The sequence below is a fragment of the Chiloscyllium punctatum genome, chromosome 3, assembly GCF_047496795.1.
Source record: "Chiloscyllium punctatum isolate Juve2018m chromosome 3, sChiPun1.3, whole genome shotgun sequence".
In the NCBI taxonomy this organism is placed as follows: domain Eukaryota; kingdom Metazoa; phylum Chordata; class Chondrichthyes; order Orectolobiformes; family Hemiscylliidae; genus Chiloscyllium; species Chiloscyllium punctatum.
The window spans coordinates 47,772,506-47,844,594 of NC_092741.1; the positions used below are offsets into that span (position 1 = coordinate 47,772,506).

The 72,089-nt window shown below is 41.4% G+C and overlaps 1 long non-coding RNA gene across 1 annotated transcript; it reads left to right on the forward strand.

The window, feature by feature from the left end:
• The first annotated feature begins 30,127 nt into the window (after positions 1 to 30,127).
• On the forward strand, positions 30,128 to 43,303 carry LOC140454607 (uncharacterized). The gene is made up of 2 exons (XR_011952721.1): positions 30,128 to 30,240; positions 43,083 to 43,303. It is a non-coding gene; the product is annotated as an uncharacterized lncRNA (long non-coding RNA).
• Positions 43,304 to 72,089: the final 28,786 nt, after the last annotated feature.

Below are 72,089 nucleotides of genomic sequence, written 5' to 3' on the forward strand. Positions count from 1 at the left end.
TGTTATTTAACTAGTGACTTTTGGGATAGTTCTTGGCCCATCGAATTTTCACAGATTACCATATGGGATAAATCTTTTCTGTGTTGCTGGTTTAAATTAAGTGGGGGCAGGGGGGGTTAACTCATGTCATAACAAGGGAGAAAAGATTCTCATTCTTCTCAGCTTCTCAGTGGAAACACGAGGTTTATTTTCATTGATGAATATGAAAATGATGGAAGTATGTTCCTGGAAGTTATGAGCCCCTTACATGCGGATGTTAAATGGAGTGCATTGGAGCAGTGTGCCTTGACTCAGAAAGCCATTCCCTGCCAATCCCACACCCCCACCAAATAAACTTAACCATGTAACCTCAGCTGACATTTCTATGCAATACTGGAAACACTGCATTGACAGAGGTGTCTTTTTGAGGACAAGCTCTCGGCTCAGCGGCAGAACTCCTCAAGGCAAAACCTTGATCTAGACAGCCTCCTGTGCCTAGAGAAGTGACTGAATTCTGACTGGACATCCAGCAGATTAGCCAGATACAGTGCATTACAGAAGTCTGTACCTGCTGTGTAGAGCTAACTAACCGAGCGGCTGGTAAAATTATAGTCTTGGCCATGGAAAGAGGATTCACGACATGAACTTTTATGCTCATAATCTGCCTTTGAATCAATATAGTATTTCTTTACAAACAAAGGAAAAGAGCTACTTAGCTTACATGCTGGGAAAAGTACACAGTCAAGAAGCAATTCAAGACCGTCAGGCAAGACAATGGGGAACAAATCCGAGTTAATGAAGGCTTACAACAGCCTATGTTGCCCTCAGAGATTTGTTGGAATTCTTTGATGTTATTGCAAGCGAGGATTATGCGTGTTCTGTATCTGAACTTTCTGAAAGCATTTCATGAGATTCCTTTGGCTAGATTTACAGCAGAAGCGAAAGCTCATATGCTTCAAGATGAAATTATTAATTTTGAGATAATAGGAATGTGGGCAGCATTGACGATAATTAATCTAATTGAGCAGCTGTGACCAAAAGAGTCCCTTCGGAACTGATCTTTTACACCCCCTGCTATTCATAATGATACTTATTAATGATTCTGCACAAACGTCTGGAAAAATATTGTAAGCTCAATATCTGAGTTTGTTAATAATTATTCATTGGTTAAGAAATCAGTATGCTCAGAATAAATGGAGAAGATTTCATTAGACTGGCTTGTTGATGAGTTGCTGAAATTAATATATCTGCCCTCATGTAGGGGTAAATAATCACTTCTTGTGATTTATTTAAATGATGAAGGAAATCAATGTGGTGTTATGGAGAAATGAGCTTGGAAAACGTTATTCAATAAATATAGGGGCATCATTATAAACTAAGGAAATAAAAGACAATGTGCTTGAATAAACACAATACATCAGTCAATATCTATAAATTGAGCATGCAGATATTGAAACCCTTACTTTAAATTTATAAAGCTGGAATTCCAAACATGGTGCAAATCCATAATGGCCATGCAATAACTGAGTTGTAATGTATTCGTTAGCTATCATCCCGGCTAACATGGTAGACCTGCTGATGCAGTAGAAAAGGGAATTGTGAGGCTCTTGATCCAATTTGGTCTACAAGGATACAAACTTCTCTGCAAAGTTTCCTTTATCATATGCCATAATAAAATAGCTATCTGTCTTTCTCACATCCTTGTTTTGAAGGGTTGGGCCATGGACTTGCATTGGAATGATCCTCATTTATGAGCAAAGTACTCCAGGGATCTGCCATTGCCTTCTGCATGATAGGTGACCAGGAAACTTTCCTGTCAAGTGTATTCAAATGGGTTACATGTTTCTAGTTTGGCCAGATTTCAAATGTACCTTCCATGGCCAATAAGTCCTGACATGGGGCATATACCCAGGACTTTGGGCCCAGAGTTAAGGATGCTACATATGGGTTACATGGTGTACTTGCTATAATACAATATCAAACAATTAATAGATCTGATTATTTACAATACTACAATCTAATAATGGAGAATTAATGTAGGAGAAAGATTGACGCAATAAATATTTCTCATTGTTGAGGTATGAAAAAATAAATCATTTATCCCCCCTGGATCTTGAACGAGCAGTTCTTCTGAGTCTGCAACATTTTTATTTGCTTCTTTAGTGTCAAGTTTTCTGCAGTTTTATGCCATGGATTTTTCTCCATAAAGATCTTGCAAACTCAATTTTCAAACTAATGGGTTATATGAAATCAGCTAAAATCAAAATCACTAGTGATAATTATCGTGAATTTGTTTAGTTTTGGTAGAAAATAAAAAATCATGCTCCACCTTTTCCATTCATACTCATTGACTGTTTTTCAGATATGTTCTGTTTTATTTTAGATGTGTGTTTTATTTCATATTAATATGTTTTCTTTGTCAACCAACAGTTAATGTAGCACTTAAGGTTTAGTTACTTCTGAGTCCATAGTCATCTCTCATCTGTACAACAGTGTCATGACTCACTGGGGTAACACATTGGAGATCAAGCCCTGTTATGCCAGGATTTTTCATAAAACTAAAAGATTTTAAAATAAGTACTCAGAATTCACCATTTAGTTGATTTCCAGACCAAGATGACAGAAAACATCAAGAGGGTTTCTGTACTTAATAAGGATTAATATTTATTATAAGCAATTCAACGTTTTTATCAACAGCATGTAACATCTCAAATTAAAACTGTAATCCCCTTATAAACTCCCCCTGACACCGCCCCCCCCCCACCCCACCATCCACATACAGACAGACAAACATAGAGAAGGAGTAAACAGTTCAGTAATCTTTGCTCGCACAGTTTATGTAAGGTAGACTATTTAGAATGAGGATGAGGGGAAATGTGGTCATAACATCTGGAATTCTCGAGCAGAGAAGGTTGTGGAGCCAAGTCACTAAGTATATTCAAGAAAGAGAAAGATGCATGTTTACATTTTAAAGGCCTTGAGATCTGAGAGGTGAAAGCAGAAATATGGTACTGAGATACAAGATCAGCCACGATCATATTGAATGGAGCAGCAGGCTTGAAGGGCTGAATGGCCTACTAGTTTCTATGTTTTTACATTCACTTTTCCAAATGTTTCCTTTCGTTGGCAAGAGGTACAAGGTGGCTTGTTCATTTATAAAGGATCTCTGATTTTTCAGTTAAAAGTTACAGCTTACAGGAACTGTGGAAAGAAAGGTAAAGTGGTTTTCTTTAGTTTTAAAGTAAGCTTAGATCTCAGAGAACAAACAGACAGCTCTTTTGCTGGTGGAGATTCAATTCTCTGTTTTTTGCCAGTCCCAAGCTGTTCAGAAGAAGAGAATGACTCTTCCAGAAGTTTTTCAGCCAAACAGTCGGATCAGAATTTCAGTTTTCTTCATGGACTCTCAGAAGGGTTTTCTTGGAAAGGAGAGGATGAGTTGTGTAGCTTCTCACTCTTGGCAAATGGCACCCCAATAGATCTCCAGCCATTATCAAAGGCAAAAGCCAGCTCCTGACAACCATTCAGAAAGGCATGTGATTTCCACACAGTTGACTCAAGTCATGTAACTTAACAGAATTGTCTTAAAAATCGTTACCCAGCGTGTCCTTTTAGTTACCCATGAAAAAAAGGATCAGGTAACTACCCAGTTTTGCTTCCAAATGAACCACTATCCATAATAATTTAGACAGAACTAAAATAGATATTAATAATGAATCATCTTCCTAACAATATCAACCAGAAATATTAGTCAGATCCACGTAGTAGATCCTAAATCATGTTGAGGGGCTACAAGAGGGTACCAAGAAAGGGAGGAGTGAGGAAATCAAGGGATTTATTAAAAATTAATGCTTTACATGCGGAGCATTGTGTGTTCATGAATCAATTTAGATCAATAAAGGTGAGAGGCAAATGGGATAAATTTAGAATGGCATCATGGTTGGCGCAGACATGATGGGTCAAAAAGCCTGTTCCTGTGTTCTGCTGTTCTATATATATATGATGGAGGAGTGGAACATGGAATGGGACAGAGTATGGCAGTAAGAACTTGGATTAGCTGACAATTTTGGACTTTGGTATGTGGGTAGTCAGTGAGGAGGCCATTGAAATGATCAGATTAGATGTGGCAAATGTGTAGATGAAAATTTCAGTGAAGGCTGGATTGAAGTACAAGAGCTGAGTGAGACATTGTTACTGAAGCAATCTTCGTGAATATGGGGATGAAAGCTCAGGTCTGGGTCAGATTGGATATGAAGGTTGCAAACAATCTGGACAGCATCTGGGAGGAATTGTTTATGAGAACTCAAAATTTGTGCCAGTGCCTGAAGGTGCAGTCTTCCTGAAGCTGAACAAGAAGAAGTTACACTTTATCCAAAACTAAATGTGGCAAGACAACATGATAGTATAAAGGTATTAGAGTGAGTGAGGGAGTTGCTGGAGAGATACACCTGGGTGTAATCAGCATATAGATGATGAAATCATGTCTATGTATAATGTTGACAAAGGTGAGTATGCAGATTTATATTTCTCATGCTTTTTTTAAATTCACACTCTAATCCCTTTCAACTTTTCACTTCAATCTCCTCACACCTTATTCAAACTTTAAGTCTGTGGCCCAAGTTTTGACAGTGATTCCTAATATAGAACATAGAACATAGAAAAATACAGCACAGTACAGGCCCTTCGGCCCTCGATGTTGCGCCGACCGAAGCCTACCTAACCTACACTAGCCCAATAACCTTCATATGCTTGTCCAATGCCTGCTTAAATGACCATAAAGAGGGAGAGTCCACCACTGCTACTGGCAGGGCATTCCGTGAACTCACAACCCGCTGAGTAAAAAATCTACCCCTAACATCTGTCCTATACCTACCACCCCTTAATTTAAAGCTGTGTCCCCTAGTAACAGCTGACTCCATACGCGGAAAAAGGTTCTCACTGTCAACCCTATCTAAACCCCTAATCATCTTGTACACCTCTATCAAATCTCCCCGAAACCTTCTTTTCTCCAATGAGAAAAGTCCCAAGTGCCTCAGCCTTTCCTCATATGATCTTCCTACCATGCCAGGCAACATCCTGGTAAACCTCCTCTGCACTCATTCCAATGCCTCCACATCCTTCCTGTAGTATGGCGACCAAAAGGTCGGCCTTTTCTCGTTGGAACGGCAAAGGATGAGGGGTGACTTGATAGAGGTTTATAAGATGATCAGAGGAATAGATAGAGTAGACAGTCAGAAACTTTTTCCCCGGGTACAACAGAGTGTTACAAGGGGACATAAATTTAAGGTGAAGGGTGGAAGGTACAGGGGAGATGTCAGGGGTGGGTTCTTTACCTAACGAGTGGTGGGGGCATGGAATGTGCTGCCCGTGGAAGTGGTAGAGTCAGAATCATTGGCGACCTTTAAGCGGCATTTGGATGGGTACATGGATGGGTGCTTAATCTAGGTTAGAAGTTCGGCACAACATCGTGGGCCGAAGGGCCTGTTCTGTGCTGTATTGTTCGATGTTCTATGTTCTAAAACTGCACGCAATACTCCAGATGAGGCCGCACCAGAGTCTTATACAATTGCAACATGACCTCAGGACTCCGGAACTCAATTCCTCTACCAATAAAGCCCAGTACACCATATGCCTTCTTCACAGCACTATTTACCTGGGTGGCAACTTTCAAAGATCTGTGTACATGGACACCAAGATCCCTCTGCTCATCCACACTACCAAGTAGTCTGCCATTAGCCCAGTAATCCATCTTCTTGTTACTCCTACCAAAGTGAATGACTTCACACTTAGCTACATTGAATTCCATTTGCCACCTTACTGCCCAGCTCTGCAACTTATCTATATCGCGGTGTAACCTGCCACATCCTTCTTCGCTGTCCACAACTCCACCGACTTTCGTGTCATCCGCAAACTTGCTCACCCAGCCTTCAAGCCCCTCCTCCAGGTCATTTATAAAAATGACAAACAGCAATGGTCCCAAAACAGATCCTTGTGGAACACCGCTAGAAACTGCACTCCAAGATGAACCTATACCATCAACTACTACCCTCTGTCTCCTTCCAGCCAGCCAATTCCTAATCCAAACCTCTAATGTACCTTCAATGCCATACCTCCGTAGTTTTTGCATTAGCCTGCCATGGGGTACCTTATCGAACGCCTTGCTAAAATCCATATGCACCACATCTACTGCTTTACCCTCGTCCACTTCCTTGGTCACCTTCTCAAAGAATTCAATAAGGTTTGTGAGGCACGACCTGCCCTTCACAAAACCATGCTGACTATCCTTGATCACATTATTCCTATCCAGATGTTCATAAATCCTATCCCTTACAATTCTCTCTAAGACTTTGCCCACAACAGAAGTGAGACTGACTGGCCTATAGTTACTCGGGCTATCCCTGCTCCCCTTCTTGAACAAGGGGACCACATTCGCTATCCTCCAGTCTTCTGGCACTGTCCCCGAAGACAACGACGACCTAAAAATCAAGGCCAATGGCTCCGCTATCTCCTCCCTAGCTTCCCAGAGGATCCTAGGATAAATGCCATCAGGCCCAGGGGACTTATCTATTTTCATCCTTTCCAGTATTCCCCAGACCTCTTCCCTGCGTACCTCAAGGCCATCCATTCTAATCACTTGTGACTCAATATTCACATCAGCAACAGTGTCCTGTTCCTGAGTGAATACTGATGAAAAGTATTGATTTAGTGTCTCACCAATCTCCTCCGCCTCCACACACAACTTCCCACTACTATCCTTGACTGGACCGATACCTACCCTAGTCATCTTTTTCTTCCTGACATACCTATGGAAAGCCTTTGGGTTTTCCCTAATCCTACCAACTAAGGACTTTTCATGTCCCCTTCTCGCTGCTCTTAGCTCTCTCTTTAGATCCTTCCTGGCTACCTTATAACTCTCAATCACCCCAACTGAACCTTCATGCCTCATCTTTACATAGGCCGCCCTCTTCCCTTTCACAAGGGATTCCAATTCCTTATTAAACCACGGCTCCCTCACAAGACCCTTTACTCCCTGCCTGATAGGTACATACTTATCAAGGACACCCATTAGCTGTTCCTTGAACAATCTCCACATATCATTTGTGTTCTTCCCTTGAAGCCTATTTTTCCAATCCACACATCCTAAGTCATGCCTCACCGCATCATAATTTCCCTGCCCCCAGCTATAACTGTTGCCCTGCAGTGCACACTTATCCCTCTCCATCACTAGAGTAAAAGTCACCGAGTTGTGGTCACTGCCCCCGAAGTGCTCACCTACCTCCAAGTCTAACACCTGGCCTGGTTCATTACCTAGAACCAAATCCAGTCTGGCCTCACCTCTTGTTGGCCTGTCTACATATTGTGTCAGGAAACCCTCCTGCACACATTGGACAAACACCGACCCATCTAACGAACTCGAGCTATAGCTTTCCCAGTCAATATCTGGGAAGTTAAAGTCCCCCATAACAACCACCCTGCTACTTTCACTCTTCTCCTGAATCATCCTCACAATACTTTCCTCTACTTCTCTCGGACTATTAGGAGGCCTGTAGAAAACTCCTAACAGGGTGACCTCACCTTTCCTATTTCTAACCTCTGCCCATACTACCTCAGATGGCAAGTCTTCCTCCATCACCCTTTCTACTGCTGTAATACTATCCTTGACAAGCAATGCCACACCTCCCCCTCTTTTACCCCCATCTCTGACCCTACTAAAACATTTATACCCTGGAACCTGCAACAGCCATTCCTGTCCCTGTTCTACCCACGTCTCTGTAATGGCCACAACATCGAAGTCCCAGGTACAAACCCATGCTGCAAGCTCACCTACCTTATTTCTTATACTTCTGGCATTGAAGTATACACACTTCAAGCCACCTTCCTGTTTACAGGCACCCTCCTTCGAGATCGATGCCATGTTCCTAACCTCCCTACACTCAAGGTCCTGTACCCTAAAGCTACACTCCAGGTTCCCATGCCGCTGCAGAGTTAGTTTAAACCCTCCCAAAGAGCACTAGCAAACCTCCCCCCAAGGATACTGGTGCCCCTCAGGTTCAGGTGTAAACCATCCTGTTTATAAAGGTCCCACCTTCCCCAGAAAGAACCCCAGTTGTCCAGAAACCAGAATCCCTCCCTCCTGCACCATCCCTGTAGCCACGCATTTAACTCTTCTCTCTCCCCATCTTTTACTTTTGATTGATGACCTTATTTGTTTTGTCTGCACTTCTTGAGTTATGTGGCAGCTAGTAGATAAATGTAAGCTATTATTACTGAAAAGGCATTTGGGGTAGTCCTGAGATCAATATATGCAAAAAACTGACCACCATCTTCCCTAACCTCGTCCTTCAGCACAGTAGGGGGATACAGATTATTCATGTACATTTTTCCCAATTGATAGATGGAAAGACCAAGCTGTTTCAATCTGAATTAAATATATTGCAGCTATTGCCATTTACATAAATCTGGCTTAAGTTTTAAGTAATTCACTTGCCATATCCCAAAGCAATCTATGCAGAAACAGCATAAGAAATGGCCTTAGCTGTTCAGTTTGACGTACCCATCTGCCACTGGTGGAAATTTGCACAAGGCAGAGGGTGGATGTGTATAATTGACTTAGTTATTCACCACTATCCCACAGGGCTCACCGATTAAGATGCCAGTATAAAGAGAGTTAGCATCAGCTACCCAATATGCTGCATTGGCATTGTGCCAAAACTGAGGTGAAGAACATGCCAATAAGCATTCTTACATAGTCTTGTATTTTAATAGAACATTTTCAAAAACTTTTTTAAAAGTTGTCAGATGTGTAAGCATTTAGCTTCTATTATACTTCTGTTTGTTTCATTTAAATTGTTTCAGTTTGTGAAAATTTGGATTGTGAAGCATTTCTTCTGCAGTTTAATTGAAACACTTAGCATTTTTGCACATTTGCATTGATCTTCGATTCACATACTCACATCCAATTCGGAACACTCTGTGATGATTAATTTCTGCTGAGGAAACAAAAGACACTGAAGATGCAGCACTGTTAATGTGGCTTTTGATATCTGGAAGAAAAAGACTCTTTTGAGGTGATTTTCTTTCAGAATGAAAGCAATCTTAAGCCAGTCCAATTGTTTACATTCATGATATTTACCATTGTCAAATTGTCCTCGGTAAAATGAATTAATTGTCATTTTGTACCTTGAGTCTAACACCCAATTTAGTTGTAAAGCTTAAAGTAATATTTAAATAATTGAGACATTTAGATATTCAAGCTGTTTACAGTCAGTGATAAGAAGCTTCCTTTGAACAGGGTGTTTAAACCAAATCCACAGTAATGGACAAAATTGGCACTAGCTTTAAGATTAGCTGCACTCTGTGAGTTGAATGAAAACAGACATTCACAAATACAGCTTAAGCTCTTTCAAGTGGTAAATGAGGCTCTTCAGTTCAACAGTGAAAAACCAGTAAAGCCTTGGACCTTGCTGCAGGGGAGTGCACAATACTTGCTAAGAAAAAAACGTTGATACTCTCAAACGTTCTTGTGTCAGTATAATAAAGGGAATAGAGAACATCTTCTGAACCAATTCAAAATGCTCTGGAAGTGAATGTTGCACTGTACTACTGACATGATACCAAGAATCCAGTTATTCCACATCAAAGAAGCTGCAAAGCCCTAAAGAGAAACATGAAGAGAGGTCAATGTTACTTCCATGTTATAGGCTACTAGTCTATACATCATTAACAGAATGTGAAAAAGCACTCTGTCTGGAAAGTAAATTAAAAGGTGTTGAATATGCATTAATCATGTATTCTCAATTGATTTGGCTTTGGTTCAAGAGCTATAACTCATTAAGTGAAATCTTCTGGTGCAGGAGGCAATGGCTTGGAGGAAGGATGGAAACTTAATTGGATGGGGTGGAGGTGTCTAAAACCCAACTGCTTTCTCACCCCCACCTGAAATAAGTTCCTAGTGGGAAGGCCCAAGCATTGCCTTCGCAACCCACAACCAATTGAGACCTTTAAGTAGCCAGTTAATGATCACTTAAGGGCCTAGACCTAACTGGCCTGTGATTACCTTCACTCGAGAGGGGAAAAAATAAGAGACTGTTAACTCAGCTTCGCAGAGGCAAGCTGTCAGTTAGGTGAGGGTCGGTGGTCTTATTCAGTACTGATTTGTGCAGTGTTCAGAAACCACACATAAACCAAGAATCGCTTTTGGGCAATTTCTAATCTAATTCACTATTTCTAATTCACTACCGCCTCTTTGTTTAGAAAACCATCCTGGCCAAAAAGTACTCCTGTGATACCTTGGTCTTGCAATTTTCTTATCAAAACGATTATCTTTCTCAATGGCAATGCCTTGTGTAAGAGTCTGTGGTCTCTGATTGGTTCACAGCTCTTGGGGCATGGCCTCTAAACAATGGGGACTTAATTTCAAAGAAAGACCTACCACAGTTTTCCAAGTTGCTTGGTTGCAGAAAAATACAGTGGGAGCCTTTATATGAGGAGTGGCTGACAAGGGATCGGTTACGGTAGCAGCCCTTGTGATGACAAGGCCTGATGTGTGGGGTTAGGGGAAAGACATGGGAGAAGGTGGTCATGCCTGAAAATGATTGAAATCAATATTGAGCCCTGAAGACTCCAGGGTCCTGAAGCAGAAAAGGAGATGCTACGTTGAGCTTTGCTGGAACATTGCAGCCAATTCAAAACAGAGAAGTAGGCCAGACAACATGATGGTTGTAGACATGGCAGACAACAGGGAGCTCAGGGTATTTTTGTGGACAGAACTTTGGTGTCCTGCAAAGCAGTCACCCAATCTATGTTTCATCTCCCCATTGTAGAGGAGACAACGTTGTGAGCAGCAAATGCAGTAGAGTAGATTGAGTGAAGTGCAGGTAAAGTGCTGCTTCACCTGGAAGGTATGTCTGGGGCCTTGGATTTGAGGAGGGAGGAAGTAAACAAGCAGGTGTTACACTTTCTGCGATTGCATGGGAAGATACTGTGGGGGTTTAGGGAGGTGTTCAGGAAGTGGAGTAATGATCCTTCCTGCCCTATCAGGTACACCCTACTGAAGGTAAATCATCCATCAGCTATAATTTTAAGAAATGGCTCCTGTTCAGAATTTCCTCTTCAGGTAAAATTGTTCACTCCATCTACTCCTGAATACTACTTTTTAATCCTATTACCCCTCAACTAAATCATTGGTTAATCATTTTACTTGATGGGATAAAAGCCTATCTTATTCAACTATTCCATTAATTTAGTTATTTTAGCCCTTTCAGCACAAGAGAGACCATGTGGTACAGCTGCATTAACACAGCCTAATCTGATGCTACATCACAGTCTTTGGGTGAAGAATTGGGATATCTTTCACGAGATCCTGATGGAAAAAAATGCGTCATCTCTCACTTCTGATAGTTTTAATTATGCCTAACTTGTTCATGCTAATTGCATCAAATACTATGGCGCAACAAACCTTACCTTGTTATGAAAGACAAGTGACTCTTCTTGTTAAGATTCTCTAGTGGTTTGACTTCTACAGGACTATAGGCTCAAAATAGAAAGGTAGATTTTCCCACATGCTTCAGAGATATGTAATAACATTGCTGAACAGGTTGATTAAAAATAAATCTAACAAGGTGGATTGTTTCCACTGTATTTCTGTAAATTTCTATTGACCATTATAGTTTGTTTTTGTAACAGGGTCCCACCAGAGGCTGTGTAGCATGATGACAAATTACTTAAAAGAGTTTAAAAAGAGGATTGATGGCAGAAAACTCCTCCAACACAAGCCCTCAGTGGTTTATATTTTAGTGTGCAATACAATATGATGACCAGTATTTGGTACCATTACTGCAATACCTAAAAGTAACAAGAGTGGACCCAAAAAAAAAATACAAATTTGAAGACAAGTGAGTACACCGCTTTAAGAATATTACAACTTGAAGAAGAGACAGTTAGCAGGGTAAAACGTGAACATCAACAAGCCATCAGCAACCCCCCTCAAAGAAGATGCAGTAGGAAGGAAGCAGCACATCAGATAAAGGCCTTCATGTCAGAGTTTGCAAGGGATGCAGTAAAAGCAGTGGGGCTTAGGAAAAGAGTAAAAGAGAAAAGAGTAACCACACAAGACAGAAACAATGACATTAGAGAAATAAGGTTGTGTGAAAGTGATTCGGAGCTTTCAGATTAACGTTAGAGATCCCTGTGTACAATTAAAAGGAGGAAATAGCTCAAAGATCAGGTTGAGAACAAAAGAATGTGAAAGAATATTTGCCCTTCAACGTAAGCATAATGTTCGTTCTGAGTAGGATCCATGAGACATGGCAACAGTAGACAGAGGAAAGGTCAGAAAGTTAACTCATACTGAGGCTTCAATATCAGAAAGGTGGCACAACTTATTTAAGGGAACAGATAGACAGATTCTAATGATTAAAGAAATAATCTAACAGAAGAAGCAAGTTTGACGAGTTTGAGAAGATCAGAACACATAACTTAAAATGTGATTTGGGCATGAAAACTTATTAAAGTTGCATCCACAGAAAATTATATATAGATATTGTATAAGGGGAAATGAATTGCATTTTGGGCTATGAAAGAATGCGGGGTGGTGGGCAGAATGTCCATCTTCTGATATGTAAAGAAGTGGGTAAATTCAATTTTGCCTGCAAATGATTGAAAAGCCTTTTAGAAGGTGGAAGTCCAGCTATAAGCAGTGCAATAATACAATATTGTCATTTAATAAAATTTGTAGCCTGAAAGAAGTAATATAATACAGTTTAGCTCATCAATTAAATGTAAAGCATTATTGGAAGAATTGTATATGCTATTGTTGTAGAGTTTAAACGTCTGACTACAGAGTTTAAGAGTCTGGAGTAAACTTTAAGGGAACAGAATTTAAATGTGATTTAATGCAAGAAGACGAGTTTGAAGATGACACACGTAGATAGCTTTGGAGATACTATCGATTTAAAACAGCTTTAAAGGGATAAGAATAAATGAACACTTTCAAAGAAATGGAGAGGCAAATAATGCTTACAAAAAGAATCAATATCAGAGGTGGCCCAAGCAGAACAGAGAATTAGACATTTTTGAGAAAAAAATGTCTTTTGAGATACAGAATACTTCAAAATGAAACACTAAGCTTAAAATTGGGAGCATTAACATATCATTTTCAACAGAGTCTATACTGGATGATGTTTGTAAATCACCAAAATAGCAAAGATTTTTTGATCAAGTTTTAAAAGCTTCTACTAATTACTTGAATTTGAGAACAAACAAAAATCTTGAAAGGGCAAGATTTAACAGATGAGTTCAGCTTCCTGGGGAATCCACTGATATTTCCATGAGTGATTCCTAACGACTGGTAAACAATGGTGACAATGGAGCTTTGAAATCATTATTCATAGAATACAAAACTGTTGTTGGAATTTTAATACTTCTTTGTTAATTGTGTCATAGTCCAAAGAAGATTTAATTTTTGAAAATGCTATTCAAGGTTGTGGGTGTCCTTAGTCCTGAAAGACTCCAGTTTTTGAAGGAGGAAGCCCACTTCTACTTTCCCCAGGGCAATTAGATTTGGGCGATAAATACTGGCTAAGCCTATGATGCCCAAATCCCATGAATAAATATTTAAATACAGAAACCAGAAATACATTCTGCGAGATTCATTATACCTATTGCTCTCATGCAATGTATCCCATAAGATGATTTCCTCTTTTGTTAAGTGGCTTATTCTCTACCACTGATAATTAAATAGACCTGGAGACTCAGTGTTACTGCTCATTGACTTTCATTTTGGATTTTGCCAGGTCCACTCAGCTCTTGACCTGTTTAGAATCTTGGTCCAAACATAGTATAACAACTGAACTCCAAAGGTGAGGAATGAGTGACTGCCCTTGACATCAAGGCCACATTTGACCAAGTGTGGCATAGAATATAGAAAAGTACAGCACTGACCAGGCCTTTTGGCCCATGAGGAGTAATCCAAATGTAAAATAAAATAAGTTAACCTATGCACCCCTCAATTCACTGCTGTCCATGTGCATGTCCAGCAGTCGCTTAAATATCCCCAATGACTCTGCTTCCACCAGCACCGCCGGCAACACATTCCATGCATTCCCAACTCTCTGTGTAAAGAACCTACCTCTGACATCTCCTCTATACCTTCCTCCTAACACCTTAAAACTATGACCCCTCGTGACAGTCAATCCTGCCCTGGGGAAAAGTCTCTGGCTATTGACTCTATCCATGCCTCTCATTACCTTGTATACCTCAATCAGGTCTCCTCTCTTCCTCCTTCTCTCCAGAGAGAAAAGTCTGGTCTTAGTCAACCTTTCTACATAAGGCAAGCCCTCCAGTCCAGGCAGCATCCTGGTAAATCTTCTTTGCACCCTCTCCAAAGCCTCTGTATCTTTCCTGTAGTAGAGCGACCAGAACTGGAATCAATATTCCAAGTGTGGTCTCACCAGGGACTTGTAGAGCTGTAGCAAAACCTCGCAGCTCTTAAACTTGATATCCCTGTTAATGAAAGCCAAAACACCATATGCTTTCTTAACACCCCTATCCACTTGGGTGGCAACTTTGAGAGGTCTATGTACTTGAACACCAAGATCCCTCTGTTCTTCCACACTACCAAGAATCCTGTCTTTAATCCTATATTCAGCATTCCAAAATGCTTCACTTTTCACTTATCCAGGTTGAACTCCATCTGCCATTTCTCAGCCCAGCTCTGCATCCTGTCTATGTCGCGCTGCAGCCTGCAATAGCCCTCGATACTATCAATGGCACTTCCAACCTTTGTGTCATCTGCAAATGTACTAACCTAACCCTCAACCTCCTCATCCAAGTCATTTATATAAACTACAAAGAGCAGAGGCCCAAGAACACAGCCCTGTGGGACACCACTTAGTACTGACCTCCAGGCAGAATACTTTCCATCTACAACCACTCTTTGCCTTCTGTCAGCCAACCAATTCTGAATGCAGATAGCCAAATCTCCCTGTATCCCATACTTACTGACTTTATGAATGAGCTTATCAAATGCCTAGCTGAAGTCCATATACATAACATCCACTGCTCAATCTGTAAAGACCTGTCTTGTCACCTCCTCAAAGAACTCAATAAGATTTGTGAGGCACGACCTGCTCCACACACTAATCACGCTATGCTTTTCCAAATAGTCATAAATCCTATCCCTCAGAATTCTTTCCAAAACCTAGGAGCCAGAGCAAAATTGGAGTGAATGGGAATCAGAGAGAAAACATTCCGCCTGTAAAGGGAAGATGCTTGTGGTTGTTGGAGTTCAATCTAGGCCAGGATATCTCTTCTGTAGTTCTTCAGGATATTGTCCTCACCAGGGTACTTGGCAACAATCTCCATCAATGACCTTTCCTCCATCACAAGGTCAGAAGTGGCAAAGTGCCTTCATCAGCGAACAATGTTCAGCACTCATTTATGACTCCTCAGGTACTGAAGCGGTCTATGCCCAAATGCAGCAAGACCTGACAATTGGGCTGACAATTCGCAAATAACATTCAGACCATACCAGTGTCAGGCAATGATTATCTTATTGAAGACAAGGAATACACCATTCAACCCTTCGAGCATGCTCTGCTATTGTATAAAATCATGGCTCATCATTAAGTTCAATTCCCTCATCCCATTCCCCTTCCTATTGCTTGATCCCTTTAGCCACAAGAGCAATATCCACTAGCTCCTTCAAAACACAATGTTTTGGCCTTGACACTTTCTATGATAGTGAACTCCATAAGCTCATCTCTCTCTGAGTAAAGAAATTTTTCCTCATCTCAGTAGTAAATGGTTTACCTCCCATCCTTAAACTATGACCCATGGCCTTGGACTCTGCCAGCTCCAACAAGAAAGAATCTAACTATCTCCACTCAATATTCAAAGGCATTGCTATCACTGAATCCTCCACTGTCAACATCCTGGGGTTACCGTTGACCAGAAACTGAACTGGGCTTATGATATAAATACTAACATTACAAGAACAGGTTCAAGGCTAGGAATCTTGTGGTGTGTAACTCACCTCCTAATGTCCAAATCCTATCCACTATCAATATGGCATAAGTCAGGAGTATGAAAGAGTATTAGGGGATTACTCCAGATATTACTGGTGCTACAAGCTAGTGAGAGTAGGGATAGGAGGGTAGGGCAGATGAATGCATGGCTAAGGAGCTGGTGCAGGGGAGAAGGGTTCACATTTTAAATCATTGGAATCTCTTCTCAAGTAGAGGTGACCTGAACAAGAAGGATGGATTGCACCTGTATTGGAAGGGGATTAACATACTGGCAGGGAGATTTGCAAGAACTGCTTAGGAGGATTTAAACTAGTATGGTGGTGGGGTGAGACCCAGGGAGATACTGAGGAAATAGATCAGACTAAGACTGATACAGTTGGGAAAAAGAGCAAGTCAAACAGTCAGAGCAGGCAGGAGCAAAGCAGAGAACGAGGTCGAACTGATAAATTAAACTGCATTTACTTCAATGCAAGAGGAAGGCGGATGAACTCAGGACATGTTTAGGAACATGGGACTGGGATATCATAGCAATTACAGAGATGTGGCTCAAGGATGGACAGGACTGGAAGCTTAATGTTCCAGGACACAAATGCTATAGGAAGGATAGAAAGGGGGTCAAGGGCATTTTTGATAACATGATGGCTGTATTTGGGGAGGTTATTCCTGGGACTATGTCCAGGGAAGTTACTTGAGTGGAACTGAGAAATAAGAAAGGGATGATCACTTTATTGGGATTGTACTACAGACCCCATGAGTAGTCAGCAGGAAACTGAGAAACAAATTTGTAAGGAGATTTCAGTTATCTGTAAGAATAAATAGAGTGGTTATGATAGGGGATTTTAAATTTTCAAACATTGACTGGGAACTGCCATAGTGTTAAGGGTTTAGATGGAGAGAAATTTGTTAAGTGTGTTCAAGAAATTTTTTTGATTCAGTATGTGGATGTACCTACTGGAGATGGTGCAAAAATTAACCTACTCTTGGGAAATAAGACAAGGCAAGTGACTGAGGAGAGACCACTTTGGGGCCAGCTACCAAAATTCTATTAGTTTTCAAATAGTGATGGAAAAGGATAGACCAGATCAAAAAGTTAAAGTTCTAAATTGGAAGAAGGTCAATTTTGACGGTATCAAGCAAGAATTTTCAAAAGTTGATTAGGGGAGGATGCTCGCGGATAAAGGCATGGTTGGAAAATGGGAAACCTTAAGAAATGAGATAATGAGAGTCCAGAGACAGTATGTTCCTGATAGGTGGAAAGGTAAGTTTGGTAGTGTAGGGAATGCTGGATGACTAGAGAAATTGGGGGAGTCCAAAGCTAAAGGGCATAAGTTCAGGGTGAGAGGGGAAAGATTTAAAGTGGACTTAAAGGGCAATGTTTTCATGCAGAGGGTGGTACACGAGTGAAATGAGCTGACAGAGGAAGTGGTGGAGGCTTGTACACTTACAACATTTAAAAGGCATCTGGATGCGTATATGAATTGAAAGGGTTTAGCGGGATATGGGCCAAATGCTGGCAAATGGGACTAGATTTGTTTAGGTTATCAGGTTGGCATGGACAAGTTGGTCCGAAGGATCTGTTTCTGTGCTGTACACCTCCATGACTCTCAGTGCCTGGATGAGTGCAGCTCCAGCAACACTGAAGAAGTTTGAAACCATCTGAGACAAAGCACTCTTGATTGACACCCCCTTCAATACTCCCGTCACACTGAGGTAGAGTGGCAGCAATGTGTACTATCTACAAGGTGAACTGTAGTAACTCATCAAGGGTCCACTGGCAAACATTTCCATACTTAGTTCGTCTACCCCCGGCAGGACAAGGGCAGTTGATACATGGAAGACTATTACCTGCAAGTTCTCTTCCAAGACAATCATCATTTTGACTTAGAGTTTTATAAACATTCCTTCAACGTTGCTGAGTCAAAATCCTGGAACTCCCTCTCTGTGCCTTAAGAACTACAGGATTCAGGAAGACAACTCACAACCACCTTGTCGAAGGCAATTAGTGATGGAAAATAAATGTTGATCTCATCAGTAATGGCTCCATCCCATGAACAAATTTAATCAAGGCTGTTAATATGCATTCTTTTTTCAAGGTTCTACATCAATAATTGTACAAATAGTGAAGTGCAGGCCAGTGCTCAGGGATGTACACCCTGCCATTATGGAAGTACTGCAAACAGCGTAAAATGTCACAGTTACCAGCCTCCATATACTTTAAACAAGATGTTTCATGAGAAAATTGGGGATCCATGGCAAAACGTGATCTGGATCTTGTCAGTCATAACACATCCTCCTGTGGTACCATAAGGACAGGCATCTGGCTTTCATATCTACGCCAGCAACATGACAGCTTGTAGCTCTCTGGCTCTGGAGGCTGTCAAAAGCATGTTAGGCTCTTTGATGGCAGAAAAGATATTGCTACAGCTGTTGCTGCACTCGCATTTTCATTATTATTTCCATCAAGTTTTAATACAGTGGGCCTTACATTCTCTTATAATGCAGAAGGGACAAGCACTCTGACATACAGTGTTGTATGATAGGAATAAAGATAGTGATGACATTAACATTTGGCATGTAGTAATCTTTATTACTGGTGAGCAAATAGGAGTAGTAATGGTAAGGATATGTCTAAGAATGATGTGCATGGAGTGCAGTTAAAGGAAAAGGGAGTTTGATTAAATGGATTGAAAAGACAGGGGCCTATAGGTTCAGCAATGAGAGCTAACTGGCTAACTAAACATCCAATATGAGCCAGAGGCAGATGCATATTTCCATATAGAAGCATTGGCCCACCACTCTGAGAAAGGACTCCAACACCAGGCCTAAATCTTTTTTGAAGGTGATAAATTTTGTTGAAATCTTACAGTAAAGGTTTGGAGGTGTACTCACAGCCAATATCGCTACAGATTCTAGTACAATTGAACACACCATTGAAGGTTTAATGTTGAGCCAAATGCTCCAATGAGGATCAGAATCATTGTTTCTGGGGCTGACCAGAGTGAAAATTGACCCATTCTTCCCACCCTACCTCTTGCAAAAATGCCATACCGTATTCCCAATTCCTCCGCCTCCGCCTCCGCCGTATCTGCTCCCAGGAGGACCAGTTCCACCACAGAACACACCAGATGGCCTCCTTCTTTAGAGACCACAATTTCCCTTCCCACGTGATTAAAGATGACCTCCAACGCATCTCGTCCACATCCCACACCTCCGCCCTCAGACCCCACCCCTCCAACCGTAACAAGGACAGAACGCCCCTGGTGCTCACCTTCCACCCTACCAACCTTTGCATAAACCAAATCATCCGCCGACATTTCCGCCACCTCCAAACAGACCCCACCCTTCTCCGCCTTCCACAAAGACCGTTCCCTCCGTGACTACCTGGTCAGGTCCACGCCACCCTACGACCCACCCTCCCATTCTGGCACTTTCCCCTGCCACCGCAGGAACTGTAAAACCTGCGCCCACACCTCCTCCCTCACCTCTATCCAAGGCCCTAAAGGAGCCTTCCACATCCATCAAAGTTTTACTTGCACATCCACTAATATCATTTATTGTATCCGTTGCTCCCGATGCGGTCGCCTCTACATTGGGGAGACTGGGCGCCTCCTAGCAGAGCGCTTTAGGGAACATCTCCGGGACACCTGCACCAATCAACCACACTGCCCCTGGCCCAACATTTTCAACTCCCCCTCCCACTCTGCAGATGACATGGAGGTCCTGGGCCTCCTTCACCGCCGCTCCCTCACCACCAGATGCCTGGAGGAAGAGCGCCTCATCTTCCGCCTCGGAACACTTCAACCCCAGGGCATCAATGTGGACTTCAACAGTTTCCTCATTTCCCCTTCCCCCTCCTCACCCTAGTTCCAAATTTCCAGCTCAGCACTGTCCCCATGACTTGTCCGGACCTGTCCGACCTGCCTATCTCCTTTTCCACCTATCCACTCCACCCTCTCCTCCCTGACCTATCACCTTCATCCCCTCCCCCACTCACCTATTGTACTCTACGTTACTTTCTCCACACCCCACCCTCCTCTAGCTTATCTCTCCACGCTTCAGGCTCACTGCCTTTATTCCTGATGAAGGGCTTTTGCCCGAAACGTCGATTTCGAAGCTCCTGGAATGCTGCCTGAACTGCTATGCTCTTCCAGCACCACTAATCCATTACCTGAGGACTGACTTTCCTGTCTAAAATGGGTGGTCTTGGCATACTCCTCAGTGCAGGGAACCTTGGAGGGCACAGGTTAACATGAGCTTCTGTATTCTGATGAGTGTTTAAGGTCCAGAGCTTTACAGAATGTCAGTGAATGATGACATGAGTAAATAGGTGTGTGAGTGGGTGAACATATAATTGGGCATTTGGATTGATCGACAAGTTAAGTGAATAAATGGGTAGGGTAGATGATACATGTGCATATGTGTGCAGGTGGTTAATGCAAATGGATAGGGTGGCTATGTGGTTGGTGGATGAGATGGTGGTAGGGTATCAGCTGGATATCACTGCAGCTGTATGGGCAGGTGGGTGAGACAGTAAGGTGAAAGTGAGTCAGGCGATCTGGGAGTAATTGGGAAACTCACATGGTAGTAGCTAGTCAGGTCAGGTCAGGTCAAGTCATTGGAAACTGGGGATCAAGGAGTAGTCAGAGAAGGGAGCTGAGGCACAAGATGGGGAGATCAGCTAAACAAGTATCCGGAATTTAGGCTAGGATTTTTTCCAACTAACATTTTTTGAGCAACTATCCAGGAAAATAAAGCAGAACCGCCTGAAGACCTCACCAGTCCATCAGAAATACAAACTTCCAAAGTGATTCTCACGGAATCACTGCATTGGGTTTTCTAAGGGGCTCCAATGTACATTTTGCATCATATATCTAGTGCCTGATGACCTACAAACTGGAAGATCTGGGCCAATATTGTTTCAACGAGTTGAAGTTAAACAAAAGTGAGGATGTGATAGACTGAAGGACCATTTTCTCTGCTGTGATCTCTGATCTCTCTGACTCCATAACTACATAACAGTGGAGGTGATGTGAACTTGTTCGGTGCATGCATGTGTATCATAAGCTCTGGTTCCAACTCTAGGAAACTCTTAGAGCATTTCCTACAGCACAATTTTCTGCTAGACATTAAACACAAGTAAAAGAAAGCAATATAAAACACAAAACTGAGAAAGTGGTGGCATAATCTCCTGTAATCCAGAAACCCAGCTGAATGTTCCAGTACCAAGGGTTCAAATCCTAACGGGGGCAGATGGTGTAATTTGGATTTGATATAAATCTGAAATAAAACATTAGACCGATAACTACCTTGAAACCAGCATTAGTTGTTGTACAGACCTATCTGTTTCACTAATATCCTTCAGCGAAGGAGATCTATTGTCCTCACCTGGTCTGGCCTACATGTAACATCAGATCAATACCAAGATGGTTGACTCTCAACTATCCTCTGGTCAGTTGGGAAGGACAGTAAGTACTGGCCTACCCTGCACATATCCCATGAATTATTTTTTTAAAAACACGCAAAAAAGTAGAACTGGATTTTGTTCTATGATTCTATTTGAAGTCAAACAGAATTAGAAAATGAGCTAAGATCAAATGGCACATTGATCAAGCACTCCTCTTTCCTAATCATCTCATCCCTCCCTGCTACTAGCAAATTATCTAGTGTGGAGATAAGAATTAGAGTCATAAAATCTCAGAATCTTGCAGTATAAAAGGAGGCCAATCAAACCATTGTGTCTGTACCGGCTCCTGAAAAAGCTATCCAGTTAGTCCCATTCTCCAGCCCCATCTCTGTAGCCCTCAAAATTCATTCCATTCAAATATATATCAAGCCCTCTTTTGAAACCACTTATGAAATCAAATTCCACCACTCTGCCATCACATTCCAATTTTAAGAATTCTCTGAGTAATGAGGTTTCTCCTCATTTCATTCCGAGTTTTTGTGTTGACAATCTTGTGACCTCTGTACCATCTGATGGAAACTGAATATACTTCTTTACCCTGACAAAATTATTCATAATTCAAAACTCTTCAATGAGATCACTACTTAATCTCTGCACAAAGGATAATAAGGCCAATTTCTGTTATTTTTCCTTGTATCTAAAATTCCTCATCCATTGTATCATTCTAGTAAACCTCCTTTGAACTCCCTCCAAGGCTCTAACATCTTTCCTTAAATAAAGTGCCCAGAACTGTGTACAATATATCAGTTGTGGTCTGACCAATGATTTGTTGAGATGTAGAACACTTACTTGTTTTGATACCTTATGCTTTTATTTGTAAACTAAAGGATTCTATAAGCCTTCTGAACTACGGTTTCAACTTGCCTGGCCATCTTCAGAGAATCAAGCACATGAACTCCAAGGTCCCTCTGCTCCTGTATTCCCTTCAAAGTTGTGCCATTGAGTTTATATTGTTTCACCATGTTTCAGTTACAAAAAAATACATTACCTCACATTTCTCTATATTGAAATTCATCTCGGAGAAAGTGGGAACTGCAGATGCTGGCGATCAGAGTCAAGAGTGTGGCACTGGAAGAGCACAGCAGGTCAGGCAGCATTCGAGGAGGAAGACAATCGATGTTTCGGGCATAAGCCCTTCATCAGGAATGCGAAATTCATCTGCCAGGTACCTGCCTATTTGGCCGAATTGTCAATGTCCCTCTGAAGTCGCTCAGCATCATCCTTACAATTCACCATTCTCGCTAGTTTAGTATAGTCTGCAGCTTTTGAGAATTTGCCCTCCACACCAATCTCCAAATCATTTATACAAATCAGAAAAGGCAAGGGTCCCAAAACCAATTCTTGTGGAACTTGTCTCCAATCCAAGAAACACACATTGGTAGTTGCCATGATGTCTACCTTTTATCTAACTCCTAATCCATGCTGCCAAGGAAGCATGAATCCCAAACTTCTTTCATTTGTTAATCCTCTTGTCATGTGCCACTGTATCAAATGCTTTCTGAAAGTTCAAATAAGAGAAAGGGAGGACTGCAGATGCTGGCGATCAGACTCAAAGAGTGGGGTGCTGGAAAAGCATAGCCAGTCAGGCAGCATCTGATAAGCAGGCAAACCAATGTTTCAGCATAAGCTCTTCATCAGGAATGAGGCTGGAGGCCCAAGAGGGCTGAGAGATATTTGGGAGGGCATTGGGGCTGGGGAGAAGGTAGCTGGGAATGCGATAGGTAGATGAAGGTGGGGGTAAAGGTGATAGGTCAGAGAAGAGGGTGGAGTGGATAGGTGGGAATGAAGATGGTCAGTTAGGCCAGTTCAAGAAGGCAGTGCCAAGTTGGAGGGTTGGGGTTGGGGTTGGGATAAGGTGGGGGAGGGGAAATGAGGAAACTGGAGAAACCCACATTGATCCTGTGCGGTTGGATGGTCTTAAGATGTTCTTCCTCCAGGCATTGGGTGGTTAAGGTTTGGCGATGGAGGAGGCCAAAGACTTGCGTGTCCTGGTGGAGTGGGAGGGGAAGTTGAAGTGTTCTGCCACCAGGCAGTGAAGTTGTTTAGTGCATGTGTCCCAGAGATGTTCTCTGAAATGTTCTGCAAGTTGGCATCCTGTCTCCCCAGTGTAGAGGAGACCATATTGGGAGCAATAGACATAGTAGGTGATGTGTGTGGAAGTACAAGTAAATCTCAGTCAAGTGTGGAAGGATCTTTTGGAACCTTGGTTGGAGGTAAAGAGGAGTTGTGGGCACAGGTTTTGCACTTCCTTCAGTGGCAGTGGAAGTTGTCGGGAGTGGTCAGTGGTCTGGTGGGGACATGGACCTAAGAAGGGAGTCGTGGAGGGAATCATCTCTTCGGAATGTAGTTAGGGGTGGGGAGGGAAAGATATCCCTGGTGGTGGGGTCTGTGTGTAGGTGGTGGAAATGGCGGAGGATGATGTGATGTACCTGAAGGTTGGTGGGGTGGAAGGTGAGGACCAGGGTGTTCTGTCCTGATTGTGATTGGAGGGGTGGGTTCAAGGGCAGAGGTGCAGGAAATGGGGGAGATGTGCTGGAGGGCACTGTCGACCATGTGGGAGGGGACATGGCAGAAGGAGGCCAGCTGGGATGTTGTATGGTGGAATTGGTCCTTCTGGGAGCAGATGCAGCAGAGGCTGAGAAGTTGGGAATAAAGGATAGCACTTTTACAGGAGGCAGGATGGGAGGAGGTGTAGTCCAGGTAGCTGTGGGAGTCGGTGGCTTTGTAGAAGTTGTCCATGTTGAGTCAGTGCCAGAAATGGGGATGGAGAGGTTCAGGAGGGGGAGGCAGGTGTCCGAGATGGTCCAAGTGAACTTGAGGTTGGGGTGAAAGGTGTTAGTGAAGTTGATAAACGATATAAACTCCTCGTGGGAGCACGAGGTGATGCCGATACAGTCCAAATATACAACATCCACAGTATCATCCTTATCAACTGCATGGGTCAATCTGACAAAGAACGCATTGAAATTTGTCAGCCATGACCTGCCCTTCACAAGGCCATATTGACCACCTAGTATTAACTTATTCTTCTCTAAGTGTATGTTTGCCTTATCCTGTACTACGACCTCCATAAGTTTTTGCATTATTGATATCACACTGACAGGTCTGGAGTTTCCTGGGTTTTCTTTTGCCCCTTGCTTAAACAACAGTTTGCAGTCCTCCAGCACCACTACCCCTCCTCCATAACCTGGTGCTGTGTGGTTTTCAACTTTATCACCCCAGTCCAACACCAGCACCTCCAAATTAGGTTGAGACAGCCCTGGAAAATTTCTGTCATAAGCTCTGTAATTTGAACTTTTACTTTCACGGCAATCAAGAATACATCCCATCCGGGCTTAGTGACTTCTCTACCTGGAGTCTTCCAGCCTTTGTAACACCACCACCAGTAAGTTCACAACTGAGCCTGTCATCATTCTGACTTGGAGTTACGTGGCCATTCCTTCAATGTTGCTGAATCAAAATCCCGCAACTCAGTCTCTCTGTCCTAAGGACTGCAATGGTTCAAGATGACATCTTGTCTTCCACCACCTCCTCTGAGACTATTAGAGTTGGATAATAAGTGCTGGCCCACTATGAAGGGGTGAGGGTAGAAGTGTGGGGAATGGGTTTGACATGCCTCCAGGCTGACCAGTCGAACTATGGAGTCAAGGGGAAAGGAGGTCATGTCAGAGGTAGTCAGATGGAAAGTAACATCATCAGAGCACATACAACTGAAACAGAGAAACAGGGAAAACAGAACGGAATTCTTGCAGGAAGCAGAATGTGAGGAGAATTAACTCTCATTCTGCTAAATTCACTGCTACGCTGATCAAATTTAACTCAAAGCTGCGTGATTTGATTACTATTAAGATATAGCTTAGCTCTCACATTTAAATTGCCCATAGACAAAACTCTGAGGCATCAACATTTGCAAATCTCTCGAGCAATCAGGTTACTTGGGTCCCAGAAATTTATTCAATACTTAAATTGCTCATTGTGCTTCATGTCAGAGATCTTGGTCTTGGCATGGTTTGCTTTCCAGTTGCACACAGAACTAAATGAAATTCACTTGGTAGCAACTCAAAAACTAATGCTGCATTTGCAGAAACTGAGCCCCTGCAGTTACAAGCTGATTAAACTCCAAATAATAAGTCATTTCAGAATTTTCACACATGAGAAAGTGATGGATTTGAACATTGGTAGAATTGGCACATTTCCCTGCTTCAATATTTATAATCTTATATACTTTGTTTAAATGCAGTATCAGCAGCCTTCATTGCAATCATATTCCTCCCACCAAATGTTTTAACTACTGAAACAGCTTTTCTGCAGACTTTCTGGGATGATCACTCTCATCTCTAACCTCCAGATTTCTGCACTTGCCCAGTCTCTGTCATATTTCCTACCTTGAACTAACTGATCAACTCCACTCCAGGAAATTCTCCTCTCAACGTTTCTTTCTTGTTTCTTTCAAACTTGAGTCATGTTGCTCAATGTTCCATGCAGTGCTGAGCTGCATAGTGCGCCAGTACAGTAGCAGTCTGAGAATGCCATTCTGAAACTGATTAACGTAGCGATGAGGCTGAAGAACTTCAGCAACTCACTCTGTTCATTTTGGCAAAAAGAAAGCATGAAATGAGGTGAAATCGGTCTTTGTATCATTGTGTTGTTTTTGAATGCAGTGAAACCCTTAGATTCCAAGGTGTAATGGAAAGGAAAGGTGTATACGCATGGTGAAGCTGTATAATGTCTTTGGGCAGTATGTAGGATTCAGAAATCATTATCATGCAATGCTGATTTACCACTCATACTGCCATAAACAACCTTCAGCCTCCATACACTATTGCTTACTCAAGCACAACATAAATATCATTATGCTAGTGAGATAGTGGTATATTGGTTATGTTGGTCAACAAGTAACCAAAGTTCCCTCAGAATATTTTCCCACTGTGTGAACCTCCAAGATACAGACAATTTCATTCATGAATCTACCAGCACACTGTGCAGCTAAGGAGAAACATTATAAGTAACCCAAATGCTCAGGCTGATGTGGGTTACAATTCCATGAAAGAACCTTAGTGGAATTTAAATTCAATTCATAAGTTTGGAATACAAGGCTTATCTCAGTAATGATGACCATGAAACCATTGTTAATTGTTGTAAATAAGGCACTTAGTTCACTCAAGTCCTTCTGAGAAAAAAAGTCACACAATCACAGAAGTGATCTAGTATAGAATGGCCCTTTTGTCCTCACCGGCTCTTTAAATGGATAACGCTAGCTACTGCCAAATTCTTGCATTTTCTCCATATCACTGCACATTATTTCTATCCAAATAATCATCCAATACCCTCTGGAATGCTACAAATCGAATCTTCTATCCTTACCTAGTCTGACAATAGTACAAGTCCAGGCCATATGGTAATATGATTGACTCTGAGCTAACCTGGAAACACACGCAGTTCAAGGGGAATAATGGACGGATGGCATGGACTGGTTGGATCGAAGTGTCTGTTTCCACACTGTATGGCTCTATGACTCTATGACAGTAAATGTCTCCATCTCAAAAAGGAATTGAAAAATAGTGCTATTTAAAGGAATTGCCAATTAATTGCATGCTTGTTGCTTAGGATTTCCTTTGGCAGTTCCTTTGCCTCTACAAATGATGTTTACTTTTTTAGTTTAAAGGTTCAAGATTTTACAGGGATACTTCTGGTAAGAGAGACACATTGGTGAAACTCTGCAATGAGTAGTGTAGTAAGTGCTGCCATCTGCATTAACAGTTTCTTACAGACTAGTCCTTCTGTCTGTTAACATTGAGCAAGAGTGGAAGAGTGAGCAGAAAACATACAGAGCAGAACAGGCTATCTGACTAGGGAGGAGGAGAAGGTGAAGAGGAGCTCATATTAGGAAGTCATATTTACGTGAGGAGTTTAGGGAGCACATTTCGAGCCTGATTTTCAGCACTAATTATTTATACAGCTATATTTCACTAAGGAGGTAAGGACTGAAATCTGCCAATGGCTGCACTCACAATTTCAATATATGGCAGGGCAAGACCATATTGCCAATGGTTGTCAAGGTGAGTGTGACTATGAACATTAATACATCTGATTCCCTTCAATGTTCTGCTGGTAGTATTAGCTATATCTTGTATTGTGTAGCGGTTTGCTGCATAGCGGAAGTTACTAACATTATTTGTGCAAAGAGCCATCGGTTCAGCTTGCCTGAGAGAAGGAGTGATTTGGTGATGCTGGTGTTGGACTGGGGTGTACAAAGTTAAAAATCACACAACACCAGGTTATAGTCCAACAGGTTTAATTGGAAGCACACTAGCTATAAACTATAAACTGGTGGTGTGTGATTTTTAACTGAGAGAAGGAGATAATGGCAACATTATAGTTTTCATGGATTGGAGGACTCCCCAATGCAGGTTTCCACTGACTTTGTGCCTTATTCTGACTCTATTATGTACTTGAATCAAAGAGGATTTGACTTCCTGTACATGTCACTGCTATGTATCCATTGGCAGCATGTCATGTAGATCAGTGCTCCAATATGTTCATTTTTCAGTGGTCCATAGTTCTAGCTGTAGATAAGACTTTAATACAAATCATTAGGTGTTACTGGGTGAAATAAACCATTAATTGAAACGAGATCAGCTCAAAATTTGGTTTACACTCACATACGTGTGCTTTCCCTTGCTTTCTGCCTCAGTTAAACTTGGAATGCAATCCTGGACACCATCCTGATAAACAATCTGATTGCAACTTGATTGAACTTAGATTGTTTATTTCAGAAGAAAAAACTAACTTTGGAAAACAGGTGAGTCAAACATCCTTCTGAAGGTAATTATGCATTAGGCCTTTCTTGACTTGAACTAAATCTTGAACTGAACTAACAGGCGAAACTAATGTATGAGACAGCAAATCATGTTTTGAGGCAACTGGGAGAAAACAAGGAAAGTCATCTCAAAGCTTACACAAAGAATATCATTAAAACTCATTGGTGTCAAGCATTGAGATGAGTAACATTGATTGTTGAGGAAGTGATTGTTAGTCAGGAACAGAAAATGTCTTAAAGAATCATGACGATCATGGTGTCAGCAGCAATGTGTGCTATGAAGACTGAGTTGTTGTTCTTATGCCATTTCCTTTCAATCCTTCACACAAACTAAAACCAAGAATCTGTCCTGAATATGATCCATTGAATCATCTTCCAACCAGTATAACAAGGCAGAACAACAAGAAAGGAAAAGTACAACATAGGTGAGCAAGAGTTAAGAAATTAGAACAATAAATCGAGTTAAGCAGACCAAGATAATAAAAATTGTGGAAAATGAAAGGAAGATAATTATAACAATCATATCCAAAATATGCCTATTAATGCATGGAGAACGTTTTTTAAAAAATAAAGAACTAGGGTCTGATTGATTCTATGATTAATTAAAATAGTATATCTGAAATTTTAAAGTCATTGAGTGGAATTCAAGATTTAGGTGTGTTAATATTCCATGATAAGATCAAAGTTATGCTTCAAGCCATTCAGAATTAAGATCGTGTGTACAATTATTTCCAGCAGGTATCATGATAAAACATTCAGTTTGAGGCTAACTAGTATTATTAACACTTCCAATCTCGCTGTTCTGTTATCTATATGATATTTCATGAGTAATTACCTTTGTTTTCATTGGAACATTGCTAAGGGCCAACAGTGATTAGCTAAGGATTCACTGTTACTGTGCTCTGCCAACCTCAATATATTTGCCCCTTAACAGCCATTATAATCTATCCTTCCCTTTGACTTTATCTGTTGAGATTTGATTTTTTGCTTCTTCTGATTTTGCATATCATTTGGCTAAGCAGCACAGGTGGTTTACCAGCCATCCTTAATAAATAAAACATGACTTTCATTGGTTACAGCAAAACATCTTGACTGAGACTGATCATTGTCAGGACCACTGCATAAGCCTGTTTTGATGTACAGTCCAAATTCTTTTCAAATTACAAGTGCTAACTTGTAACTGCAGTCTGTGGACTGTGAACAGTTACAGATCAGTAATCCCATTTTACTGTCTGCTTAACATTGTTTGAATATATGTACGTGCATAAAAATATTTCAGTCTGCGTTTCTGTATGTTAGTCACTAATGCACATTTGAAAGGTTACACAATATATCTTTGTCAATATACACCTCTTAATCACCACTCTGACAAAACACATTTATTTCAATGACTGGAATCCAAGTAGAAATATCAACATGTATCAAGTTTGCTTTCAGACAGTTAACACAAGATCATTAAGATTATGTGTCACTTCTTTAGCAATCTGGCTTCACATGTCTAAAAATCACCTTCTGTGTTTATCAAGCATTCTATTTCTATTTTGGTCACTTATTCTACATAGGAATTCCTTGAAGAATTCCCCCAATGGGTCTGATGTTAAAGCTGAGTAGAATCCTAAATGAAGGTAAAGGTATACGGTGTGTAGTGTACCATTGCAGATTCTCAGCAGAACTGAAAGATGGTAAACTGATTCACTGCCAGACCTCTACAATGCATCACATTTTGGACTATCTATTATTTGTGAAAGCTCTACACTGCGCAGAATGCAGTGCTTTTGGAATGTTGTGCACAGATTCCCATGTAGCACTTCACCAGTATATTGATGCTGCACATTATAAGTTCTTCCTCGGTGATGAGCTACTACTGCAGCATTGATATATTAATACTTAGACGTGAATCACATTGCAAGCTGCACCATTGTGAAATGGTGGACATGTTCGTTGTGAGCAGAGATGTAAGTGACATTGTATGTACACTGTCACATGTCTGGGAGATAGTGATTTATTGTATAAAACTTAACTGAGGTTTGAAAAATATTGATTATTTGCAATTTTCAGACATCATTATATTTTGCATGCTTTAAGAAACTTGAATGAAATGCTCTGTGTTATGTGTAATAGCTTTCAATTCATGAGCCCATTCAGAATGATTTCACATAACTATTCGTCTGCGGTATATGGACTCAACATAAGAAAACATCTTCTTCACGGGTGTGTATTCTCCCTCTTTAATCTCCTGAAAGAAAATACTTCAAAGGTTTTTCCAGATCTTTCATGATAATATGGCCTGGATATCTATCCATTCTCACAATGTCACTGTTCAACTCTTGCTTCAACTTGTCTGTAGAAACTGGCTACTTCAGCAACACAGAATCTGTAGCATTCCATTGGCCATACCTCAGTCTATTTTGTTTTAATTACTGCTACCTTAACTCATATTTTGTCTTTAACCTGCAACACCAGAAAACAGATTATCTGGTTATTATTCCATTGCTTTTTGTTGGAATTTGTTCCATGCAAATTAGCAACTATGTTTCTAAAATGGTAACATTGCAATGATAATGCTGAAGTATTTCATTTACTGTTGAAAAATGTAGGACATCATGAGGTTGTGAAGAGTGCTTAGCAAATGTAAGTTTTTGTTTTATTTCCTTTTTTTAGTGCAATATTATATCCCAGTTTCTAACCAATATTTATTTAGCATTTTTTCCAGTTAATATGAATTACATCAACTGCTATTTCTGCAACTCTATTAAGTACAATCAATAGCATTAAGGGAGAAAGTTAATTGTTTTATCTATAGTTTTGCATAAGTCCTATTTGTTTTGGAGACTCCACTTCAGCAGCTTACAAGGCAAAAGAATGAGAATAAGATTTCTTCTATGATTTAAGAAACTCAAAGTCCAGCCAAGAACCAGCCCCAGCTGGTACCCTAAATTGGCAGAACATATTTAAATTTTATAATAATTTTAATAATACTTCAGTTGGCATTATATATAAGTGGGTGATGGTGACGACTGCAGATGCTGGAGATCAGAGTCAGGATTAGAGTGGTGCTGCAAAAGCTGATGAAGGGCTTTTGCCCGAAATGTCGATTTTCCTGCTCCTCAGATGCTGTGCTTTTCCAGAACCACTCTAACCTTGTCCATTTAATCAGTAGGATATGGCATGGTGTTTGAGCAGTGTTTGGCATTGAGGTGTGATCTATTAAAAAGATACAGTTGTAAAACCTTCATGACTATCTTGATAGAAATAGCCCAACATTCAAAAATAAAGCAGTGTAAAACTTTAGTGATGTGATGTTTATTGATGTTTGATGCAGAAGTAGCATGGACACAATTGTGATATATAAATTGATGCCTGATGGTGAGGATCGCTATTGGTTGCATTTAGTTCTGTTGTACTTGTTCAATGCAAATCCTTACTCTAGACTTCATGCGGTTTTACACCAAGTTTTCTGCCTTTATTTCCCTCTATCAGTGGTCAAAAGAAAGCATTTTCTGCTTTTGCACAGCTGGATGATTCCTTTCTTGAATATTTCATGAGGCATTTGATGTTTGGTCCTTTATTATGAGCTCAAAATACTTGACACCTGTACTCAAAGTCAAGGACTAAAATACTTAATTTTCTTTAGATAAATGGGCAACATGTTTGATTCTGTTCAGATTGATGACTCACTTACTAATGATACTGCAGTAACATACAGTTTTAAAATGTACAATTCCAGAGATTGCGATTGCAATACTAGTGATGAAGAAATTCAGTCAATCATGACCAATCCACAATAATGATATGTTAACATTTCTCAGTCAGCTAATGACCTGCTAATGGGTATAAATCTTCATTAAACCAGCTGAGGAGTGTGCAGTTGTGTTATTACTGCCAGCTGAGTGTGCACTGATTTGCCAACGAGGTGAGACAAGTCCTGGTGAGTTTCTAAAGATCCATGAAAAAGCATTTTTGATGAGAAAGGATTATTTCAAGTGGCTACCGGAGGAAATATAAACTTGATTGTAGAGAGCAGTAGGGAACCAAGATTCAATGATGAACAAGTGACAAAAAATATGCACAACCTAAAGAGGAGTACAAGGCAAAGAATAAATATCACTGTGAAGTAATAGGATGTATATGGGTATGAAAGTTCTATTTGTAAAAGATGTAGACAATGAGCCATTGTAACAGAATATATTAACAAAAGATGTAAATAAAAAGAACAACATATTTGGTCTATTCTTTCAAAGAATGTGGATTTTGATAGGAGGGCCAACATTTGCTGCTAACCCCTGAGTTCCCTCAAGAAGATGGGGCTGAACTACCTTCGTGAATCATTCTAATACATCGAGTGGAGTTATACTCACAGTACTGGAGGAAAGGGTACATTTTGATCCCATGATAGCAAAGGAATAGTGATAAATTTCCAAGTCAGGATGGTTTGGGACATAAATGATGTAGTGTGTTCCTAAGCATCTGTTGCCCACTCCTTTCTTGGAGGTAAAACTCCTGCATTTGGAAAGTGCTTTTGAAGGAATCTTGGCAAATTGCCACAGTCCATCTTATATCTGGTACACACTGTTGCCTCTGTGTCAGTGCTGGAGAGTGAAAGTGGTAGATGGTGTGTCACTCAAGAGTACTGCTGTGTCCTGGATGGTGTCAAACCTCTTGGGTGTTGTTGGAAGAAGGCAGCCAGGCGAGCAGGGAGTATTCCATCACACTCCTCACTTGTGCTTTGTAGAGAGTGGATAGAGAAAGAAGCTGAGTTACTTCCTGCAAAATCCCAGCCTCTGACATGTTTTTGAAGCCACAGTATTTGTATGACTGGTTCGATGGGCAATGGTCATGAAAACTAGAGATGTATTGTGATAAGAGAGACAGATGTGTTTGTGTTGTGTGATTACAAGGTGAGTTAAAAATTCTCCACTGCTCCAAGCTATCTTAACTATTAAGCCTGCTTTCAGACAAGTGGCAGGATTGATTTGGGACCAACCCTTGAGAATCCATAAAGGTGGAGATCTAAGCTTTTGTTGCGGAGCTCAGAGGAGCATTTCTCCTCACGTGGCCCAATGAGGCAAGGTGTTTTTTAAAAGAGCCCTCACTGTTTGAGCCTCTATTGACTCCCTGGAGCCTACAGCTGGCAGAACAACTGCAGTGGCGTCTCCACCCAGACCATCCATTAAGCAAAGATGCAAGTCAGCTGGCTTTCCTCTGTCACTTGAAGTCCTGACCATCGCATTGTTCAAGGGAAAAACAAAGTTTAATTTCAAGGAATGGTCACACATATAAGGAAAGAACAAGACAGGAGGCAGATGCCTTATGAGATTTCAGACGAGAGCTGGATTTTTTTTGTAAGGGATTAATTTAGAGGGCTATGAAGATAGGGCCTGGAGAATGGATTTGCAGGTAGCTCTTCCAGGAGCTGGTACAAACCCAACAGGTTGAATGGTTTTCATCAGGTAGCTGATGAAGGAGCAGCGCTCTGAAAGCTAGTGCTTCTAAATAAACCTGTTGGACCATAACCTGGTTTTGTGTGATTTTTAACTTTGTCCAGCCAAGTCCATTCCTAGCACCTCTACATCAGGTCTATTCTATAGGTTACAGACACGTGAAGAGTTTGTTTCATGAAACTTTCTAGAAATCAGTGCATGTTCCTGGAGGATTCAGCTTGCTCTGAGCAGCCTCCAACCTAACCACAGCTCAGGGCATGATACCTGGGCACCCTACTTCACAGATATTGGCACATGACAATCCCTTGTGCCTATTTTGGCATCAGTTCAAAGCATTGGCAGTGTTCACTGGAAGCCCAGGTTTGTACAGTAGGGCACACTGGCAACTAGCATTGAAAAGCTTCCGAGAGGGCACTGTGCAAAATCACAGGGACTCAACTCACAGATTTGGATCAGGCAGCACTTAGGTTTCACTCACTTAGCACCAGCCGAATACTCACGACAGTCCTACCTTGGTGTGAGAATGAGCAGTCACAAAACCAGGAGGTTTGACTCACTGGTCAGCAGCCCTCGGTCAAGGTGGTGTACATCCTGCAAGTTGCCACATCAACATCACACCAGCTCCATATGCCAGCAGCTTCTATGGCAAACACAGCATGGACAGTAAGTGGGCACCATGTCTTAGGGGAGTAGACCTCACTCAAGTCCATGGAGTCACTCATCAGTCAAGGACTTCTGGCACTGTAAGTCAAGCCAGCTTCCCATATTAATTAGAGGCATGGTTCACAGTCAGACATCTGGTCTCAGTCAGAGGGTATGTACTGCTGATATCTGGGGAGTAGGTTAGGGTCAAACTTTGGGCTGTTCCTAAGGATGTGGCCTATTATTTGACACCAGTTAATGGTCAGGAGCAGTCTTGTCCAGACCTGTCTAGTCTTTACGTCCAAAGGACAGGGCCCAGTCTGTCTGCCGGATCAATCCACAGAAACTAGAGGAAAGGTGTGAGGTGAAGGAGTGGAGCTGGGTGGAAAGGGGAAAGAGGACCATTGTCATGGGACTGAGCCTCAGCAGGTACTCTCAGGGTGTTTGGGTGGGGGGAGGGGAGGGGTTGCTTCAGGGTCTGTTCAGGGTGAAGTTCAGTAGTGAATGGATACAACCAGATCTGCAAGCGGCGAGGGGCGGTGGCGGAAGCAGTTATGGTAAGGCATGCTGGGAAGGGGGTAATGTGGGACAGGGAGTTATCCATGTTCAGGAGTACCCTGGTATAAAGTGGTGTGGGATGGGGGGGCATTGAATGACCATACCAGTTCAGGTCACCTCAGATACCAAGGGCTGGGTGGGTGAAGGCAGGTAGCTGCAGACGAATAACCACTATGCTATCTGCTCCCTCATACATACAAACCTATTCTCTCACCCACAACGCAAGGCCACACTGCTTATCTGTATTGCACCCTGTTACCCCTCCAAGTCAACATACTTTGCCCATAGCATCCACTGGAGACCTGCCACTGGCCAGTTGAGGCGCATCACACACAGGCAAGAAATCAGATAATTCAAAACATGAGCTTTCATCCACAGCCAGTTAAAATGAATGGAAACAAAATGAACAAAGGCTGTTATTCACTCACACAATGTAAATGAAATGCTGGCATCATGACTAATGACAATTCCATAGTCGATGATGGACTGCAGCGTTCAGCTACCAGTTACTGGAACTGGGTGTCAGTCAGATCCTGTTTCACTTGTAGTGCCTGACGCAGCTGAGCTCGGTCATGGATGAGGACAGCTTCTTTCTCCTTAGCATTCCCATCTTCCTTCTCTTCAAACTTCTCCCTGTTCCTCAGAACCCAACACATCATCTCATTGTCTGCTCTAATTGCACAGCATACTAGCTTGATGCAGCACATTATAACCAGACTATACTGGAGGACCCTCCAGCCTGGACCTGCTCTAAGTATTGGACCTGCATCTTCAGAAGCCCTATCATCTGCTCCACCATGCAAAGCACCTGGTGAAGGTGCCATGCTGGCTCAGTGACCAACTCATCACATCAAAAAGGGAGTGCCTTCTGTGTTCTGACCCCCCCACATCACTTTTCCCATCCCAGACCCACATCAATCATTGAACTAAGTTTTGACTTCATTAGAGTCCTTCGTAAAACTTGCAAGTTAGCCGTTGAAGCAATTGTCTCCACCTCGCACAGCACCCTTTTAAGTTTTACAAGTGATGGCTGTTTTTGAGCAGCATTTGCTGTTTTTTAAATCACTGACGCTAACTTTTGCATCATTAAAATGCCAATGTCCCACTTGCAAACACCCCTTGGCATCGTGGAAATTGCTTTTACCAGCACTTGAAGCCTAAGCACGTTCACTTGCTCCACCCCTGCATAGCAAATGGGTAAAGATGGTGGATCCTAGGAGAAAGGGAGGAATGCAGATGCTGGAGATCAGAATCGAGAGCGTGGTGCTGGAAAAGCACAGCAGGTCAGGCAGCATCCGAGGAGCACGAGAATTGACGTTTCGGGCATCAACCCTTCATCAGGAATGAGATGGTGGATCCTGCCCAACAAACTGACACTGACTCCGCCCACCCTGAGTGTTGTGCCTGCTGTTTTCCAGTTGCAGTTATCATGTAGAGAATGGCAGGGAATACCGCTCACAGTGTGCACCATCAGCATCAGTCTCCATCTGCTCTCAAGGTCACTTTTTACCTCTCAATATCCCAACAGCCCATATCCACCCTCCCCCCCACAACCCTGTGGAGACTCACCAAATTGACATTTGCCTCAAATGCTCCTCCCTGCCTCCTGACTCTTTAGATTAGGCATGGCATAGGGTAAATAGGCAAAGTCTTTTCCCTAAGGTGGGAAAGTCCAAAACTACAAGGCACAAGTTTAAGGTGAGAGAGGATATACTTAAAAAGGACCCTTTTTTCAAGCAGGGGATGGTACGTGCATGGAACACACTGCCAGAAGAGTTGGAGGAGGCTGGTAAAATTACAGCTTGGGATATGAATAGGAAGGGTCTAGAGGGAAATGTGCCAAATGATGGCAAATGGGACTAGGTCAAATTGGGCTGTCTTGTTGGCACAGCCGGGTTGGATCAAAGAGTTTGTTTATATGCTGTATGATTCTATTACACCTTAAAGATGCCCACCGTGCTTCTTTCGACTCTCTTGTAGACTATAGTGCTGGTGACTGCCAATAACTCTTCTTCCATAGTTTACCTTTCCCTCTAATACTATTCCACTTACGCCCCTTATACCTTGAGATTTTCCCCATAACCATCCTTGTTCCCACCTCAACAGATGATTCAGCTTCCCCCACCCCGACCCCAGCTTTAACTGCCTCAGCCTTTTTGGAAGTGATTCCTACCATGCCCCTCCCCATCCCTATGCTTTTGCCCGCTTCCCTCCCTAACAAACAATACACAGACCACACAAGCCTGTAATCACCCCAGACTGCTGGCTAATCTCGATGAGCAGCCCCAGACACAGCTGACCATACCCCTGTCCACTGTCTTTGCAGCTCCTTGATTGCAGCAATGCTGCCTCACAGCGCTAGTGACCCGGTTTCGATTCCTGCCTCGGGTGATTGACTGTGTGGAGTTTGCACATTCTCCCCATGTCTGCATGAGTGTCCTCTGGATGCTCCAGTTTCCTCCCACAGTCCAAAGATGTGCAGGTCAGGTGAGTTGGCCATGTTAAATTACCCCATAACGTTAGGTGCATTAGTCAGGGGAAATATAGTGTAATAGTTTAGGGGAATGGGTCTGGGTGGGTTACTCTTCGGAGGACCAGTGTGGACTGGTTGAACAAATGTCCTGTTTCCACACTGTAGGGATATTAATTCTAATGAATTGACCACACACCGACTCCCTGACTGCTTTTGATCGTTCCACAGGACTGGCCATTGCCCACTCCGGACCATAGTCAGATAGATCCCCTGATTGTGATTGGCGCAACTAACCATGGCCAAACCCTTTGGTCTGTGTGCAGATTGTGATGATACTCGGACCCCAAAAGACAGCTACTTTCCCTTGACTGGACTGAGGACTGGCCAGCACCCACTTTGCAACATGGCCATTTGGTTGAATACATGTTTGGTGTGTCTGACTGCACTGATAGTTGGCACATACTGCAGGTGTTAGGTTGATGTCTCGGTAAGTCATACAGCGAGATGGTGATCACGAGCAGATTGGCAGATATCGAATGCCAATGTTTGTGGATGAGGGATGTTTTTGGTCAGTTCCCATGGATTGTACTCTAAGACGCCGTTGTGCAGTGAGTAACACGAATGATCCTCACAGCTTGTGGGAACAGAAGTTGCAAGGTATCCACTCTGACTTCCAGGATGTTGAGAATTCTCAGTGTCCAGCTTGTTCAGCCTGTTCAGAAAGATAAAAAGCTGCATTTTAATAAAGCAAGTTTGCAGTTAACAAAGTGATGAATGGGTAATAATTCCTCTCAATTGATAATTCACTGCTGATTCATGAGAACACGCCTCAATGCTTCATATTTGCGTAAAAGATACATGGAGTTGCTTCTAATGTTGAGACAGGTCTCACTGGATTGCTCAAGTGATTCAATGACAAATTCACCATAGTGTACCTGACACAGACCCCTATTAGCTTTTGCCTTGTATCGCTGTGGTAGTCAACTGAGAAGCTGAAAAATATCAGAGCCAATACTCCCCTCATCCCTGATTGTAACAGTATAGACACCAAAAATAAGTTACTGCCCATCTGGTTGATCTCAAATAACTTTCAAGTGTGCCTACCTCAGGAATCTATTAAATTCCCCTTTTAATTGTCTCTGATGGTTGAATAATAGAAAAGCAGGAGGCTGAAAGGACACAGCAGGCCAGGCAGCATCAGGAGATGGAGAAGTCAATGTTTTGGGTTTAACCCTCCTTCAGGACTGGGAGTGGATGTAAGGAGAGTTGCAGATAAGGGAGTGGGAGTGGGTGGGGGAGGGTTTTGGATGGGGAGAGGGGCGGAGTGGTGAGGTCGTAATAGGTGAACACAGGTGGAGGGTACGATCTGGTTGGTCAATTAGAGAAATAAATTCAGTTGGTAGCTGGAAGGAAGGGTCGTTTAGAGGAGTGGAAGGGAGGGGGAGGGGCTGGGAAGGGAGTTGGGGGATGGGAAGGGAGGTTATTTGAAGTTGGAGAACTCAATGTTCAGTCCTCCAGGCTGTCGGCTGCCCAGGCGGAAGATGAGGTGTTTAGATTAGATTAGATTAGATTACATTACAATGTGGAAACAGGCCCTTCGGCCCAACAAGTCCACACCGACCTGCAACCCACCCATACCCCTACATTTACCTCTTACCTAACACTACGGGCAATTTAGCATGGCCAATTCACCTGACCTGCACATCTTTGGACTGTGGGAGGAAACCGGAGCACCCGGAGGAAACCCACGCAGACACGGGGAGAATGTGCAAACTCCACACAGTCAGTCGCCTGAGGCAGGAATTGAACCCCATCTCTGGTGCTGTGAGGTAGCAGCGCTAACCACTGTGCCACCGTGCCACCTGTTCCTCCAACTTGTGACCTGATTCACTGTGACAATGGAGGAGGCCAAGCAGGGTCATACCGGAAAGGGAATGGGAAGGGGAATTAAAATGGGCAGTAACTGGGAGGTCAGGTCGGCCTCTGTGTCCTGGCTGAGATGCTCGGTGAAACGTGCCCTGAGTTTACGTTTGGTCTCCCTGATGTAGAGAAAACCACATCAAGAGCACTGGATACAGTAAGTTAGGTTGTAGGGGAGGCAGGTGAACCTCTGTCTCATCTGGAAGGACTGTTTGGCTGTTTGGGGCCCTGGATGGAGGTGACAGGTGATGGTGTGCTGGCAGGTTTTGCATCTTTTATGGTTGTGGGAAGCTTTGGATTGGAGAGGCCTGGCGCTGGATGAAGTTTCCATGTGGATAATGGTGATGGATGCGGCCAGAACCAGGGCTCGGATTTTGAGCAGTGAGCGAGTTCTCCAACTGGAGAAGAGAGGAGTAGAGTTTTGCAATCTTCCAAACTTTTAATATCAGAAATGAAACTGAAAAACAGATTGTTGAGCTGATGGATTCTGTGCTGGATGTAGAAAGTAGAAGTCCTCTACACAGTTCGGGAAAGGGAGGCCTTGAGCTGGGGAAGGGATAAGGCGAGGGAATGGAGGTGCTTTCGCATTGTCGAAAGGGTGGAGCAAAGAACCCAGAGAGACAATTGTTGGTGGAAGTGTTGGAGATATTGCAAGTTTCGAGCATCAAAGGCGCATCCAAATTTGGAGGGTTTAAAATATACCTGAAGGCCTTGAAGAATGAGATGGTTGTGAAGACAGCGGCTGAGGAATGTCACGTGGCTATAGCAATGAGTTTGTTTCTTTGTGTGGTCAAAGAGCTGGAGGACTGAGGAGGTTACGGTGCTGTCGCAGTGAGAAAGGGACTCACTGCGTACACGTCTGAGGGAGACAGAAAGCATCTTCAAAGAGGGCATCCTTTGAAGAGACTTTGCAGTGGTACAAACTTAGTTAGAGTCAAAAAAACTGCAGATGCTGGAATCCAAAGTAGATAAACAGGAAGCTGGAAGAACATAGCAAGCCAGGCAGCATCAGGAGGTGGATGGTTGAGTGGCTTTTCTTATATTACTGTGCAGTTGAAGCCTTGGTCATCGTGACTGCAGAGAATGGCCCCTTAAAGTACAACCCGGGCTTGGCTTACTTTGAAAAACAGGGTTAGCAGATAACATTTCTTAAGATAATGATGTCTTGGCAACATCTTGTTATCAGCATGTGGCCATTTACCTCAAGAACATCGATTATTGCCCATTCCTATTTTCCCTGCTACTCAAATGCTGAGCCTTCTTCACTGCAATCCATGGGCTATTTAATGTTTCCTGATAGGTTACTTCAGAATGGAGTCAAATATGTGTCAGTTATGTTTCCTTCTCCAGAGGGAATTAACAAACCAGGTGAGGGATGGTAAGGGACTACAGCAGAATCATAGAACTTTACATTACAGAAGAGACCATTTGGTCTATCATATCTGGACCAGCTCCCAAAGAGCTACCCAGATAGTCCCATTCTCTAGCTTTATCTCCATGGCCCTCTAAATTCATTGCTTTCAAATATATGTCCAGCTGTCTTTTGAAACCTCATGTGGAACCTACTTCCACCAATCTCACAGGCAGCAAATTCCAAATCCTAACAACTCTCTGAGTGAAGAGATGTCATCTCATTCCTTGTAAGGGCTAAGTGAGCAAGCACTGAGAGAGCAAGCAGCCTGAAATGCACCCTGGTCCAGTCTATATCTGCCTGTCCATATCTACCATGTGTCCCTAGCAACTTTTCAATGCCAATTACCAGTGTTCCCTGCCATACAAGACCATGCTTCCAGAGTGCATTGCCAAGCCTTGGTTGCACTTCAAGGGGCCATTCTCTGCAGCCACGATGACCAAGACTTCAACTGTGCAGCAATGGTGGTTGTGAGGGGTTGGCAAATGCTGGATGCCGATGCCCATGGACGAGGAAATGTATATGTTGGTACAGTGGATTGTGCCCTTAGGCATCAGTATGGACACATATATGAAAAACATATGTTCTGGGTGGAGGGAAAGATAAGGAAGACAGATCAGCAGCTCCTGTTCGCAGAGTTGCTGAGATTCTAGTACTCGTCAGAATACTGCTTCTTGATCTTTTTTCTCCAGAGGCAATCACTAGTTTACAAGATTCACAGGGTCAAAAAGTGTGGTGCTGGAAAAGCACAGCAGGTCAGCCAACATTCGAGGAGCAGGAGAGTTGACATTTCAGGCATAAACCCTTCATCAACCAGAGGGTGGCTGGTTCACTTATAAAAGGTCTCAAACTTATCAATTAAAAGTCATACTTTACAACATGTGCTGATGGAAAGACAAACTGGTTTTCTTCTTGGCCTAAGTGACTTTTATTGCAGAGAACAGAAAGAGAGAGAGAGAAATATCCTGCTAGCTTTTGTTTGTCTTGTTCACAGTCCCAAGTTTCTTAGCTACCTGGGAGCCAATCATATAGCTGTTGGCAAGCCGAAGTCCAGATCACTAGTTCACAAACCAATCAACTTCTGTTGCCAACCAGAGCTCCATATATACACAATGCTTTGGCTCCTGCTCAACCACAAACTACATTTCAATTACTACTCGAATGAGTAATTGTGCAAATGATGCTTGCAGTGAATATCTTGTTATTTGCTTTCAAAACATGCACCAATCATTGGTTTACAAAACGATTCTTTTCTTAATTCATGCACAATTGAAAATACAGAAAAATAAAAAGACACGGTCTTTATAAAGTCATAAAAGATGGACTCAGTAGCTCTTGCATTGAGCTGGGCCTCGCCTACTTCTTGTCCAATTCTGCCACACATTGCACCATAGCCCATAGTGCTCATACCTTGATAGGATCACACCTAGTGACACTTCCTCTTTGAAGAATTTCAGTGAAATGAAAGGCCTAGGAAATAAAATCAGATTGTGGAAGCTGAAAATCAGTAGATTCATTTTTAAAAATCACCATCATGACAATACTTTCTATTATTCCCATCCTTTTTCCTGTGACTGTCATAGCAATTGTTAAAAATTAACATGCATTTTTGATTTGCAGTTGTCTTTATTTTGTTTTGACTTTTGAATGTTGACATTTGCAGTTCTAATACAATGCATTATTCTCAAATCATATGGTTATTTCATAAAGGTTCAATCACACAATGTTATGCATTTGTTTCATTATGTCCTTTTGGTGTAATAGCCATTAACAAAATGTGGTTCTGCACCAAAATAGCTTGCAGCTATTTTTCTCAACTTGTGTAATTCTAATTTATCCAGCTTTTAAATTTTGGCATCAAAGTAGATACGTTTTGGGTATCATATTAAATTTATGTTGTCCTGTACTGACAGATGGAATCTGTTAACCCTTCACTACGCACAACATGTGGACATCTTCAGTGAGTTTAAGGAACATGGGAACATAATGAAGCAAATTTCCATGCATCTGCATTTTCAATTTAACAATCAATACGAATTGCAGTTAGAAACATGGCCATCAGAGATTTATTTGGATAAAAACATGCTTGTTGCTGCCAGGCTACTTAAGTATTGCTTTGTGTGTCTTCAGTTGCAGATATAAAATGATGGGCAGAAATATGAGTTATTGCAGCCACCCACATCTATAATCTGTAAAACGGCATAATGTCAGTGAAAGTGATATTAAGTAAAAAAATGTTAAACCAGTTTTTTTGAGTTTTGAGTCATGTTATTGTCACTGGACTAATATTCCAGAGCTGATCTGCAGAAGGGTCACTGAACTTGAAATGCTAACTCTGTTTTCTTTCTACAGATATCTGCAGAGCTATTCCAGCAATTCCTGTTTGTGTGAATGCTGCATATATGGCACCACCCATGTGCCTCACCTCGTCAATGGACATTGGCATCCAGCAGGGTTTTGTTTTATTTTACTAATCCAAAGTCCCAAGTCAATGTTCTTGGCACATGAGTTTGCATCCCACTATGATAATGGTAAAAATTTGAATTCAATAAAATGTGGAGTTAAAAACTAAATCCAATGATGACTGTGTAAGTGCTGTTGATTGTTGTACATCCCATTGACATCCTTTACGGAATGGAACCTTCAGAAATATGATTGACACTTAACTGTCTCTTGGGCAATTAGGAATGGATAATAAAATGTTGGTCAGCTCAGTGACACCTACACCCCATGAAGGAATTAAAATACCTTGAACTTGAAACTGGCACAATCTGCTTGACACACCAGTTGTTACTCTATACCATCAGCTTGGATGGGATGGAAAGAGCCTCTGCCTCAAATCCCCCACTAAAACACTGGGGAAAGTGCACTATCTGGTGCTCACAATAACCTAACCCATTCAGCAAGAAAGGATACATGGTTGGTTGCATGGGACTCCCTTCCTGCCTTTACAAAACTGGTTTAATGCAGACAGATCCACAAACAACAGTCTAAAATTCTCACCCTGTATCCTTCAAGTATTAAGAACACCTGTCATCCAAAAATAACTGCCTGAAATTTAAGTTTTCAAAATTCGAGGAGTCAAGTGTCCTCATTTTCTAAACTCTTGCATCCTTTTTCTTAACATTGATACATTTCAGGATGTATGACATTTATAAGTTAAATTCCAACCCGCTACGAAAAAATGTTATGTAGGATTCATCCCTCTACATGTGTATCACTTAGTGCAATGATTGTACTGAACAGTTTTACTTTTTGTTAAGGTAAATTCTTGAGATGAAGTGTAATAAAATGTCTGCTTGGCAATAATAAAAAAGAATCAAATGGCTTAAACCTCCTCTTGTCGATTCCCTTCCCCCCAAGATGATTTCCAATCGCCCTAAATCTTTCAGCATTTAAAATGTGACATAAAACACATTCAGTTGCTGCAGAATTTTCACAGTCCACTAAATTTTACATTACTTTAATATCTGCAAATTAATACTGTCAAGAATATCCTGATTAGCAATGTCTGGCAGTAAAACAGCTGCATAATTCTTTGGTGAGCTTCATTGCTACTGAAGTTAACTAAAAAGAAAGACGAAGTCATTCTTTCACACTTTAGTTCACTGGAGCTTTAATCAGTCCTCAAAGTAGATAAGCCATTACCTTTGTAAAACAGGCAATTATAAATAATGGCTTTAGGGATTAGCCACTATTTTCCCTTAGAAAATTTGCTACACTTCCAATATAATTTACTTTTTAACTAACCGCATATAATCTGTCTTTCACATGAGTGCCATGAGAGAGTTTCATTAGTGATTGTATGTGGTAAACTGAGTGTCTGCCTCATCCTATGAGCTGTCTAGAAACTCCTCCAGTTGACTTGCACTACAGCAACTCACCAAGTCTTCAGCTACACCATTGAAATTTTGACCTCCACCATTTAGAAACAAAAGGGAAGCAGGGGAACAGGACCCAGGTCTTGCTCCACTTCACACGCCATCCTGACATGCAAATAGTCCTTCATTGCTAAAAGGAGACAAGGAGTCAAACCTTTTTGCCTTGCTCACATCAGGACGACGACAGGCTTGAGAAATGGAACACCAATTTGTACAGTCCAGTCTGTCTGGCCTTTTCTCATAACACAACATGTTTCTGTTGCATCCCTATTCCAACAGTGGCCGAACCAATCATCAACCTTTTCTCATACTATATAAAGAAGTGTTCCTTTTTCCAAGACATTTCTTGTGTTCTAGGCCTGATGGGTGGAGGACAAAAAAAGTTTTGACTTCTGGTCTTCTTTTAGCAATGTATAAGCGCTGTGCCACAAAACAATAATTTTATCTTTCCTCATTATTGTTGGGTCAAAATTCTGAAACTCTCTTCACAACAATACTGTGGGTGCACTTACAGCGCATGGACTACAGTGGTTCAAGGAAACAGCTCACTGCCGCCTTCTTAAGGGAGATTGACAGTGGGTAATAAATATCCACATTGCCAACAGCATATACATTTCAAAAAACGAAGATACAATTTGAGCACACATCACATTGCCTGTGAATAGTATTCAGAGGGATATATGCCTTACTTATTAGCCCTTTACTAACGTTTTGTTCCCACTAGACTTCCAACATCACCACCTGTCAAAGATATTATTAGATTTGCAGGAGATGCTAAGTCCTCCTCATAAGACTTCCGAAGTGCCTCATGGTAGACTTGTGGGAAAGGTCATGGTATAAAAGGATGAGTAACAATGTGGATGCACAATTGTCTGAGTGATGGAGATTGGAGACTAATGGTCAATGTATATTCTTCCGGCTGTAGAAAGGTTTGTAAACAGGCCAATGAAATGCTTTGACACATTTCCTCATGTGAGTTCATGAGTTCTGGCATTCTACAATAAGATGCAAAGCTGCATTGTTCCATTGAATGGGATGCTGTTAAAATCCAGCAGAAACCTTAATAGCAGGTCTGTGAACTGACAGTAATCAGTTAAGATGTTGCTTGAGTGTTTTGAGACAGTGGCCTTTGCATTAATGGATTTTTCTGACCCCTGGCTACAGAAAGAGAAAGAAAATAACAGTTAAGAAGGCAAGTGAAAGCATTATGAATCATAACCAATGTAACAACGGCCTCAGTGTCAGATTTATCTTAAGTATTCTTGTGCTGTCATTAAAATGTTTTTATGCCTTGTGACAGCCCTTGAAGTGGGAAAGTTTGCACTGACTGATCAGTCACCTCCCCATAGCCAGCAGTACTTTATTATGGAATTGCCTGGTTCTGCCTTCACCCAGCATCACCTCCATGGTTGCATCAGTGGAAAATGTCATACTTTTCTTTCATCTGACTGTAGATTTTTCTGCATCAGAACTAGTCCCTTCTTTGTCAGTTCAGGCATTTCAAGCAGGAGTGTTATTCCTGATCCAAATCTGCTCTCTGTGATTAATTAGGAGATAACAAATTGCTGAGGAACACATTCTCATACTGCTCCTTCACCCACTGAAGAAGAGGAGAACAATCTTAGCAAATCAATCAACATTCGATGCCACACATAGGATAAATGGACATTCCCCTGAGCTGCTGGGATCTGTACCTTCACCATTAACTAGCAGCTAGAAAAGAAATATCAAAATTTAGAAAACTGCATTTTCTTCAGAATATTTTGTTTTACAGTTTACTTTTTAATGATTGCCTTCCTGACAAGTCAGGAAATTAGCCTGTGCAAAATATCCTGAGCACGCACAAAATAAGTGCAAGGAAATGACTCCAACAAGGAAGAGTGTAACCATGATCCCAATGCTATTACTATTGCTAAATCTCCCCAACATCATTCTGGGGGTTACCATTGACTGAGAAATGAACTGGACCAACTATATAAAAACTGTGACTACAAGAGGAAGTTAGAGACTGGGAATTCTGTAGCAAGTAATTCACCTCCTATCACCCCAGTGTCTGTCAGCCATCTGCAAGTCACAAGTCAGAAGTGTGATGAAAACTCACCACTTGCCTGGATGAGTGCAGGTCCAATAACATTCAAAAGAGGTTGACACTATTCAGGATAAAGCAGCCAGCTTGAATGACACTACATTCACAAGCATTCAGTCACTCCACCAACGATGTTCATTAACAGAAGTGTATATTATCGACAAGATAGTTGAAAGCCATATTTGTATGCTTTTTTTAAAATCATCCATGCTTCATGTTGGAGAAAATACTTTGGGGAAAGCAGAGGCACCATCTCTAACTTGACCCCACACAGTTTTTAAATGGCTCTCCAGCTCACCACCACTTTCTCAGGAACAACTAGGGAGAGGCAATAAAATGCTAGCCAGCCAATGACGTCCAAATCCAATGAGAGAATATTTTTTAAAAAGCTATTCTCAAATAGTTAATTTCAATGATACCTCTGAGGATGTCAATAGTGGGAAACTTCAATGAGGGAAATGTTCTTAAATTTCCTGGGAGTTGAATAGATTCTCTCTTTGTGGAGATTGCAGCAATCGCCAAAATATATGATCCAGCTGCTTACTGCATAGTTCGTTGATTACCCCTTGCAATAACATGGCTCTGCCTTCGATGCATGCTCAGTGCTGTGGGATTAAGAGGAGACTTCAGTTTTACTAAAATGGTTGTGTCACTTTCCATTTAGCATTGCACATTGACTGACAGCATGGCCGGCATGATGTTAGCAGACAATAGATTTCACTAACCCTTAATTGTCAAATCAGATGTGTCAGCACTGCCTTGGACAGCTATTGGAGTCTTAAGGGACTTTAGACAGACAATGCTCTGCAGTGAAAACCTGAACTGTGGTAAGTAGTCACTGATAATGCTGAATAAGAATGTTTCTATTCTATAATTTGTACTCAAATGCCTGGATTAAAAACTTGAATCAACAACCTTGTGACTCAGAGGTGAGAGTGCAAGTAACTGAGCTAATGTTAACACATTTTCACCATCACCTACTGAATCGCCAGTCTACTGCACATCATCCCAGTAACAGCTTGCTTGCATTTATCAGGATTTGCCAATATTGCATTTACAGAACCCATACCACATCATATTTAGAACACCACTTTTGCAATACGGTATTTTAAATTTTAGTGATTTGGGAGCAAAAACATCAATATTATAGTCATAGTCTTTGGTGTATGTATGTATTGCAGTCGGCAAATCACAGATTACAAAGACCTTCTGCAGTAGAGGGCAGCAACACCTTATAAATACATTTTTGAACCCCTTGTTAACATAATGCCTGTTGTATGTGTTCACATGATGGCAGAGCAAATTAATTGTGCTCATTTATTTTTGGAGCATGTGTTTCACTGTCACTAACATGGTTGATTATGAATCATAGTGCAATTGGACAGCCTGTTTACTTTGTAGGTGTCAATCATTCATGACGCAGACTTTCTGCAATACTGTGACTATGATACACATTCATCACTAAGTAGGTTCTAGCACTGTGTCTGGCAAGAGAAAGCAAAAAGCCACTCCTGCTTTGACCATTCAGTTTGATAAATGAGTTTGAACATGATAAATCTCAAGCTATATTAAGCAGGGTGCCAGTTTACTGTTGGTGCTTAATGCATGGAGAACCAAAAATGGGATAATCACTCATGAGAGGTATAATTACACTGTTCCTTCAAGTTCATTTACATTTGAATCTAATTGGAAAAAGGGGGATGAGCTACAGTGCTTCAAATCAATACCATCATCATAATCAGTAACTTTGGAAGGACTGGACCTGATGAAGGGCTTTTGCCCGAAACGTCGATTTCGCTGCTCCTTGGATGCTGCCTGAACTGCTGTGCTCTTCCAGCACCACTAATCCAGAATCTGGTTTCCAGCATCTGCAGTCATTGTTTTCACCACCTGTTCAACAATCCTACACATGTACTTAAACTTCTCTGATCAGTTTTATAGAATGGTTACAGCACAAGAGGTCTGTTTAGTTTGGCCCATTTGGCCTATTGTGACTGACTTGGCATCTTTGCAAAAGATAATACCACTGCCCTGATTTGTTCCTGTAACATCACAATGTTTTTCTATTCAGGTAATTGTCAATTTCTTTCTGAAAGCTATGACTAGACATTTTCAGGTGCTCCATTCCAAATTATAATCATTCAGTGAAAAAATGAAATCCTGAACTTTGTTCCCATTCACCCTAAAGCAATGTTCTTACATTTTTCAATCCTTCTTCAACTTCTTGTTATTTATCCAGATCCTTACTGGCTTTGACCACCTCAATCGATGTTCTCACCTTTCCCTCTCTAAGGCAAGGAATCCCAACTTATCCAATCTCTCCATGAACCTGCAGTACCTCATTGCTTGAACCATTCTGCTCAATATTTTCTGCAAACTAATGCCTTCACATCATTCTGAAGATCCGAATCCAGAATTATGAACGATGCTCTATTGAAGTCTAAGTAATGTCTTATGAATGTTCACCATAACCTTTTGCACTCAATGTCTTTATTTATAGAATGCAGGATGTTCAATGCTTTATGAATTATCTTCTCAAATTGTTTTAATCATAATCAATGATATGTACACCTTTATTCCCAGTTTTGCCTCCTTCAGGAAATCCAGTCCCACAATTGTGGGTGGCATGGTGGCACAGTGGTTAGCACTGCTGCCTCACAGTGCCAGAGACCCGGGTTCAATTCCCGCCTCAGGCGACTCTCTGTGTGGAGTTTGCACATTCTCCCCGTGTCTGCGTGGTTTTCCTCCGGGTGCTCCGGTTTCCTCCCACAATCCAAAAATGTGCAGGTTAGGTAAATTGACCATGCTAAATTGTCCTTAGTGTTAGGTGAAGGGGTAAATGTAGGAGAATGGGTCTGGGTGGGTTATGCTTCGGCGGGTCGGTGTGGACTTGTTGGGCCAAAGGGCCTGTTTCCACACTGTAAGTAATCTTAAAAAAAAATTTGTGCCACATCTCAGACATTCCACTTTACACTGAAGGGTTTCCTGTCTGAGCTGCTGCTACAAACCCTCTGTTTCTTCAACCTCATTAACAACATCCCTCTGAGGTGGCTTGCTGTGTTGGCTGATCGATGTATTGACTATTCCACAAACTGCCACGTACAGACCTAGTAGATTGATGCAGTGGGAGGATGGATTAGAGTGAAATTTGCTTGTGAATGTCTGGATATGCCATGATGTTCTGTCTTGCTGCCAAGAGATGGCAGGCAAGGGGCAGTGATGCTAGTTGGGCAGTAGGAGGCTACCTATGTCCTTTCATGGAACATGTTGATAAAGATGTTTCAAGGACTTCACAGGAACCTGGATTTCCTGAGGCTTTGAGAAGCCTGTGTTCCACATGTGTACATGTTGTCTGAAGTTGCATCCACTTTTCCACTATTTGGGGGGCTGCTCGTAGATAATTTGTGTTTCAGTCCTGATTTTTGGCCACCTTAAATGGTAGGGGCAGGCAGATCAGAAGACCTCCCCTTGGGTATGTTCTTGGTCCTGGCCAAGGTGGGCATTAATGGGTTCAGGCAGAGTGCCATGGGATGGGTTATTAGACATGTCTACCTGCCTCTCTTTCATGTTCATTCTTTCCACCTGCTTGTCACCAGTAGAGGGAGCATGCAGTGTCAACTGATACATTTGACTCCTCCAACGACTGGCGTTTGAACAGCTGCACTAACTTCTAATTTAAGAACATCAGTCAAGCTCATGACATTGCTCACATGTGCCAGAAGCAACATATATTCATAAGCAGGGACGTGACCTCTGCAAACAAAAAGAATATGTTCAAGCTTTAATAGAATTTTTGAATTACTCAGCAACTTGTGAAATCTATGTTATTTGGCTTCATCTTACAACCTATTTTGTATAAGAGTATAACATTTGCAATTGTCCAGATGGCTAACATATCTCTCTACCGTCATGTCCTTTTGTATCCTCAGATGCATCTTAAGCAGTCTGGTGACCTGTCAACTTTAAGAACAGCCAGCCTTTCTCACACTTCTTTACCATTTTTTAGCCCATCTGATTTCTTGTCTAACCCCCACGCCCCATTACGCTGATGTTGGAAGCATCTTCTTCCTTAGAAAAAGCAAGCTCAAAGTTCACATTTAGTACCTCATCTGTACCTTTTGTCACTATATGTAAATTCCCTTCTGAGTCTCAAATCAGCCCCACTCTTCTATTTTAAAGAGTTCTGGAGAGTATGCTACAGCAACAAGTGTACATTTGAACTGCTGATAGATTCTGGTCATGGACCAAAACCCTGGACTTGAGATAAGGATCATGTACAGTTGCAACTTCTAGCAAACTCCAAAGTTCAATCTGGGAATGAAGAAGAGTAAGATTGCTTACCGAACTGAAAGGCTTGACAGCAATAGTCTTACCCAACTTTTCTCAGGAATGCAAAGCTTGGAGGTCAAGCACATGTTTGAGCTGACTTTGGAAACAGTAACACTTTATTTGCCTTCTTAATGTCTCGATGTACCAATATACCAATGGTTTGTGATCCATGAACAAGATCCCTCTGCATCTCAGACGCCTCCAATCTCTCACCATTGAGAAATTATGCTTCTTTCTTATTTTCTGGCCAAAATGGACAGTTTTGTATTTTACCTTATTGATTCCATTCTCAGATCTTTGATGACACACTTCACCAATCCTATTATAATCTTAACCTATAATCCAATTTTAATATAATCTTTTTGTAGCACTCCCCACCCCCATGACTCACTTTCTTATCCAAGTGTCATTAACAAATGCAGCAACCACTCTTTTGGTTGTTTCATCCAAACCATTTATATGAACTCTAAAGAGCTCAGGAAAGAAAATCTTGGAGTAAACTCACTCACTGGAACATGATTTGCACTTTATGGGATTGAAATATCCTGCTGTGTCTCCACTTAGTAGAGCATTAACATATTCAAAAGAAATAAATGTAAGACTTAAATAACTACTCACAAGAATTGTTTCTTTTGTTCTTTTATGGGAATTTGACATCATTGTGAAGCTCAGGACAAATTCTTACCATTTGCCTGTACCTGTGTTTTTGTTTTTGCTGCTGTTTACCTATTATTTATTTATCTATGCTACTTAACTCTTGTGATCTGCCTGTATTACTCGTAAAACAATTTTTTTCACTGTGCCTTGGTACACATGACAATAAATTCAATTCAATTCAATTCAGCATATAGAGCACAGAACATAGAATAGTACAGCATGGGAACAGGCCCTTTGACTACCATGTCTCTCCCAGCCATGATGTCATTCTAAACTAATCTCAGCTGAATGCACATGGTCTTTGTCTGTCTATTCCCTGCCTGTTCATGTGTCTGTTTAAATGCCTCTTAAACATTGTTATCATAACCTGCTTCTCCCACCTCCCCAGCAGCATGTTCCAGGCACCTACCTACCTCTGCATTAAAAAAGTTGTCTTGCACATCCCATTTAAACTTTACGCCTCTCACATTGAACCTATTCCCCTTAGTATTTGACATAATCACCCTGGGAAAAAAAAGATTCCAACTATCCAACCTCTCTATACATCTCATTATATTATGTAATTCTATCAGGTCTCTCCTTATCTTCTGACAGTCTAGCAAAAACAATCCATGTTTGGACAATCTCTCCTTATAACTAAGACATTCCAATCATGACAACATCTTGGTAACCTCTTTTACCATTTTTCCAAGGCTTCCACATCCTTCCTATAATGTGACTATTAGAACTTCACTCCAAATGTGGCTGAACTAAAGTTTTATATCACTTCAATATGACTTCCCAACTTTACACTCAATGTCTCAACCAATATCTTATACAGCCCTATTCATTGTTGAATTACTTGGCATCTAGGAGAAAGTGAGGACTGCAGATGCTGGAGATCAGAGCTGAAAAATGTGTTGCTGGAAAAGCGCAGCAGGTCAGGCAGCATCAAAGGAGCAGGAGAATCGACCTTTCGGGCATAAGCCCTTCTTCAGAAATTCCAGCAACACATTTTTCAGCTACTTGGCATCTAGGCAATTTCAGAGGACAGCTAAGAATCAATTACAATGCTCTGAATCTGTAACACAAATAGGCCAGAGCAAGTAAGGACAGCAAATTTCCTTCCGTGGTTTTTTAGAACAAGCAATAATGGTATTTTCAATGCCATATTTATTTATTATTGAACTTATTCAACTGGTGTAATACCAGCGTCTATGGTTGGATAGGCACTAATTAACTGCTGCCCTTGTAACAACATCGCATTAGATTATAAGGAGTTAACTTAAACGTTTTTACTTCACTCTTATTATTGATACACTTCAGATTTTAATTTACTGAAAAATTCAGAAACCTTCAGTGTTACTTTCCCTTGCGATTTAAACTTTATCACCTAAAGCTGATTAATTAATTGAACACTGATTGTAATTACAGGATAAAATATCAGGTTGGATTCCATTTTTTGGCTAATTAATTGATATAATCTTTTTCAATTCATTAATACAACTGAAAGTTTACCAGTATATGCTCAACTCCTGAAATTCTTTCTCCTCTAACAGCACTTTGTTGACGTGGATTATACTGAGATCGCAGAAATTCTCCATTTTGCTTTCTCCCTGCACCCAAGAATTATACTTTTTAGTTGGAAAATAGCACACATCAATCTATTATTTAAGAAGGCTAGGAGGGAGGAACTAAGTAACTGCAGAGAGTTTGACATTAATCATGAATACATTATTGAGGAATAGAGAAAGAATAATTAAGCGTTGGAGGAGTTTCAGCACAGATTTTGAAGAAGAACTCATGTCTTACCATCCAGTTGAATTGTTTGGGCAGTTCAGTAATGAAGAAACAAGTGTCCAGTCGATGTTAATATTCAGAAGGCAAAACCTGAGGATCTAAATCTGGAATATTCATAATGATGCCGGGTTAGTGATTTTGTATCTGGGTTTATATGACAGTTAGAGGCAGAGTGCAGAGATAGAAATATCATTTAATGATTGGCAGATTCTGTGTTCTCCAGAATTTGTACCAGATTCAGGTTTTCATTGTATATGTTCATAATTTACTTCAGTGGATAAAATTAATGCATTTATGCCTGTGGATCTCACTATGAGCCTCAGTGAATTGTGTGGATAGGGAAAAGGATAGATTAAGTGAGTGAGCAAAATCATGACAACTTGTTTACAAAGTTCCTTCTAAGCTGCCTACATGCGCAGCCACTCCAAGGTTCCATTCATGGGTGATCAGTGTCAGCATGCCAATTGTGTTATTGACTTCCAGTTCCAGAAGCTGTTACCATGCACGGATCGCGGAGGCCCACAGGGATGGTAACAAAATTGCAGGGAATGCCGCTTACATTGAGAGGAACGTGAGATCATTCATTGGGTATCCCAAGAAATACAGTGCAGAACCCTAATTGCTTTGAAGAAAATGAATGTTAGCTCTGTTTCTCTCTCCACAGATGCTGCCAGACCTGTTGAGTTTCTCCAGCAATTTCTGTTTTTGTTTCGGACTTCCAGGCATCTGCAGTTCATTTTTTAAAATCTGAGTATTTCTTTACAGTTGTAGGTAAAGTGGATGTGAATGAACAAAGGTTTTCAGCTGTTCAAACTTGCAAATCTTGAACAATTACTGCATGGGCACAAAATACGACAATGGTAGCTTTTGTCACTCAAATTCAATGGTGATGAATTAATGCTTCAGAAAATCTTGACTCATTGTCATGTGGAGCACAGAGCTATTCAGTTTCAGGCATCATACCTCAGCAAAGATATAAAGGGCAATGGTGGCATTGAAATAATGATACTAAGCTCATCACCCAGAGGGTTCAAATCTCACCATGGAAATGGTAACACCAAAACCATTGTTGTCAAATCTATCATGCTCCTTTATGTCTTCCAGAGAAGAAAATCTGCCATTCTTACCTGTTCTTCAATATTTTTAAAGTCAGAAATGGATGGATTCTTGTTAGGCAGAGGAATCGAGGTTTATCAGGGTAGATGAGAATATGGAATTTGAAACAGAAATAGATCAGCCATGAAGTTATTGAATGGCGGAGCAGGCTTGAGAGGTCGAATAGTAAGTTCTGCTGCTATTTTCTATGTAGGTGTGATCTGAACCTAATGTGACTGCAGATGTGTGCTGGACTCTTAGCTGCTCTTTGACATAGATGAACAAGCCATCCAGCTATCCTATCCTAATGGAAACAACCAATAATGAATAAAATTAAATAGAACACTTGCCATCAACTTAGACACCAGAAATGACAATAGCACATCCATTTTGTGTCCTGCTTACAAACATTTTGGGGCTTGTGCCCTGTTTAGGAGAACTGTGTATGAATTAAGTGATAGCCTTATGTAATACTAACCATGCAATTATACCTTACAGGCAATATCCTGGACATTGGTATCACTATCCCTTGTCCCATAGGTAAGATGGACACATCTGAGGTGACAACGCAATAGAATGGAGTTAGAGAATTGTCTTTGTTGAAGCGGGCTGCTATCATTGACTATAAAGGAAACTGGACCATCCATTTAAATGCAGTGGCTACATGAGCAGGTCAGAGATCATGAATTATCAGGTTAATAATCACACAACACCAGGATATAGTCCCTCAAGTTTATTTGGAAATACTAGCTTTCAGAGTGCTGCTCCTTCATCAGGTGACAACTATAACTTGGTGTTATGTGATTTTTAACTTTGTATAGCCCAGTCCAACACCAGCGTCTTCAAATCATGAACTATAGACCAGTGAGGCTTACTTCTGTTGTTGGAAAGGTTTTGTAAAGGCTTATAAAATGTGGGATTTATAATCATCCAACAAACAACAATTTGATTGGCGATAGTGAATGTGGTTTTGTCAAGGGCAGGTCGTATCTCACAAATCTCATTGAATTTTTTGAGAAGGTGACCTAGCATGTCGATGAAGGTAGGACAGTTGACATGGTATACATGGACTTCAGAAAAGCCTTTGATAAGGATCCATATTGTAGGCTGTTGGAGAAAATGCAGAGGTATGGGATTGAGGGTAATCTAGCAGTTTGGATTAGAAACTGCCTTTCTGAAAGAAAGCAGTGAGTGGTAGTTGATGGAAAATATTCAGCATGGAGTCCAGTTACTAGTGGTGTGCCACAAGGATCTGTTTTAGGACCACTGCTGTTTGTCATTTTTATAAATGACTTAGACGGAGGCATACATGGATGGATTAGTAAATTTGCAGGTGACTCTAAAGTTGGTGGAGTAGTGGACAGTTTAGAAGAATGTTACAGGTTGCAGGGGGACTTAGATAAACTGCAGGATTGGGCTGAGAGGTGGCAAATGGAGTTCAATGCAGCTAAATGTGAGGTGATGTACTTTGTGAAGGCAGAGTACTGTGTCAATGGTAGTGTGGATCTTGGAGTCCATGCACACAGATCCCTGAAAGTTGCCACCCAGGTTGATAATATTGTAAGAAGGCATACAGGGCGTTAGGTTTCATTTGTAGAGGAATTGAGTTCCGGAGCCGCAATATTATGCTGCAACTATACAGAACGTTAGTGTGGCCACACTTGGAATATTGTGTACAGTTCTGGTCGCCATATTTTGGGAAGGATGTGGAAGCATTGGAAAAGGGGCAGAGGAGATTTATGAGGATGTTGCCTGGTCTGGAGGGCAGGTCTTAGGAGGAAAGGCTGAGAGACTTGGGTCTGTTCTCATTGCAAAGAAGAAGGCTAAGAGGAGATTTGATAGAGATATACAAGATGATCAGAGGGTTAGATAGGGTAGACAGTGAAAGTCTTTTCCCTAGGGTGATGACGTCAGCTTGTATTAAGGGGCATAACTACAAATTGAGGGATGATAGATTTAAGACAAATATCAGAGGCAGGTTCTTTACTCAGAGAGTGGTAATGGCGTGGAATGCCCCACCTGCCAATGTAGTTCACTCAACCACATTAGGGAGATTTAAGCAATCCTTGGATGAGCACATGGATGATGATGGGATAATGTAGGGGGACGAGCTGAGAATAGTTCATGGGTTGGCGCAACATCGAGGGCCAAAGGCCCTGTTCTGCGCTGTATTGTTCTATGTTCTATGTTCTATCAGGTAAGTTAGCACCTCCTGACCACGCACCCTCATACTTCCAAGCATACCCATCATCCACAAGGCTCAAGGCAGGAATGTGATAGAATACTTCCCTCTTGCATGAGTGAACACAACTCCAACAACCCTCAAGAAACTTGATACCATCCAAGATTAGGCAGCTCACTTTATTGGCACAACATGCAGACATTCCCTCGACACGAGGGAAACGAAACACAGACTGGGTGACCACTTTACAGAACATCTATATTCTGCCCGCAAAAAAGACCCTGCACTTCCAGTTGACTGCCACTAACACATCACCCTGTTCCCCGGCCAATATCTCTGTCTCAGGCTTGCTGCAGTGCTCCAGCAAAGTTCAGTGCAAGTTGGAAGAAGAACACCTCATTTTCTGCTTGGCGACATTGCAGCCTCCACCCCCCCCCCCCCTCCACCCCCCCACCCACCCCCCTCCCCCGGACTCAGTATCAAGTTCTATAATTTTAGGGTCTGAACTTCCCTATGTCCTAGCCCACTACGACAAACACCAGGCCTTGTCAACATATAGTCTTCCATTCCACACTACCTATTGTTAGCCACTAACAGTCTCCACTAACAACTGTTCATCCTCCCAGTCAGATCGTTATCCACTCCTTTGTCTGTCCAACTGTTCTCTCTCTCTGCGCTCTATCCCTACCTATAATTTACTCCTTACCCCCTCCCCTCACCCTATCTTCTGCATATAAACCAACATTTTCCTGGCTGCCATCAATTCTGAGGAAGAGTCAACCGACCTGAAATAGTAACTTTGATTTCTCTTCATAGATGTTGCCAGACCTGCTGAGCTTTTCCAGAAGTTATTTTGGTTTTTATGAAGCATGGAAGGGATTCTGCATAATCCAAGATGGAGGATGGGAAAGAATTGTGGTTGTAAAAGCTGCTCCTTTTTTGAGGTATTTTAGATGTTGGAGATTATTTCCTCAAATTCCAGCAGCAGCAATTACTGTTTTATATGCTGTTGCATTGTTTTGGAACTTTTGGGGACAAAAAGAGGAAGACAGACACAGGCAGTGACCACATGGTCAGAGAAAGAAACCTATACTGCTGTCTGACACAGCAGTGAATCTACACAGCTACTGCTTTTATTGTTTGAGTTCAGGTACCTCTGGACATTGGACTGTGTCTTGGAAAGATTAACAAACAGCGAAATTCACAGTTGACCTTTGAAGAACCTGTGTGGGAGAGCTCACAGCACAGGAACAGACAAGTGCATAGTTTTTAATGTGCAGCCTTGCTGTAAATCTGCAATAGTGAGTAGTATGGGTTCTTTGTTGATTATATGCTTTACTGAGACCTGTCTCTTAATTAATTTTTTAAAATATAAGCCGTCTGTGTTAAGTTAGCCTGTAGCAGTGCTTTGTTTAGAGAAATAAGACAGTGCTGTTGTCTGGGTCTGTAGATTGGGAACAAACAAAGATGGCTCCTAGAAGCGTGATGTCCTCTTCCTTTTGGATGTAGGAATTTAGGGAGAGAATCCATGTTACTTGATTATGTCTGCAGGAAGTGTCTTTGACTGCAAATCCTATCAGATGACATAGATTTGTTGGAGCAATAAAAAAGGCAGTTGAGGCAATAAAAAAATTTACAGGAGCTAGACGGTGTAATGGATGGATGTTAGAGGAAGGGAGAAAAGCCACAGATTTAGTCAGGACGATGGATTGACTCCAGGAAAGGTAGGAGGGGTAGGCAAGTAGCACAAGGGTCTCCTGTGGCTATCGCCATCTCAAACAAGTATGCTGTTTTGGAAAAGGTAGGGGGCGATGGATTTTCAAGAGAATGTAGCACGAACAGCCAAGTTTCTGGTACGAGACTGGCTCTAATGTAATGTGGGGTACGTTGGGTTCCAAGTGATCAATTATGTTTGGGGACTCTCTAGTCTGAGGCAGTTTCTGCAGCCAGCAACAAAAAATCAGAATGGTGTGTTGCCTCCCTGGTGCCAGGTCGAGGATACTTCAGAGAAGATGCAGAATGTTCTCAATGGGGAGAGGGGCCAGCAGCAGGTCATTGTACCCATTGGAACTAATGACATAGGAAAGCAAAAGGATGAGATTCTGAAGGAAGATAGAAAGTTAGGTAGGAATTTTTTAAAAAGAGATCCTCAAAGGTAGTAATATCTAGGTTACTCCCAGTGCTGCTAGCTAGTGAGGGTCGGAATAGGAGGGTACAGCAGATGAATGCATGGCTGAGGAGCTGGTGCAGGGGAGAAGGGTTCACATTTTTGGATCATTGGAATCTCTTCTGGGTTGAAGTGACCTGTGAAATGAATTTAGAGAAAGATGGATTGCACCTGAATTACAAAGGAATTAATATACTGGCAGGGAGATTTTCGAGAGCCACTTGTGAGGATTTAAACTAGTAAGGTTGGTGGGGGGGGTGGCGGGGAGGTGGGACCCAGGGAGACAGTGAGGAAAGAGATCAATCTGAGACTGGTACAGTTGGGAAAAGGAGCAAGTCAAACAGTTGGGGCAGGCAGGAACAAGGCAGAGAACAACGTAGGACTGATAAATTAAACTGCATTTATTTCAATGCAAGAGGCCTAACAGGAAAAGCAGATTAACTCAGGGTAAGAACATGGGACTCGGATATCATAGCAATTTCAGAGACGTCACTCGCGGATGTACAGGACTGGCAGCTTAATGTTCCAGGATACAAATGCTATAGGAAGGATAGAAAGGTGGGAGGTGGGGTGGGGTGGGGTGGGGGGGGGGGGGGGTGGAGGGGAGGTGGCAAGAGAGGTGGGACAGCAGCATTTTTGATAAGGGATAACATTATGACTGTACTTGAAGAGGATATTCCTGGGAATACATCCAGGGAGGTTATTTGGTGGAACTGGCAAATAGGAAATGAATGATCATCTTATTGGGGATATTATTATAGACCCCCGAATAACAGCAGGAAATTGAGAAACAAATTTGAAAGGAGATCTCAGTTACCTGTAACAATAATAGGGTGGTTATGGTTGGGGATTTTAAGTTTCCAAACATAGACTGGGACTGCCATACTGTTAAGGGTTTAGGTGAAGGAGAATTTGATAAGTGTGTACAAGAAAATTTTCTGATTCAGTTTGTAAAGGTACCTACTAGAGAAGGTGCAAAATTGTCCTACTCTTGGGAAATAAGGCAGGGCAGATGACAGGTGTCAGTGGGGGAGCACTTTGGGGGCAGTGACCATAATTCTATTAGTTTTAAAATAGTGATGGAAAAGGATAGACCAGATCTAAAAGGTGATGTTCTAAATTGGAGGAAGGCTAATTTTGATGGTATTAGGCAAGAACTTTCAAAAGTTGATTGAGGGCAGATGTTTGCAGGTAAAGGGTTTGCAGTATGGGCCAAGTGGTGGCAAATGGGTCTTAATTAGGTTAGGATGTCAGGTTTTAAAAATGTTTCAGATGTTTCGGACTTGGGGGAGGGGTGTTGGGAATACGATAGGTGGAAGGAGGTTAAGGTGAGGGTGATAGGCCGGAGAGGGGGTGGGGGCGGAGAAGTCGGGAAGAAGATTGCAGGTCAAGAAGGCGGTGCTGAGTCTGAGGGTTGGGACTGAGATAAGGTGGGGGGAGGGGAAATGAGGAAGCTGGAGAAATCTGCATTCATCCCTTGTGGTTGGAGGGTTTCTAGGCAGAAGATGAGGCGCTCTTTCTCTAGGCATCGTGTTGCCATGGTCTTGCGAAGGAGGACGCCAAGGACCTGCATATCCTTGGCAGAGTGGGAGGGGGAGTTAAAGTGTTCAGCCACGGGGCAGTTGGAATGGTTGGTGCGGGTGTCCCAGAGGTGTTCTCTGAAACGTTCCGCAAGTAGGCGGCCTGTCTCCCCAGTGTATAGGATGTGGCCACCTTTTCTCCGTCCCAACCCTCAGACTCAGCACCCCTCCCCCAAGTCCCTCCACCCTACCTTTGATCTTAGCCTGCTTGGTACACCCTCCTCATTCCTGAAGAAGGGCTTATGCCTGAAACGTCGATTCTCCAGCTCCTTTGATGCTGCCTGACCTGCTGCGCTTTTCCAGCAACACATTTTTAAGCTCTGATCTCCAGCATCTGCAGTCCTCACTTTCTCCCAGGATGTCTGGTTTGTATGGATGCATTGGACTGAAGGACTGTTTCTGTGCTGTACATTTCTATGATTCCATGACTCTAAGTAATGAACACTTGATATGGCTCTTGTACCATAATCTAATATTTTATCGTAAATTGTGTGAATGAGAACCAGGTTGAAATGAGAAATATGAAGATGTCTCTCAAAGAGCAGACTGCACAGAAAAAGCAGTTGAGTATTTGACTCAAATTGAGCAAGTTCTGCATTTGAGTTCCCAAACAGTTGCCACTTAAATAGCACCCTGCCAGGTTTTCTCAATACACTGTCACTTAGAAACTAAACTGAGTACTGAATCACCCACTTAAATCACATGTCCTGCTGTCAAGGAGTGACAATAGCACTGGTCAAGGAGGAGTACACTACCCACCCTGTTAGATTGACAGAAACAAGATTCACAGTGCAAATTTTCAAGGTGTTGATAAAATAATAAATATTTGTTTCCTAATATGCAGGCTTTCCATACTGGAATACTTAAGCTGAAGAAACAAAAAGCTAGACAAAGATGTAAAGGCATGACTAACAGATGGAGGGCTTGAATTATCAAACACAAAGGTATTCTTCTTTTATCTATTTTAAGAACACGATAACTTTTGCAGTTTCAAGCTTAAAATATATGTCAGCTTTCGAGATAGGAGTTCTGAAGATGAGGCTGTTGAGAGAATACACTTAAATTTAGAATCATCATCCAATGCCATGTGAAACTTTAGTTAGCTCTCACTGTTTTTCATTTAGCTGCTTTGTCTGTTGATAGATGTTTAAAAATATACAGTTCCTTTTAACTTCAGAATGAATGCTCACTTGGAATTTGTTGACCTGCCAGTCGCTAGGCTAGCTGCTGTTAACTCATGGAAGGCAAAGGCAGTGGCCCAAGTTGTGAAGTAGCAGGGCAGCAAACTGCATCCACCAACAGTTAGACTTGCCCTCAGGCCATTGAGTTTTTAAAACATTTCTTTTCCTTGGCAAGTATGCTGCATTTGTGAACTGATAGCAACCTTGCAAGGGATAAAGGACACTGAGTGAATTGCAAAACTAGCATGGCATGTTTTTAATCAAAATAAAGCATTGTGAAATTGACAATGGAGGGACAGAGAAGGAAGTATCGGTCAGGGAGTGCAATTTCACTCTTAAATCAGGTACAGATAAAGAAATGGAGAGAGAGGAACAGAAAATTTGAAAGAGAGAGAAAAGAAAAGTGAAGTCATAGTAAAACAAATTAATATGCAATTTCCAATGTATAAAACTGGGGAAAATTAAAATTCTCATCTTTATTTATTAAATTCCAGAATTTATTTAACTACAAGTAACAATTAGCACATTGGTAAAAAGAAGTACTGAAACTGATAATTATTAATCCTAAATCATTGCAATGTGTTTAGTTCGTACCGACCAATGGATTGGCAGTCATTAACATTTATCATGTTGTTAAGAGGAATGCAGACATGAACTGACAATGCTTCCTGTGGAAAGTTTAGTTTATATCTAAAATACAAATACAGCAACTTCACACTGCTGAATTCATTCAACTGGAGAGGCAAACAGCAAGTTGTCATTTCTTTGCAAAGTGTAACAGGGCAAGCCAGGTAGTAACCTTTGGGTATCTGTAATTAATCACAGAGCTGCCCTTTGCATGCAGTCACTTACAGTCATAGAGTAATAGAGATGTACAGCATGGAAGCAGACCCTTCGGTCCAACTTGTCCATGCCGACCAGATATCCCAACTCATACTAGTCCCACCTGCCAGCATCCAGCCCACATCCCTCCAAAACCTTCCTATTCATATACCCATCCAGACGGTTTTAAAATGTTACAATTGTACTATCCTCCACTACCCATGGGTCTCTTTTACATCTTTCCCCTCTCACCCTAAACCTATGCCCTCCAGTTCTGAACTCCCCCACCCAAGGGAGGAGACTTTGTCTATTTATCCTATCCATGCACCTCTTGATTTTATAAACCTCTATAAGGTCACCCCTCAGCCTCTGATGCTCCAGGGAAAACAGCCCTAGCCTATTCAACCTCTCCCTATAACTCAAATCCTCCAATCCTAGCAACATCCTTGTAAATCTTTTCTGAACCCTTTCAAGTTTCACAACATCTTTCTGACTCGTACCACTTACGATCAAATGATGGTAACCACCATTAGTCTCACTGTCATTTTGAAAGTAACATTTGCTCACTTCAACAATCCTTCCCTTCCTATTCTGCTTTGTTCTATTATGGTTGGCCACTGAGAATTAGCACAAATTAAAGCCATGGACAGGCGAACCTAGCAGTGAGTGGTGTTTCCAAGTTCTGCAGATTGGTAATTCACAAGCATTTAACTACCACACAATTCTTTTGGTGACAATCACTTGAATTTTCATACTTGATGCAAATGGTGGGATTTGGGAGAATTCCAGTCTCTACCTGCCTGAAGCAGGAAAATGTATCTGTACAAATGAGGCTCTCATTGTGCGTGGCTGGGTATGGGGCAGCCAAAAAAGGCTGGTATCTGCAGAGATACCTGGACCTGAGATTTCAACGTAGTGAAGTTCAGAATCAGATTACTTGCAGGCATAAGGAGCAAGTGATAGACATGCCCACATTCCGTGATTGAGTTAGAAGAAGGATAAAGTGCTGTAGGATATCTAGTAGTCATCTCAAAAGTAGGATTTATTAAGAAGGCAATAGACAGTCAAGAGACTCCAGTACTATGGGATGACCTGTACATGGATGGTAAGAATAGAACTGAATGAGAATGACACTTGAGACAACATTTTGGAAATCCAAAGATAACTTTCATGTCGAAAGTGCAGACTCGAGTGGTGGAGAAGACCCATGATGAAGAGATATGGAAACTAGGCATTCTTGCAAGAAGCAGTGTTTTTTTATGAGCTCAGTCAGTTCACGTGATGTGATTGTCACTGGCATTCATTGCCAATGCTGTGTTGCCATTGAGATGATGGTAATGAGCCATCATCTGGAGGTCTTGAACTACTGCAGTCCTTGTAGTAATGTAGGTGTACCAAAACACTGAGGACTGGAGATAATTCCAGGATTTTGAAGGGGCTAGTGAAAGAACAGCAATAGTTGTTGGAATGGCTTATGGCTTGGAGATAAATTTCAGATAACAGTGTTCCCATGCTTCTGCAACCTTTGTTCTACGAAGCGATAATAGTTGCATATTTAGTGAGTTTGAGATAGCACCTGCCAATGGCATTGACCAACAATTGGGCAGGGAGTGAATGTTTAGCTGGTGGATAGGGTGCAAATCAAGGGATCTGCTTCAATGGCATTGAACTTCTTCAATGTTGTTGGTTTTTTTTCATTTGTTGAAGGGAATGTGGACATTTCTAGCTGGGACAGCATTTGTTGCCTCTTTCTAATTGGCCTTGAGATAGCAGCATTGTCTTGCCTTTTTGAAGTAGTTACAGTCCAATTGGTGTCAGTAGATACATAATGCTGCTGGGGAGGGTGTTCTAGAATTTTGACCTAATGACACTGAAGAAATGATAATATAACTCCAAGCTGCACAGAATCACAATGAATCAGTGGTGAATGAAATGAATGTTGGAGGTGGTGGATTGGTGCCAGTTAAGTGGGTAGCTCTGTCCTGGACAGTGTCAAGATTCTTGTCTATTGCTGGAGTTGCTCTTATCCAGGCAAGTGGAGAGTATGCAATCACACTCTGTCTTGTAGATGATGAAATAGGCTTTGGGTAATCAGGAGATAGGGATTTCCAAGACCTCTAATCTTTTGTAGTTGGACCAGCCTTCCAATGAATCATGGACGAGTCTGATGAGAGAGCAAAAGTAAGTTCATATGTCCTTCCAATGTCCCCATGCAAGGCTATGCCCCAGCCCTCCTATATTGGCTCTTATACACACCATGTCAAGCCATACCCCCATCCAATGTCACCCCAAACCCTCCATGCTAAGCTATGAAAACTCATACCTTTTAATGCACTCTACTTTGTATAAAATGTATGAACACTCCAGTGACAGTAGGACCTCTAACAAAATGTTTTAAAAATTTGTGTCATTCGTTTCTAACTTTATACTTCTTAAAAAAAACTTCTTCCACTTCAGATCAATAAAACTGTCAATCATCTGGAATTTCAAAGTGTCATCACCTGAAACTGCAAGCATTTCAAACCTTTTTTATTTTATATAAATAAACAGTGCACAATTGACAAAAGAAATCAGAGTGCCAGAGCAGTCGACTAAGAAATTCTTTCTTTGGAATTGAGCTGTATCAAGGGTGAAATAAATATCTGGTGTTTTGACCAATCTTCATGACAAAACAACTATCAGCCTATTGAAACAACTGAGACCTCAAAAAATGCATAATTGATAGCTCTGATTCTCCAAACTCTTCTGTCAATTGTACAATGTTTAGATCTATAAAATAAAGAGGTTTCGAGCGAAAATTTATGTTCAAAAAGTCTGGTGCTGGAAAAGCACAGCAGGTCAGGTAGCATCTGAGGACAGTCGACATTTTGGGCATAAGCCCATCATCAGGCTTGTGATCTCCAGCATTTGCAGTCCCCACTTTCTCCTGATAATTTATGGGTCCAGATAACTGATAATTGTAACATTGGACTGTAGCAGAAAGAAAAGCTTTGAAAGAAAGTCTTTTTTATTCACTCATGAGATTTGAGTATTGAATATTGAGTATTGCTGACTCATCCAGCATTTGTTGCCTATCTGTCGCTGCCATTGAGAAGGTGGTGGTGAGCTACCTTATTTAGGTTTATTTAATATAGTCACATACATCTTCTTGAAACGCTGCAGACCACTGGGGTAGGTATACCCACAATGCGTTTGGAGAGGTCGTTCCAAGATTTTAGCTCAGTGAGACTGAAAGAATGGTGATTAATTTCCAAGTCAGGATGGTGAGTGTCCTGCAGGGCAGCTTGCAAGTTGCGGAGTTCCCATATATCTCCTGTCCTTGTCCTTCTAGGTGAAAATGGTCATGTGTTTTTAAGATGCTAAAAGGCAGCTTGATGGCTTTTGCACACCTTTTACAGTCCAGTCTCCCTTGCATAGGGTTGGCAGACATAAATATTGAGAACAAATCTGGGACTTAAAGTTTAACAACTTTGTTTTTAGCCAGAATTTCTCACTTGTTGAAAGGGTAACCATTCATCTGAACCGTCCTCCATTCCCACTAAGCTTGGTTTTGTCTGAAATATGTTTGGGGTGGGCAAACCTCAGTAGCACATCTAAATGAACCCATTTCAATGGATTTTGAGGATTATCTTTAATCTAATTTAAATGATAAGGCCAGGCATGTAACCTCATAAATAGTTGACTTAGAATATGACAGACCAGAGAAAGTATGACTTTTTAAAAAGTACATTGGAGTGAAATACATATGTGTCCAAGTAGCAGCAGTCTACTACCCTAAGATAAAAGGAAATTCAATTGGAGACATGTCGAGTGGAAGATTGGATTTGATCACACATATGCAATGTGAAAATTGTGTTAATTACATCACCAGCTGAATGAGATTTACTTTGATTTAATTAATCCTGCAATGAACTGCTTCCTGTTTTAACATTTTGCTAAAATAATTTATTTTCCTCTGGCATCTTTCTGGACTATGTCGGTGTCTGCCTCTGGCACAATTCAATACAAGGGATATGCTAAGGCAAAATTTCTTGAAAGAAATTGCATATATCCATCAGAGTTAATGATTAATTTTTTTTTTCATTTGATGTACTCTATAGTGATGCTTAACATGTGAATAAATACATATTCTTATTTAACTTACATACTTGAAAGAGTGTTATGTCATTGACTCTAATGAGCTATAAGTGAAGAAAGATGTTACATTTATATTAAATCTTCTATGACATGATGCCCAAAGAACTTTACAATCAATAAAGAACGTTTGAAATGCCATAACAATGCAGGCAGCCAATATGCATAAGCTCCCACATACAGCAAGGTGATAATGACCAGACCATCTGTAATTATGACACCTACATGAGAGGGCAGTTTCAACCTTTTCTGAGGAATAAGTGCAGTGTCATTGAAGTAACCAACCAATAGACATACATCGCAGAAAGCAATAGAATATTTTTAGACTCCGGGTAATTTCTTTGCATTTTGATAGTTTCTCCAATAAAAATAAAATATCGAAATGAAGTGCTTTGTAAATAATTTCTGACATCCTTTTTAACGTGTCTTATACAAGTCGTCTCAAATGGTTGAAGAAATAAACTGAAGGTTTTTACATTTTTGCTTTCAGAGAGATTCAGCAGATCACTGCCTCATGGGTAATGGAAAGTATTGAATATTATCAAAAGATTCTTAAATGAACTCCAAGTAAAACCTATCTGGAGATATTTCTCAGTCGACGTCAGTGATTTTTTAAAATTGTTTTTTTCATTTTTGTGTATTTGCAATTCCTGGAGCAAAAATAGATCGATAAAAGCCGGGGGGAGAAAACAGGGAGGAAAATATTTAATCCTGTTAAGTGTAACAACTACAAACATTTTAAACTGGCAAGCAGATTATCTGTATAAATAGAACACTTGCAATCTGCAAATGGAGAATTTTATTTTCATGCTAGTCAACATATTTACACATTTTACAAAATGAGATTAAACTTTGATTGAAACCTCAACTGATCCAAATCTCAGTTGGAGACAGATCCTGTTTAACCATCAATCCAGCAACACTTCCAATTTTAAATTCTTATTCTTACATTTGAATCTCCTCCAGACTTTCTCCTTCTTGACCCTGATGGTCCTAATTTCAGCTACCAATGGCCTGTCTTTTTTAACTCTCTCCTTGAGTCTCTGTTTTTCTGTATCTATTCCTTCCTTTAAAATACTCCTTAAATGCCATTTCTTTGACCAAGATTTGGCTCGTCTGTATTAAAGTCTCCTTGGCTCAGTGTCAAAGTTTGTTTCAAAATGTTCCTGTCAAACATCTTTGACATTTTATGATTAGGCTGACACTTAGCTATTGTGCTGAGGGAGTGCTGTATAGAGGTGTTGTCATCTATATTTGATGTTTACATTTAAGCTCTTTCCATCTATTCTGGTAGCTGAGGAGGAAGTTAAATCTATTGATGTTATTCAGGGCAAAGCAGGATGTGAGCTAATATTCATCTCTTAAGAATCAGAAATGAAGAAAACAATTTAGCACTCATTCAGTTCATCGCTGCTTTTATGTACTTACTTTGCCCAAAGCAATGGATATACTTGCCTACACAAACGCTGACCTTCAAAGTATTTGAGTGTTTAAGAAAGACATTGGGACTTCCTGCAAGTTGTAAGGAGATCTTATGTAAATGTAAGATTACTGTGTGTCTAAGTATGTCATACTTACTTCATATAACAAACGCTTTCATACTTTGCCAAATAGAATTTGACTTTTTCATTCACAGTAAATCAGTCCGTGCCATCTCCTGAGAGACCTGTGGCTGAGGTAATTTCTGTAACATGATATTTGATGCATATTGTTACACAATGGTGCATCAATGACTTTAAACATTAACCCAACTTATTCTCTACACTGATTCGAGCTAACCTGCTGTCTGCAGCATTTTCTGGTTTCATTGTACAATAAACATTACTGGGAGAGAGCTGCTATTTTTGCTATTTTAAAAGGAATAAGCTTGCACTAGCACGAGAATAGATAACAGAATTCCATGCATTAAAAATTTGCTCATTATTTTTATGATAAATGTTTTTAAAAATTATTTTACCAAATATCATAGGTACATAGAGATGAAAAAAGTCAATAATAAAGTCTAGGGTGGTGTGGTTGGGAGAAATGGAGGTATAGTGTTAATAGCACTGGACAGTAATTCCTGGGGATAATGACTGTAGGGCTCAAATCCAACCACAACTGTTGGACAGAAATGAAATTTCATGAATTGAACCTGGAATGTGAGGCTAGTTTGTGATAGTAACCTTAGCAACTATCATTCATTGTGCTGAGTCAAGATCAGTTAGCTCAGTTGGCCGGATAGCTGGTTTGCAATGTAGCATGATATCAACAATGTAAGTTCAATACCCACACCAGTTGAAATTGCCAAGAAGATTTCTCATTCTCAGTCTTTTTCCTTGCCTGAGGTGTGGTGGCCCTCAGGGTAAACCACCACCAATTGCCTCTCTCTGATGAGAGAGAGCAGCCTTATAATCTGGTAATATGACAGTGACTTCACCTTTGGCAGATGGGGTTTAATTTAAGTAAATGCGAGGTGCTTCATCTTGGAAAAGCAAAACAGGGCAGGACTTATACACTTACTGGTAAGGTCCTGGGGAATATTGCTGAACAAAGACACCTTGGAGTGCAAGTTCATAGTACCTCGAAAGTGGAGTTGCAGCTAGATAGGTTAGTGAAGAAGGTATTTTGTATGCGTGCCTTTTTCTGTCAGTGCATTGATTATAGGAGTTGGCATATAATGTTGTGTCTGTACAGGACATTTTGGAATATTAAGTTCAATTCTGGTTTCTCTGCTTTGAAAAGGATCTTGTGAAACTTAAAAAGGGTTCAGAAAACATTTACAAGGATGTTGCCAAGGTTGGAAGGTTTGACCTTTGAGCTATAGGAAGAGGCTGAATAGGCTGGTGCGATCTTCCCTGGAGCATCAGAGGCTGAGTAATGATGTTATAGAATCATGAGGGGCATGGATATGGTGAACAGCCAAGGTTTCTTTCCCAGGGTAGGGGAGTCCTAAACTAGAGAGCATAGATTTAAGATGAGAGAGGAAAGATTTAAAAGGAACCTACAAGGTAACTTTTTCATGCAGAAGATGGTGTGCGTATGGAATGAGCTGCCAGAGGAACTGGGGGAGGCTGGTACAATTACAACATTTAAAAGGCATCTGGATGGATACATGAATATAAATGGGTTAGAGAGATATGGGTCACGTGATGGCAAATGGGACTAGATTAATTTCGGATATCCAGTTGGAATGGACGTGTTGGATTGAAGGGCGTCCTCTGTGTTGTTCAGCTCTATAACTCTGTGACCTCTCTATTTTTACCCAATCCAACATCGTATCTCATCCGAATAATATTGACATCATCCTCCTCAGTGAAGGCACATATGTGTGCTTCAGTAACTCTGTCTTCATAGTGGGTATTTTATGTAGTTCTTAATTAAAACCATCATTCTGTAAACATACGTTTACTGCTTGCACATTTAAAAAGACTTTGGGCTTCCTACTATGTTAAGTGTTAATTTGTTCATGTACATTCCCTTTTAAGAATGTTCATGTACATTGTCTTCCTTCCTTTGTATGTTCTCCCATGTATTTTTGAATTCAGCTTCATTCTTTTCTGTATTATGAACCTAAAACATATGCCTCTATTTTCCATTTAACTGGGGAAGTGTGAGGTTAGGCACTTTGTTCAGAAGAATAGAGACCTTGTAATGTCCAGGGATGTGCAGGTGAGGCGGATTAGCCAGTAGAAATGCAGGGTCATAGGATAGGGGAGATTGTGGGGCAAGGTGGGATGCTCTTCAGAGGGTTGATGCAGACTTGAAAGGCTGAATTGCTTCGATTGGCACTGTAAGGATTCAATTAATCTATTCTAACCTGTTAGGTGAATTGGACAGCAATACCAAACCCACCCATTAAGTAGATGACAACGTGATATAATCAAACTATTCCCAATTTTACCAATGAATTGTGCTCATTTTATTGTGTATAATTCAATAAAAAGTCTAATCTTTTAATTCCACATCAAACTTCATGTTTTTCACGACTGGTTATCAAGGTTAGATCTCATGGAATACAGGGAGAGCTAGCCATTTGGATACAGAACTGGCTCAAAGGTAAAAGACAGAGGGTCGTGGTGGAGGGTTTGTTTTTCAGACTGGAGGCGTGTGACCAGTGGAGTACCACAAGGATCGGTGCTGGGCCCTCTACTTTTTGTCATTTCCATAAATGATTTTGATGCGAGCATAAGAGGTGCAGTTAGTAAGTTTGCAGATGACATCAAAATTGGAGGTGTAGTGGACAGCGAAGAGGGTTACCTCAGATTACTACAGGATCTTGATCAGATGGGCCAATGGGCTGAGAAATGGCAGATGGTGTTTAATTTCGATAAATGCGAGGTGCTGCATTTTGGGAAAGCAAATCTTAGCAGGACGTGTACACTTAATGATAAGATCCTGGGGAGTGTTGCTGAACAAAGAGAACGTGGAGTGCAGGTTCATAGCTCCTTGAAAGTGGAGTCGCAGGTCGATAGGATTGTGAAGAAGGCATTTGGTATGCTTTCTTTTATTGGCCAGAGCATTGAGTACAGGAGTTGGGAGGTCATGTTGCCGCTGTGCAGGACATTGGTTAGGTCATTTCTGAAATATTGTGTGCAATTCTTGTCTTCTTCCTATCGGAAGGATATTGTGAAATTGAAAGGGTTCAGAAAAGATATACAAGGATGTTGCCGGAGTTGGAGGATTTGAGCTATAGGGAGAGGCTGAACAGACTGGGGCAGTTTTCCCTGGAGTGTCGGAGGCTGAGGGGTGACCTTATAGAGGTTAATAAGATCATTATGGGCATGGATAGGATCAAGAGTCAAAGTCTCTTCCCTGGGGTGGAGGAGTCCAGAATTAGATGGCATAGGTCTAGGGTAAGAGTGGTACATTTATGGAATGAGCTGCTAGGGGAAGTGGTGGAGGCTGGTACAACTGCAACATTTAAAAAGCATCTGGATGGATATATGAATAAGAAGGATTTGGAGGGATATGGAGCAGGTGCTGTCAGGTGGAACTAGATTGGGTTGGGATATCTGGTCAACAAGGACGAGTTGGACTGAGGGGTCTGTTTCCATGCTGTACATCTCTTTGACTCGATGACTCTATAACTATAAATAATTGAACGGGAACAAATACTGTACTATCATGATAACATACAGAGGATGCACTTTGTATTCATTTTTCATTTGCAATATTTCTCAGTGAATTCAAGTGAAGATGACTGTATTTCATATCCTCAGAGGAGATTCCTGGAGTAGCTAGAGCATTGATTCCTTTGCCTTTTATTCACCTAAAGCTTTCATTGTTCCAATTCTCTGCTGTGAGAACCATGGGCTCAAATAATAGTAGCTGTACAATGAATTGTATATGAAGTATTGTCATATCTTTTCAATAGCCCAGGATGATTCCTAATTGTTAGATTGTTAGACAATTGTAGAAATGTTTTTTTCAGGTCTGCCTCTCCTTCTTCTGTTACCTTTCTATGTATATTGGCTAGAAAATTGA